Here is a 72,089-nt window from a genome sequence, read left to right as displayed (position 1 = left end):
GACAAACTAAGATATAGAAAGGTTAAGTATTTACCCAAAGTTATTCAATTAGTAGATGCCCAAGTTGGAATTCAAATTCAGGCAGTCAGCTTCTAAAGTCTATGTGCCTTGAAGGAAAGGGATAGACTTGAGAGTTGGTATAAAGGAAATATTAGAACATGTTTAGCAATTCAATCATGGTGAGGGGGTTGTGAAAGAGAAGCAGGCAAAATGATTGTGAGGTTTCAAGCTTGGATTTCTCAAGAGGTAATTTGAGACAACTTCCAGATCAGTATTCAAAAACACACATCAGTATTGTACGTCCTCCCATTCAAATATGAAATCAAGTGTTATTAGTGATGATTTAAATTTAAAGTTATAAAATATAATTATCACTCTAAATAATATCATTTTATTTTCCCTGTATCATTCTACTACTCATACAAATATACTAGGATTTTGACATCAATAATAATGTAGATAACTAGGATATTCCTGGCTAAATTTCACCTTCTTAGCAGACTCACGTGAAGCAGATTAATAAAGGATGATTTCTGTGCTCAATGGTTAAAATCTTGCAAGCTCACATAATCATGGCAGGATCAAGTGTCTACCAATCAAGTATTCTTTCCTGTAGATTCTAGGCATTCAATTCCACATTAACAGCTAGAGTAGATAAAAACAGCAGAAAACCTCAACAGGAATATGGAGAACAATTTTCTTGTACCAATATACCTTCTGGATCAGAGTAGGTGCTATTTCCTCCTAATATTTCGGGAGCCTTTATATCTTATTAAACATTATCCAGTGGCTCTTGAAAAAATTGCATATGCAGATCCAAGGGTCAACAAGATTGAAAGAAATGTTACAACAGAGAAATTATAAGATATTGTGACTTCCAGAGACACTAACAAATATGGAACACCATGCCAGAGTGCCTGTATATGTTCTCATAAATGTACTTGGTGGTCTCTGCCATGTGAAAGAAGTGAGAACTCACTCAACTGGATAATAATTACTGCCTGGAAAACCCTTTCCCTCCACACTAGGTATCTTCATGAATGTTCCTCTCTAAATATCAAACTTTTCTCTGTACAAAAAGCTTATCACTTGCAGAGAGCTGGTTAAAGAGGGAAAAAAAAAGGCAAATGATATTTGATGGGACTTGTTTTTCTGACATGCTTCTAATCGGGAAATCTTCAACTTGAACACAAATTTCCATGCAGATTTGTACTTCAGAGACTTTGAAAAAGATTCTAAGTTCCAGCTTCTAGGAAAAGATTCATTTCCTGCCAGTATATTCCATAAAATGGAATGCTTCTGTGAAATAGTCTCATCATGGAAGTATTAAAGGATTTAGAGAAGACATGTTGTTGTTAACATTATTAAGCTACATCTGCACAGTGACGCACACTGGATGGTAGGATAGGAATAATATATTCAGCCATCTTGATTTGCCATGGTCCAGCCCAAACCTGAGGATGGCAAGAATCCACAGATATAAACCACAGTGCCACCACCCTACCTGGTCATCTTAGTGAGTCACAGAAAATAAGACCTGCTGTCCACATTCTTTAGTCAGAGTTGAATGGTCGACAGTAGAAAATGTATTTTGACACAAAACATATCTCTCATGAAATATTCATGAAAATGTTTTGTTCAACAGGTATGTTACTTGCCTGGAGAAGATCTCCTATAACAACTTTTCTGTATTTTCATGTAGATGGCCAAAATCATGGTTTGGGGCTGTTGTGGGCAAACTGATTTTTTTTCAGATAACAAGTGGAAATACACCTGAACCCAAAAGTCTAGAAATATTTGAGCGACTAATTCCTAATGAATACTCTGGTCTTTTTGCTAATATGTAAATTCTCTGCCTTCTAACATGTGCCCCACAATAGTCTCAATTTAATGACCTAAATTGTTTCCCTCTATGTATACATGTACAATTTAACTGCAAAAGTGAATAAACAGTATAAAAATATGGACAGAGACATGATCCATAATTCTATATATCCCCTAGTTTTAAAAGTGATTCCCTTGCCCATTGTGATATAACTAATAACTGGAAAAGCAGTATACAATTGAATCCCAGGTCTGGGTCACTTTGGAGTGAAGAATATAAAGATGGTATGAACATTTTGCAAAGAATATACATCTGTGTATGCAGAGAAAAAAAATTAAAGCTTATCCATGCATGAATTTTGACTTCTGTAAAAATACAAGCAATGATCTACTTGAGCAACTGGAATGTAAATATCATTAATAAGTTTCTCTTTGCTTAGAAACTCCTCAAGGACAGGGGTCTGTTTATGACAGGTAATGATAAAGCTGTCTACTTTGGAAAAGTGCATTCACAATTTTCTCATTATTTGATCAGAATTTTCATGCAGAAAGTCTTTTATGCATGTACTTTGGAATAACCAATATCATTGCATCTTCTAACACCATAAATAATTCTTTTTTTTTAACCCAGATTCACCATAGGTTCTAAAAATTAACTTCATTTACTGAAAACCACCCCAAATCTTGCCAATCTGTGTGTGTATTCTCTGCAGAGGGAAACAAAATGAGCTAGATTTTCCAGAGAATCACTTCATATACGGGACTAAGAAAATACATCTTAGAGACTAGGCAGCAGCTGGAAAGAACAGGGATAGAATTTCATTGATCTCCTTATTCTACTGGATAATAATACTATTAGTACTAATTATAGTTACAATTATATTTACAATCCCCACACACATTGTCTCACGCATCTTGGCCTTGAATTTAAGTCTATTGAATTCCAAAACCAGTTTTCTCACATATATTGTAGCAGAGGCACTACCAGAGAAGAAAACATGGCAATGATGAAGCTTGTGGTTTATTTATCCTTTTTCAGCATTAAAAACTGCCAGCTAAATTAAAGTTGACTTTCAACTATGGTGCCAGGAGATACAAGAGGGGGCCAGATAGTGTTAAAGAAATTGGAATTGCCTGGAAAATACAAAATAAACAGTAAGTGGAGGGCTACACCCTATGTAGCAGTACAGAGACTGGAGCCTTAACATATATATATGTAACATATGTGTGTGTGTGTGTATGTGTGTGTGTGTGTGTGTGTGTGTGTACATATATAAAGCCTTCCTTAGAAGGGTGTGTAATGTGGGACCTCCAGGACTCACTGAGATTAGCCTCTATCAGAAGGGTGGTTAAAGGCTGCATAAGAGTTATGAGAAGGGGAAAAAAAAAAAGTCTCCCCAAGGTGGAGGTAAGGAGAGGAGTTACTGTGAAGAAAAGGATACTACTTATACTGATTAGGGTTCTCCAGAGAAACAAAACCAATAGGAAGTTGTGTGTATGTGTGTGTGTGTGTGTGTGTGTGTGTGTATACAGTTAACCCTTGAACAATTGGGGGTTCAGGGTGCCAACCCTCCATGCAGTTGAAAATCTAAATATAACTTGCAGTTGGCCCTCTGTATCTGCGGTTTCGCATCTGCAGATACAGCCAACTTCGGATCGTGTAGTACTATAGTATTTACTACTGAAAAAAATGCATACATAATTGGACCCATGCACAGTTCAAACCTGTACTGTTGAAGATCAACTATACACACACACACACACAAACATATATATATAGAGAGATTGATTATAAGAAATTGACTTAATTTAGAGGCTGACAAGTCTCAAAATCTGTAGTCAGCAAGCTAGACACCCAGAAAAACCAGTGGCATAGTTTCAGTCCAAGTCCAAAGGCCTGAAAACAAGGGGAGCTGATGGTGCATTTCCAGTCCAAAGGCTAGAGGGCTTGAGATCCAGGTAGTGCCAATGTTTTAGTTCTAGTTCAAAGGCAGGAAAAAACTGATGTCCCGGCTCTAAGGAAGTGAAGCAGGAGTTCCCTCTTACTCGCAGGATGGTCAGGCTTTTTGTTGTATTCAGACCTTCAACTGACTGGACGAGGCCACCCAACATTAGAGAGGATAGTCTGCTTTACTCAGTCTAACTATTCAAATATGAATCTCATCCCCAAACACCTTTACCGACACATCCAGAATAACATTTGACCAAATATCTGGACATTTCTTGACCCAGTCAAGTTGACATATAAAATTAACCATCCCACTGGTTATAAGTCATTAGAGTGGCAGTTGCTTAATCCTCCTAGCACAACACTCCTAGGACAGTCAGGAAATGGTTGTCTAGAAAAGTTAAGGAACTTCCCTGGCAGTCCAGTGGTTAAGACTCAGCGCTTCCACTGCAGGGAGGCATGGGTTCCATCCCTGGTCAGGGAGCTAAGATCTCACGTGCCACAGAGCATGGCCAAAAATTTTTTAAAAATTAAAAAAAAAAAATTTAAACAGCTGATTGATAGAACAGTAACATAATGGCTCAGGTCTGCCAGGACAGTAAGGCCCTGACATTAAATATTTCCTCACAAAGAATTGCTGCAACAGAACTCCTTATAATAGACACCTGAGCAGTAGACCCAGTAGCATCGCATGGGTAAATACTCCCTAAATATTGCTTCCAAGAATGAGTCTTCCCAATCTTACTCCTGGGCATATACCCAGAGAAAAACATGGTCCAAAAAGATACATGCATCCCAATGTTCACTGCAATGCTGTTTACAATAGCCAAGACATGGAAGCAACCTAAATGTCCAACAAAAGAAGAATGGATAAAGAAGATATGGTACATATATATATTGGAATACTACTCAGCCATTAAAAAAAATGAAATAATGCCATTTGCAGCAACACAGATGGACTTAGAGATTGTCACACTGAGTGAAGTAAGTCAGACAGAGAAATATTGTATGATATCACTTATATATGGAATCTTTTAAAAAAAAACGATACAAATAAACTTATTTACAAAACAGAAACAGACTCACAGACTTAGAAAACGAACTTATGGTTACCAGAGAGGAAGGCAGGGAGAGGGATACTTAGGAAGTTTGGGATTGACATGTACACACTGCTATATTTAAAACAGATAACCAACAAGGACCTACTGTATAGCACAGGTAACTCTGCTCAATATTCTGTAACAACCTAATTGGGAAAAGAATTTGAAAAAGAATAAATACATGTATATGTATAACTGAATCACCCTGTTGTACACCTGAAACTAACACAATATTGTTAATCAACTATACTCCAATATAAAATAAAAAGTATTAAAAAAAGAATGTCTTGCCCTCACACATTATATTGGAAAGATACCATCCAACAAAAAAGTGTATCTCCAACCTCTCCCTCCTTTAACCCAGAACTACATAAGCAACTGACGGGAAAAAAAATATCTTACAATATCACATAAGTCAGAAATTTCTGTGATAGATGCAAAGGGAAGGCCTATATGAAAATGGGAACTCTCATTGAAAGAATTACCAACTACAGTGCAAATGCTCAGCCCAATTTCCTCTCGACTTCTCTCCAAGAGAAAGTAAGCATGCAATTAATAACTTTTTAAGGGAGAAATACAGATCCTTACATAAGACTGATAAAATAAACTAAGCCTACAAAACACTAGAAGTTAGGTAGAGAAAAAAAAAGATAAAGTAGGGGACCTATACAAAAAGAGAAAAAAAATTTCAAGATAAATGAAAAGTGTAGATAATATGGTATTATATAATTGAAATTTGCTAATATGGTATTATATAATTGAAATTTGCTAAGAGAGTAGAACCTAAATGTTCTCACCAATCAATCAATCAATATGTGAGGTAATGAATGCGTTAATTAACTAGAAGGTGAGAATCCTTTCATAGTGTATACATATACCAAATCATCACAATGTACACTTTAAGTATTTTACAGTTTTGTTAATCATACTTCAATAAAGCTAAAAAAAATGAAAATAAGGGTAGAAAAGGAAGGCAGAAGAGTTTCTGTCTTTGAGACAGAGGAAAAAGTTCATGAACCAAAGCAGGTAAGTCACCTCTAGAAGCTGGGTACAGCCCTCAGCTGACAGCCAAAAAGGAAATGGAGACATAAGTCCCACAACCACAAGGAACTGAATTCTGCCAACAACCTAAATGAGCAAGGAAATGATTCTCCCCTAGAGCCTCCAGAAAGGAATCCAGCACTACTGACACCTTGACTTTAGCCTAATGAAACCCATATTGGACTTGTGACCTACAGAACTATAAGATAATAATTTTGTGTTATTTTAAGCTGCTAAATTTGTAGTAATTTGTCTGGCAGCAAGAAAAATCTAATGCACACGACTGGAGAGTAGAAAGTAGAGGAAGAAAGGAGGGACATGTCATTCAGCTCCCTTCTGTCTAAGGAAATTTCCTAGCAGTAGATCCTTCAACTTAAGGAAAAATGCAAATGGTTTTCAAGAAAAGAAAATGAATGTTATTTGATTTGTCCTAAGTGAAGACTCTCATTTATGCCCAACTTTTAATTAGCTATATAAATAATACTGAGGTGGGGTTTTTAAAAATGCAGTGCAGGATATATAACAAACCATCTATGTTTGGCTTTGGAACTGATGTTTATTATTATTAAAAAGAAACAGATCTTTTAGTCCTTCCCTTCTTCACTCTTAAAAGTCAATAATCAAGAACTATATGTCTTCTTTTAGATCTGGCTCAACATCAATAGTCATCAAGGATATTCAAACCAAAATCATATTAGAGTCACAAATGTAGAAAACACACTTATGGTTGCCAGGAGGGAAAAGGGAGGGGGATAAATTGTGAGACAGGGATTGACATATATACACTACTATATATAAAATAGATAACTAATAATGACCTACTGAATAGCACAGGGAACTCTACTCAATACTCTGTTATGGGCTGTATGGGAAAAGAACCTAAAAAAGAGTGGATATATGTGTATGTATAACTGATTTGCTTGGCCGCACACCTGAAACTAACACAGCATTGTATATCAACACTCTCAAGAATAGAGATAATAACAAGTGTTGGCAAAGATATAGAGAAATGGATCCCTCATGTATTGCTGGTAGGAATGTAAAATGATGTATCCACTTTTGAAAACATTCTGGCACCTCCTCAAAAGGTTAAACAGAGTTATCATATGACCTAGCAGTTCCACTTCTAGATGTATACCCCAAAACAATGAAAATATATGTTCACATAAATGTTCATAATAGCATTTTTAATAATAGCCAAAAGTGGAAACACCCAAATGTCATCACATTATACAACAAAATGTAATATATCCATACACTGGAATATTATTTGGCCATTAAAAGGAGTGAAGTATTGACACATGATACAATATGGATGAACCTTGAAAACATTATGGTAAGTGAAAGAAGCCAGTCATAAAAGGCCACATTTTATATGATTCCATTTATACTAAATTTCCAGAATAGGAAAATCTATAGAGACAGGTAGTAGATTACTGCTTGCCTAGGGCTGAAGGAAGGGAGAACTGAGGGAAATAAGAAGTGACCACTAATAAGTATAGGATTTCTTTACGTGGTGATGAAAATGTTGATTGTGGTGACAGTTGCGCCACTCTGTAAATATACCAAAAACCATTTAATTGTATATAGTGAAAGTAAATTGTAAGGTTTGTGAATTATCTCTCAATAAAGCTATTATTTTCAAAAGAATAGAAGAGCAGAATAATAACTTCTGAGGGTTAGAGGAGGGAAAGACATTCTTAATTTTTCCTCTGTGACCTTGTAGAGGGGAATAAGGGAGAGTAGAGAGGGAAAAAAGCTGGGTGCCTTTTACTTTAGTATTATTTAAAATAAAAGTCATAGACTTGTTTCACTTATTTAGAAACTATAGAAAACATACCTTATTAATTACTAATGAGAACCTGAAGTCTTAAAGAATGCAAAAGAAGGTATGAACTATGTTCAGCATCAAAACATACTCTACTTTGATTTCTGTACTGGGGATGTTCGAATTTTTTCAGGCATTGTCTGCCACTAACGGTTCTGCTATTAGCTTATTTTGTATCTTTATGAAAACAGTGATATCTGTTGGATAGTCACCTCCTCATCTGAGATTTTTAGAACCAGATTAATTCGTAAGTTTATCATATCTAATTTAGAAGTAAAAACAATCCCCCTGAGACTTCCAATTCATCTTTACAGATTATAGTATTCAACACATTAACTATCAAAAAATGGTATAGAAAAGGAGTAGCCAAGCCAAAATTGACTTAATCATCTGTCTAGGAAGCCAAAAGCAAGAGAACATGTGAAAAAAGAAGAGAAGGAGGAGTGAAGATTGACAAAGTTAAAGAGAAAGTAGAACACTAGGAAGAGAGAGACAAACTGAAATAAAGAAACAGAAGAAGAAGCAGTTGAAAAGATGGTTTAGGTCCTGTAATTAAAAATCCTTTGCTGGTTCACAGAAGGAAATTCACATATTCCACATATATATACAGAATCCAGAACCATAAATGTACTATTAAAATTATTCTTATCTGGAACACAGTGGCTAGACCAGTTATGGCAAGGATAGAATTTCTGCTGAAGGAAATGAGTTTTTCAACTTTCCCATTGGGAAAGCAATAGTCCTTTGACTAGGAGAGAGGAAGATACTCCTTTTTGCCCTGAATCTCCAAGAACAATGGGAACCCTAGTCACCTGTAAAGAAGGAGAGGTCAAGAGGCCCCAGTGTGGGAAAAAATGTTGGCGCTTGCAACATGGATGGCATCAGAGAAGACTGCAATTCAGGGACCCCTATACAAAGACAGACAATGGATCTCTGATGTCTGGTTTTAAAATTTCCTTTTACTGTCTGATAATTTTCTTCTGCTAGTCCCAAACCATCAATAAAGTTTTCAAAGCATAAGAGTCAGATATTAACTGTGTTTAAGGGATTTACTTTTTAGTGTGTTGTGTTCATTCTTAGTGTAATGTGGATTGGGGTAAGAGGCAGCAGCACAGAGAAGTGGTTGTAAGACAGCACAATATGACCAGTGGAAAAGTCTGAAGCACTTGCCTTAAGAAAGAACCGATAAGTGACCAGCAAACATACTTTTGCAACATACAACCAAGCATTCTCTTGCATTTCTTGGAAATACTTGGGAAAGGAAACTGGGCAGAGACTAGATTACTTCGTTAGGTTAGTTAGGTGACATGAGGGAAGGAAGGCTGAGGCTAGGTTATTTGGGTATTTAAAGGGAAAAACAGCCATTGAAGGTCAGAGAGGTTGGAAAAGCTTGGCTTTATAGTAATAGTTAATTATCCCAAAAATGGAAGGCGAAAGCATCATGGTTTTGTGAACCTCCCATTACCTAGCTGTTGTGCGACCTTAGATAGTACTTAGATGCAATGAGCCCAAGATTTCTCACCTATGAAATGAGGAAGAAGATCATTTTTAACATTCTGTTAGTGTCAGCATAGCTAGAAAAAGTGTTTGGTCTTAAGATGACCACTGTGAAGGAAACAACACTTGTGTATGTGCTTTTAATACATTATTTTAGAAGTTAGTTTCCAATATTGCATAGCAGAAATACATGCACCTTCACAATTCCTTATTTGTTTTCTGACTCTACAGCTCCACATAATTGTCTATAATTCTAAAATGTTCCTATTTCTCCTGCTCTATCTTTTCTGTTCACAACAGTAAGTTCTAATCATCATATAAAATTTAGGATACCAAAACTCATGAATATAAATTACCTAAAACTCCATTACATATAGATAACCAGTATCAATATTTGTATGTACTACATATAATTTACATATATATGCATATATTTCCATATTTTGAGACATTTTTCGTTAAACAACTTATCTTAGCTATCTTTCAATGTAGGATAGATCTACATTATTACTTAAATTATTCATTACCCATTATTCAGCTGTATGAATAAACAATAGCTTATAAACTGAATACCCTCTTTTTTGGACATTTAAATTTTTCCAGACATTTCAGTAGTATTGTAAGCAACACCAAAATGAACACTCTCATAACTGTTTTTGCTCACTATTATTTCCTTAAGGTAAATTCCTTGAAGACTTGCTAGGTCAATGAGTATGCACATTTTAAAGACTTTAAGTATTGCCAAATCATACTCCTGAAAATGTGTACCATTATACCTTTCCACTTGCAGCACAGAGTTGGGCATTTTCTTCACATTATGAGAACAATGATGGGAATTTAAAAATTTTACTTTTGCCAACAAAACAGGTAAATAGCAATATCTTGTTATTTTAATTTTCATCTTTTTTATTAGTAGCTTAAGCGAGCATTTTTCATATATATTAGCCAAAAGACTAATATACATATGAAAATACTTTTCTGAATTGCTTATTCATTTCCTTTACAAATAGTTTTCTCCTAAGTTTGTCCTTCCTCTTATACATTGTCTTATAAATGGTGTTAGTATGGTTCTAAATAGGAAATATTAAGACAAATCCTAAAATTGGATGAGAAATGTCACCTAGTATTCTCTCTGCTACCTTTCCTTAAGTACAAGGTACCCTTAGGAAAATGATCATAAATCAGGTTGCTGAATAGGGAAGAGAGGCCAAATAAAGGATCTTAAACATCAACAAATTATAGTATTTCTTTTAAATCATTTAATACATTTTTAGTGGATGAAAATTTGCTAATCTGCCCTGAGTAACAAAATCTTGACTCAACTGCACTTTACTATACACAAACACTTTGTTTACTAAAAAAGATAAGATTAGGACAATACAGAGTTTTTAACCATATTTAATATGAAATAAGTGTTTCTGCATGAAATAATATTCTTTTCACATATAAATATTATGGTAATTGAGGTATGCCAATACCATTTATGAGCTCTTGCTTCCTCATGAAATCACTAATAATTATACTAGTAGGAATATTTAATAACACGAGCTAAACAAACCTAAGCACAACATTTGAAAAGACCTAACTTATTTCCAAAACAGTTGATCAGAAAATTAACCAGGAATTTCCCTAAGCTAGAGAAATTTCCTGATACTTTCCCATGTGCTCCTTAGAGATTGTTCATTTAGTATAAATTCAATTGCAAAAAGTCAGGATTCATTTCCATAAAGCCTCATCATCTATACAGATTTTTTTAAATAGCTATGTTCTTTCTCTAGCCCTTCAGTGTAATTAAATCCAGCTGTAGTCTTCATGCAAAAGACTCTCCAACAATTAATTGGCAAACTGCTGACACAGTAAGTATGCTGTGAAAACTCAACTTTTCCAATATTTAAAAGTATATTACACTTGTTAAAATGCTTTCCTAGCACCCTGAACCTAGCTAAAAATAATGAAAATAATGAAAAAAAATTGTTATATATTTGTTCTGGTGCATTATTTTTTACCTGTCTTTCAATCCAGATTCTGATGAACAATGTTAAAACTTGAATTACACCTAAATAGTTATAAGTAATGCAACTTATTCCCATAATCCTTATTTTTATTGGATTTAAAGGGACATTTTCCCTTAAAGCAAGACAAGCTGGTGAGAGTTAATACCAATTTCAGCAAACCTAACACTGGGATATTTTACCTGAAGTCGTAAATACTGCTGACAGTTTAAGGAAAATATTACAAAAAAGATTTTTACTTTTCTAAAATTTCATATCTTATGAGGTACGGTGCAAATGTTTTAAGTAGATGCCATCTGCTATGCCATTCATTGCCTTTTACCTCTTATGTTCTCTTAAACTTCTGCAAGCAATTCTTATAAATGAATTTCTGACCAAAAGAACATTTTTAGAAACCATAGCCAAAAAAAAAAAAAAAAAAATCAATGACCTGACTTCTACGTCCCCGGTTAATACCCTGGCCAAAACTAGAGGAGGTTGTGAGGAAAGCATTCCACACTGGAAATCACTATCTTACATAAAAATGCACGTCTGGGGTCTGGAAATGGTCCAGTTGTATTCAACATTACTAAAGAAAAGAGTTTATGTCATAGACTTTTGGTCAGGCAACAAACTGATAGAGTACTGACTTCTTGGAGAAATGGATAAAAATTCAAATTGACCTTCAAAGACTGAAGATATAGGGAGGATGCAGGCAGGTAGGTGTTAACCAGGAATCAGTTCAGAACTATTGATTTAGGAAGGGAAAATCCAAGAAAGAACAGGAGCAGTTACATGAAATCCATGAAAGAAAGAGGATTTTCTTTCTTGAAGACAGACTAACCTGGATGAGTTAATACCAACTTTACATCTTTAGTATCATGATATTTCACCTGGAATTACCAAGTAAAACTCAGGTATCCTAATTATAGCAATAAATTATTATTTGAACAGTCATTGCGTGCCAAACACTCTGCTAAGTGCTTGATAAACAATACCTCATTTAAGCCTTACAATACTTCCATGAATTAGCCAGGTAACAGCCCCATTTTAGAGACAGGAAAAACTAGGATTAGAGGGGCTAAGCAGCTTGCATAAGGTCACAAAAGCCAGTGACAAAAGTGGGAGTCAATACCAAGACTATTACACTTCAAACCCATGCTTTCATCCTATATATTGCCTAATTCCCATAAATGTCCCTTTGGGTTCTGCTCAAGGATGCTTAGGAATAAACCACTTTTTCAGTTCCTTTCCCCTTCTTACACCTATTGATTTAAAGGCTCTTTATTGCTGCTAACTACAGGAAAACAGGGAATGATAAAGATATAAGAAATTGGAAAGATAAATCTTTAATAATAATGGATCACCCTATATTTAATTGAAATAGAAATTTATTAAGCCAGTTCTCATCAAACATCTGTGTATGATAGATATGACCTAGGGGCTCACCCTTACCCAGTGGTCTCACTAGGCTATGAACTTTGATAAGGTTTCTCAGACATGAGCTACAAAGTGAATTCAGGGGGCACCACTACTGGGGAAGTGGGAATTCTTAGTTTTTCTCTATAGACGGGCATCCCCTTTTCTTCCGGTTTGTACTTATTTCTTCTCTGCTGCTTTCCTTGGGCCCTATCTAGTCTTGAGTATGGACAAAGATGGTGCTTCTCTAGGTGATATAGCATGGTAGAGAACTGGAATAATAGAGCAGTTAAGAACATGGACTAGAGCCAGACTGCCAACTTTAAAGCCTGGCTTTGTCACTTACCGGTCGTGTGAGCTTGGACAAGTTACTTAACCTCTCTGTACCTCAGTCTCCCCATTTGTAAAATAGAGATAATAACTGTACCTAATTAATAATACTGTAATAAGGATTACATGAATAATAATCTGTATACTCATGGTGTATAGTAAGCATTGCATAAGCATTTTCTATTGATACTATTTAACTTTCAGATTTTAGCAAGAAGGACCTTGTAATTCCTACTTTTGTCCCTATTGGAGATTCTGGCCCCTGGCAGTTCTGTTTCCTTTCCACCTGTTTTTATTCTCCTATAGAAGAGTCATAGGTCAGTGATTAATACACTGGAATACTACTCGGCAATAAAAAGAACAACCTATTGATACAGGTACAGCTTGGATGGATTGTAAGGTTATTTTGCTGAGTGAAAACAGGTGATTCTCAAAAGGTTACATGCTATATAAGTCCATTTATATAACAATATGTATAATTTTTTTCATTTCAAGATTGAGAACAAATTAATAGCTGTCAGAATTTAGGGACAGGAGAAACAGTTTTGAATCTTGATTTTAGTGGTAGTTCCACGAATCTATGTATGTGATAAAATGACATAGAACTACACACACACACACACACACACACACACAGAGGAATGCATGTAAAATCTAGCAAAATCTCAATGAAGTCTGTAGACTATACCAACGTTAATTTCCTGGCTTGGGTATTGTACTATAGTCATGTAGGGTGTTCCCATTAGTGGCAGCTGGATGAAGGGTACACGAGACCCTTCTGTACTATTTTTGCAACTTTCTGTACTATTTTTGCAACTTTATTTTCTCAAAATAAATTTTTTTTAAATGTTGATTAAGGATGCTTTTACCAATAGATAAAGCCAGGCTAACTTCCCTATTTGGCCAAGGCCAAATTCACCAAACTGGTATTTCAGGAACACTGTAAGTTAGGAGAACTGTTAATAGCTGTGCTACAGAAAAAGTTTTCTGAGGTCAATACATTTAGAGAACACGACAAAACCCCTCCCCTCTTGGAGATCTCTGTCTATATTGCTCTGTAGTTTTCAATCCTGTCTATGTACCAGAATTATCAGAATAAAAATTAAAGGCAGAAATGATCTTCAAGTGAAAGAAATAGCCATAATCCCAAGTCACACACTGGAAAGAATATCTTCCACTTGTAATGAAATTTGAACAACAAAAAAAAATTCAGGACTCTGAGTTAATGCTTGCTTTTCCCTTAAGTGTTCAAGCTCTGAACATCTGATTTAGGCCTGTGGCAGACATGGAAAGCAGCAAGAAATGACCCCTTTGGGAAACAGCTCCATAACACAGAACAAAAGGGGAGCTGGAGTTAAGGAGAAATTATACCAGTACATCATTGTCATTTTCTGACAGCCTTTAGAGACTGCTTCAATATGCGGAGAGAGATAAGCAACCAGCAACTCTACAGATGCTGGCCAGTCCCTTGAGCAGAAATTAACTACAAGATTGCCACAGAACACCTCTAACTCAAGGCATGTCACGGAGTCATACTGACCTGCTCATTCCAAAACTGGTGCTGGTGAGGGCTGAGAAAGGAAAGAATAATATAAACTGAAGACAGAAATGGCCTCCAGCAGAAAATACAGCAACTCGGAAACAGAATGATATGAGACAAACCTGAACTGAAACTTCTGAGATGCTGAAGTTCATTTCCTCCTACCTCTTCACACATCACACTTCAGCAAACAGTTGCCCTCATTCAAAGCTGGAAAAAAGGGACAATGCCTAAACACAGATGATTGAAAAATAAGAAGCAAACAAAATAAGCAAAAGGTAGACAAAGGAAGAAGAAACTGAAGAATAGGTTCTGAATATTTTTAAAAAGCCTGTTTTAACTGGTAAACTTTACAATTCTACTGAAGGATATTAAAAATACTTGATTAAATGGAAAGACACAGTTTGTCCTTGGATAAGAAGACTGAATAATATAAAATATAAAAATAATATAAAATCAAACCATAATCAAAATATCCATAGGCTTTAGAGGGAGGGAGCCTGAGAAAAAGTAAAATTGCGGTTCATCTGGGAAAATGAATAGATGAAAATATCCCCCCAAAAAATCTCAAAAACAAGTTTTATAAGGAACTTTTCTTACCAGATAATAAAATGTATATGAGAAATTTCTGCTTTAGAAGACTTTTACTGGCACAAATATAACACTTCTGAACAGAACAGTCCAGAAACAGGCCCAAACCCATAAGGGAATTGATTATATAATAAAGGCAGCAATTAATTATATCGGCTATTCAATATTCAACAAATGGTGTCAAAACAACTGATTGATTAGTTGTGTTGAGAGAAAAAAAGTGGTATAGCTACCTCAATCCTTACATAAAACTTATTCCACAAAGATTAAAACTTTAAATGAAACTATGAGTACTCTAATATGAGCAATTAAAAAAAAAATCTTGGTGTGGAAAGGTCCTCCTAAGCTAAATACCCAAAATCTGTAAAGGGGGTAAAGAGATAAGTGTGACTTTATTAACATCAAAACACTTCTGCAGGAAAAAAGAAAAAAAAAACTGAACAAAATCCAAAGAGAAAATATTTCACTATACGCAACATTTTTCCCTAATTCAAAGACAGTGGTTACAATTAACAATCAATTAGAAAAAGATGCTCCTAATCTAAATGCCCAGAAGAAACTGATGAAATACATTATGGTATATTACATTAAACAGAATGAAGTTTTACATGCACTGATATAGAAAGGGTTCCAAAATATATTGAGTGAAAGGTGAAAGGGATAGAATAGTATTTATGTTAATAAAGATAGATACAGATATTTTCTTTTCATGTGAAATGTGGTTATCTGTGAAGGCAGAATTGTTTAAAATATTTTTTATACTTTTCAGTATATTTCCCAAATTTTCTATACTGAACATATTTTACAATCAAAAGATGTAATAAAATAATAAAGTGATAACTTTCAGTGAAGCATGCTGTAAAGAAAATATCCTTAATCCCCTTAGTTTACATAAATTATGAGTAAAAGATGAGAAAACCACTTGCAAACACTAATTTTTATTAGCAACACAAGGAAATAACAGCTCCATTATGTTTATTTTTTCTTTATAAATCCGTCATGCAAAATTCAAAAACATAAGTAATCTAGGAGACTTGATATTAATGTTATTAAAAATTCTTAACTCTATGCTACTTTATCCAAGTGATAAAAATTTTGTAATGTATTAGAGCATAATAAATAATTCGTAATTTATAGTACAACAATAAGGTACACCTGGTCCAAGTTGATTTGAACCCTTCCTACCTCTGAGATGGAGGCAAAACACACACGTGAATTGGCTCTTCAAAGTACTTCCCAAGTAAATATTAGCTTCAGTGAAGAGCTCCGATAATTTTCCCAGCTGCTCTCTAAAAGCTATACGATAAAAGGACATCATAAGGACTAAACTACATAGAGGCTTCAGAGAATTTGTTCTGTTCTAGATCTCCTGAAAAGAAGTATATTCTAAATGCTATGTGTTTTAATACTTAAATATTTTATTTTTAAATTTAAAAGATATTCTCCACAAAAAACATAAAACATAAAATTTGAAGTAATGCATAAGTGTGTTGAAGTTATTATACTGCAGGTTGTCCTAATCCTTACGCTGGTGGGCACGAACACCTAATCAAGTGAGGATTTATGATTTTTTCAAGAGCGTGCAATTCCTTATCAAAGTCAGCTTCTATCTTATCGCTTGACCCCTGAAGCTTTTTGAGGGCAAGGACACCTGAATCGTTAGACGCCGTCAGAATGGGGGCATTTGCATCATTTGACTATCGGTGTAGTCCCTTTCTTCACTTAGCTAAACTTTCTTACTTGTCCCTGCTGCTGCTTAGGAAAACCCCTTCTTATCTGAGTTTGCCACATTACAAGAAAAGAACAAACTTATAGAGTGACGACCCTGGACGCTCAGTGCCCAATTTAGGACGGGAAAAACTCACAAAGGAGAAGGCGGGGACGACTGCATTGGCGGAGAAGGTGACAACCTCTTCGGTCGGGCTGCGGGCAGAGAAGGGAACAGCTGGCCTTAGCCTTGGATCACAACCAAAGGAAAAGCGCACACAGATAAGAAGACACGGAGGAAGACCCCATAAAACTCCTCTCACGCCCCCGCCCCCAGCCCGAGAGCTTCTTTCCCAGCCAGCTCTTCTTTCTGGCATCATTCATTGGCTGAGCGAGTGTGATGAACAAACCTGCAGCCCAACGAACGTGCAAGCCCATCGGGTTTCCAGGCTCTTTTCACCTTTGACTTAGCCTAGGTGGTTGAAGCACTCACCACCCACCTTTTGCATTTCCGGAATCCTAGCTTTACTGATTCAAAAATCCGTCACGCCATCCCACTACCCCCACCCCCAGACTTAACCTGAAAAGGCAAAAATACCAATAAGCTGTCTTTCGAATTAGCTTCTTACACCCACCCAACTTGATTTGAGAGGAGAACTTATGATAAAACCTAATCAGAGAATGGACTGGAGAACTCGAGGTATGGGAGGGGGCGGGGGGTGAAGGGGAAACTGAGAAGAAGCGAGAGAGTAGCACAGACATATATATACTACCAACTGTAAAATAGTCAGTGGGAAGTTGTTGTATAACAAAGGGAGTGCAACTCGAGGATGGAAGATGCCTTAGAGGACTGGGGCAGGGAGGGTGGGGGGGACTCGAGGGGGGGGCGTCAAGGAAGGGAGGGAATACAGGGATATGTGTATAAAAACAGTTGATTGAACCTGGTGTACCCCAAAAAAAAATAAAAAATAAAAAAAAATAAAAAACCTAATCAAAGAGACGGACTGGGAGAAAATACACCAATCTGTTATTCATACAGGGCATATCTTCCTGAAGTGTACTTCCGAATGACTGTTATTATCTGCATTTCTCCTTCTATTCTGCAAATATTCTATAATGAATATGCGTTCCTTTAATATTGGAAAATACAGAGCGGGAAGGGGCTCAAGCACAGTATATATCCCATTTGAGAACCTCTGCAGCGGTGAGCCAGGTACACGTTATTTATTATAGTCTTCGATTTAGCACTGGCTTATAAATAAATCTGCTGCCACACCCCTTCTTGATGAATGCAAAAATCTCAAAATTAAGACAAATGCACTCTCAAAATAGCACTGCTATTGCTGAAAGCAATAATTTACTTCCTGATTTTGTATAAATCATAACCTAAATATCCAAACATGCACGATTGGTTAAATATATATTTCATGGTTTGGAATATTTTTACATTTATAGACACGGGGGACTATTGTTAAGCAAGGATAAATGCAAGATACTAAACTATGTATATATGGTGAGATCTAGGAAGACTATTATGCCTAGAGGCCCAGAAATTCCCAAATCCTGTCTTCCTCTTGCCACAGCTCTTTCCCGTAAGGTCTTGAAGGAAAATATATGCAGTGGAGAAATGGCAGATGTGAAATAAGATATTATTTGTTGTGCTTCTGACTTTGTGCCCAGTACAAAGCTCTTTGGTAAACTGAGTTTAAGGGGGCCCCTCCTCACAATAAATTCAAACCAAAATATCAGGATCAAATTACTCTATGACCAATTGCATGGTGCAGAATTGGTGAAAGCATAATGTCACCTATAAGGAAAAATAAAACCACACATGGGAGTGTGACCTCCTCCTAAGTCACAGTGGAAGGTGGGCCTGGGTCATTTACCCATCCTCCTCCTGGAAGTGAAAACAATTTACATGGATGTCCTTTCTGGGTGAGGCACTCCTGCCTATCTCCCCCCTTCCCCATCCCCACTTCCTCCCATCCTTTCCTCTCCCTACCCTCCTCCCTTTCCTCCTCCCCTCTCCTTTCCCACCTCCCCTTCCTTTCCCTTTTCCTCCCTCCCATCCTCTTCTCCTTCCACCCACCTCCTCACCCTGGTACCCTCCCTTTCCCTTCTCCCTCCCCACTTTCTCTACTTCAAGCCTCCCTCCCCATTCCTTCCTCCCCTTCTCTTCCTCTCTCCCGTCTTAGTCCTCTTCCCAGTCCCACTTCTCTCCAATTACCTGAATGTGTATCCTCCAAAAAAGAGCTAAGATCTGGGAAATGCATCAGAATGTTAATTATATTGATAATTATATATTTTAAATGTCCCTTTTCCTAAGGATTCTCTACTTTTTCCATAATAAGCACCACATTTTTATAATGAGGCAAAATGGTAGGTTTTTACAGCATGATACACTTTATTTGACATTTATTTATTTTAGGTTGCAATAGAAGAACATGAAAAAAATACCAAATGGTGTAAAGTGATCATTTCCAGTGAAAGGCAAAGTAGAACATATTACAAAGAAAATGTGGTTAGTCCCTTTAGTTTACAGTTACACAGGATAAGATGAGCAAACTTTTTTTAAATATTATATTATATTAAACACCTCAGTGGTAAATAATTTCATTATGCTTACATTTATAAACCACTATGTCACATTAACAAGCTCACAGTCATATCACATATGGTCTTGATGGACATTATTAAATGTATGCTGATCTTTTTTCAAGCAAATTTCACAGTGCACTGTTCTAGTAAGTATAATACTGTATTTCTATAGCAAAGTAATGAAGGCACAACTAGTACAAGCAGATTTAAACCCTTAGACTTCTGGGCTGCAAAAAGAAAACATTTGCATTGATACTTCAGGAACTTTTTTTTTTCAAGCAAATATTTGTCTCAGTTAACAATTCTGACAGTTTTCACAGCTACATTCTAATAGGAACAGGGCAAAGGGACTTCACTTTAACCAAAACTTTGTAGCACCAAACTTACATGCTTTATATAATTGACAGCAGTATACATATTTTTGAGGAATATTACACTGCAACAGGCTAGATAAACTGATACTCAGACACTTTAAGACAATGTTTTAGGCTACCAAGAAAGTACGAAAACAAGACGGTGAGGAATACTAGTGTTGAGGTTATCAGGCAGGTTTTTTTTTTTTCAAGGCTATATAAACCTGTTTCACTTCTGCTTGAAATCTGAGATTCTTGAAAATTCTTTCATGCAGCCTCTTTTTTATTTTTGATATTTCCTGTTTCCATAATCTTTACCAACATCATAGATACCATTGACTTCTCCTGTATAGTAATAGATTGATTTCAGGATGACATTATCATGTAAAATTTGACCAATTTCAAAGTCTTCATCAAGGATAGCATCTTCTCGTGGTTCAAGCTTTCCAATCGCAGGAATCTCAGGAGGGCTAAAGAAATTGAAGAATGATGCATTAGTAACCACTCTTGACTGGGTTTCAACTTCTTCAGTAGCAGTTGTGCGACTCCGGGTGGTTGTCACTGTAACATCCTTTCCTCTTCTCCAATCTATCTTACAGCCTTTGCAATCTTGGATTTCCCAGCCCCAAGAGAAGAAGGGATCTTTGTGATCTGGCTTTGACTTTATTACGTATGTCTTGGTCAGCACCTCGTTTTTGAAGAATGGATTGGGTAGAAAGCAAAATTCAAATGTATAACTTATAGGCCAGCCAGGTTCTGAGAACTTCAGGCTAACATCGGACAAGAACTTCAGAATGGGCTCATCATACTTCTGAATCATGGGCCCCAGCCTGTCAACATTCTTTAAGACAGTCAGCCAGTAGTCGGGAATGCCTTTAGGATCTTCTCTTTTAGGCTTTCCCCTGCGAGCTCTTTTAAGAGCTCTTTCTTTAGGCCTGACCTCAGGAACTCTTTTAGGAGCCTCTTTTCCTGGAGCCCTTGCCTTAGCCTCTGTTGCTTTAGGCTGCTCTTTATCTTCTGCCTTTGCCTGGGGGGCTTCTTTTGGATCTTCTTTTACTTCAGGCTTGGCCTCCAGAGCATCTTTAGACTCTGCTTTTTCTTCAGCCTTTGCCTCAGGATTTTCTTTCCGAGCTGCATTTTCTTCAGCCTTGACCTCAGGATTTGCTTTCGGGTCATCGTCTTCTTCCTCACCCTCTAAGGCAGGCATCTCACTAGGGCCTTCTTCCTGCACCTCCTCATCACTGCTGAACACCTCATCCTCTGAATTCCATTCACATTCTTCTTCCGTAGGCTCATATTCTGCATTGATGATTTGGAATCGCCGATCGTACAGAGGCCTATTGAGTTCGGCATATTTTCGTTCGAGATCGTGAATTGCCTTTAAGAACAGGGCGTCTACCTTGTCACATTCATCTTGAATATTTCTGAGCGCCTGCACACGATTCCTAACTGCCCGAGGCAGCTGATCCACGAAACTTCTAGGGGAAGGAGCCCGCCGCGCACTTCTAAAAGGCCCAGGTACCCTCTTCCTTCTATAGAAGCCGATGCGGCGGCTGCTGCTGCTACTGCTGCTGCTGCTGCTGCTGCTGCTGCCGCTGCCGCTGCCGCTGCCGCTGCTACTGCTGCTGCAACTAGTGGTGCTGCGAGAGCTGCTTCTGTCAGATTCTCCCCCAGAATCGCTAGACGAGCTAGCCATCATTTCTTCATCCACCCCCTGGGCGACAGGTTCCGACAGCCTGTTAGGATGCGCTTCTGCCATTTTGCAAGCCTGCAAACCTCTTAAGGTGGTGACTACCGCGCGCCCAGAGATGGGCAGAAAATGACTCACGGATGCTTGGGTGGCGGCAGCGGAGGCTGGGGCTTAGAGGTGGCAGCGGTGAAGGCAGCAAGAGCGCGGGGCGGGGCGCGGCTGGGCCAAGACGATCGCAGCGGAGGCGACAGCGGCAGCGGCAGCGGCAGCGGCAGCGGCAGCAGCAGCGGCAGCGGAGGCCTGGGCGAGAGCGGCGGAGGCAAAACCTCTCCCGGCTGCAGCTGCGCCTAACTGAGGCTTGCAGCAGCCGAATGGCGCAATGCAAGACCCCGAGATCTCTTCACTGCTTACATCTCAAGCCCCCTCCCCTCGCAGCCAGACCTCCCTTTCATTTAGTTCCCAGTGTGCCTTTAGCCCGCACCTCATTTGCTGGGCAAGCTTGATTGACAATCCCTCAGCCCAATGAGTGACCAAACGCACCGCCCTCTCCAGGCTCCGCCCTCCTTCCCAGACGCTCCTTGGTTGCTGAGGAACACACCCCTGGAAGACGTTCTTTTCCCCCCTCAAAATTCTATCTTTATAGTTTTATAATTCAAAAAAAAAAAGCTTAGATATGAGGTAAAAATACTAGTCATGGTTCCTAACAAGGGAAGAGGAGTATCCTTCTCCCATCCGCTCATCTTTAATTTCCGTTTGGTTTGTCAGGGGCCTCGTAACAAAAATCTGTTTTTAAAAAACTGGATGAAAATACTCCAAATGTCATCATTGGGTAGTATGATTATGGATGATTTTTTAAATTCTCTTTCTTTTATCTAATTGTTCTATGAGCATGTATTTTTACAGTGGGGGAAAAAGGGGGAGTCGTTTATTGGCGAAGGGGGGAGGGGCTAGAAAGCAGGCATATTGCATTCCACGTAGCAGTTTTAATAAGTGCTGTCTGTGATGTTTGGCAAGCCTGGTTTATATCCATCTACAAGGTTTGCGAACCCATGTTGCCGTGAGTCAGTTACACCATTTTTACTATATTTCTCTTTTTAAGCTGGCATATAATAGACCCCATCCTTGCTGCTGGTTTGCCACGTAGTCCTTCTCAAGGCTTGTAACAACCTTATAGATAAAATAAAAGGGCATTCAAATGTTAGGTAGTATTATTTAAAAGCAGGCGGTTTGTTCTATACTTTCGTGCAGCAGTTTTCAGTTCCACGAATAGCAGGTTGGGAGGGGGAATCTGTGTTGATGAAACTGCATCCTCTGTCAGGGTGTACTTTACAATGTCATCTGCCACCAGTTTCCTTCTAACATAAAATTCTAGCCATACTAAAGTATGCTTTACAGGTCCAGTAATATATGAATAAACTTTTGTTTGCAAAATGAAGTTTAAAAATGGGTATCTGTTATTTTTATTTACAGGATTCTTTTCTTCAACAGAACAACTCCCTTGGTACAACCAAAAAGACCAGTGTTTACTTTTCATTAAAAGGTAAGGAACATATTTAGCCCATTTTTATGAATGACAAGAATTACCTATCTGTATTTGAATAAAAATTCACAAGATATAGTCTTTTAAAGACTTAACTGGAAAATATCTTGGTAGTTCTATGGAAACAGAAAAATCCACAGAGATGATTTGGAATACTAATATAGAAAATAACCTAATTAATCACATTCACTTTCTAAACCTGTTCATTGAACACAAGTATCCAATTAAAATATAAAATATGATGAATTATTTATTTCAAATGAGGAAAAATATTAAAGTTAGATTAACCCTTATGTTACCTGTTTATTATAGGATTTGTGCTTAGTCATTTAGTCATATTTTTAAAAGGTAGGAAACACTTTTATTTTCTGTTTTGTAAATGAATTTACTTTTATTGTTTATTCCTGGTTGTCAAAGTATGTAAGCATTGTAAAGAAAAATACAATATAGAAAATTTCAATGATAATAAAAACACAATCCTAATCAAATGATAACCATTGTTAGCATTTTGATGCATTTCCTTCCAGAATTTTCTTTGCACATATACACACCTGCCTATTTATATATACTGTTTTATCTATGTAACATCATATTATGTCTTATAATCTGCTCATTTATCAATTAACTGTGGCTATACTTTCATAGTAAATGATCAACATCTTAATTTAGAATAGATGCATATTCCATGGAAATATTTGCCTTAATTTATTTAACCAGATTCCTATGGTATGGCAGCTACTTCCCAAACCATCTCTCCACTAAGATTCATATATTTTCCTGTTATAAAAAAATTACCCATGGTTACCTCTATATGTACTTGTAAAAATTAGTCATATGATGAATTCCTAGAAATGGGAGTGCTGGAATAAACTGCATATTTTACTCTTTGATACATGTTGCCAGACTTCTTTCCAGAAAAATTATCACAATTTACAGTCCCACCAACAATGCATAAGAGTTCGCTTATTTAGTCATTCAACTAATATATTTTTGTGCCTGCTATGTGCCAGGCACAGGTGGTAGAGGATGATAATATAGTGCTGAATAAAACTTACTGAGTGCATATCCTTTCAATTTATAATTTTAATTAAAAATATACTGTGGAAGCAATCATTTAAATCAGTGAAGTTATGCTGTAAATATTGTTCTACAAATTATTATTTTCCTTTAAAATGGTGGACATATTTTGATAATGAATACACTTCTATTTTATAGTACTTTAATGGTTTCATATATATGTTAAATTTTGTACCAACAAGATTTAGTATTTTGGAGTAAGCAACGAGTTAGGGATTCAGACTTTTTTAATGTATTTTTATTAGCTAGTTAACTTTCTTCGTACCACTTATTTGATAATCTTTCTGTCTCACACTTATATGAAATACCACCTTTACTGTATTAACTAAATTGTTTGGTTCTGTTTCTGAACTCTGTTTTCTGATCCTTTATCCATAATTTATCTGCAAATAACTGAGGCAGTTTTTTAATAACTTTATATTTTCTGAAATAATATAGATTGAAAAAAGTCAGTAGATTGAAATCCAAATAAGAAATTTAAAATAACTCAAAATACGTCGCGATAATCAACTAGTCACATTTTAATAAACATCTCCAAATTAATTTCTTATTATTACATGCTTGTATTTCTTAGATTAGTGGTAAGATTGAATGTCTTTTCATATGTTTATTGTCCACTTGGGAATTACTTATTCATATCCTTTGCTTGTTTTCCTACTGAATTGAGAAAGAAACTAATCAGTGGTGAAATCCTAAGGGTAAAATAATTTTGACCTTGATTTAAGACAACTGCAACTCCTTTAGAAAATACCTCTATTCTGATTTATGATATTGGACAAATGTGAGTCAACTACAGCTTTCATTCTAAAATTATCTACCTAGACGGTTGTTTAGATGCTTTTCAAAGATTAGTACTTAATCATTTACACTGATACAGAGAAGTTTGGAATGGAAGGGAGAATAAAAAGAGAAGAAAAGCTTGTAAAAGTACCTCATACAAACATAATACATTAATAAGCTCTTCTGATTTTTGATTGGAAGTCTTTTTTTTCGAAGCTGTAGATTTTAGGTGCCTTTTTCTAACAACTGTCTCCTTTTGATGTATATGCAATACATTAGGTATCTCATAACACACTTTTATTTTTGTAGCTTTTTTTGTCTATTAGTTAATTTTGTAATGGCAGGTTCCTAAAAGAAAATAAATATTTTATTCATATAATGAATTTAGTTTTTGTATAGTACCATATTTTTCTGTGTTTATAAGTATTAGTGCTAGCATATAATATGCTATTTTTTTTCATAAGACTATAAGTTACTTACATGGTAATATCTCTGTTCCATTATTTTATGATATTCTTTTGAGGGGGGGTTAAATGTTCATAGTTCTACATGAGATGATGCTTGACACAGAATCTATTGGTATATTTCAAGCTGAACATAGCTCTTGGACATCTATTTACACCTTCCCTGTTATGAATATTATACACAATCCCACCCACACCCCTGCCACACATACACACATACATGATACACAATGGGAACTGCTATAGCATTATTTTTTGTTGTAGATGTTTAAGAAGCCAAGCATTGCAAATTCATTTATTTTTGGACTTACTATTTGTTGTTCCTTTTTTTTTTTTGGTCCATCGAGACAGATTTTATCTGAATAAACAAGTTAATTCTTCTTTAAAATAATTTTATTGAAGTACAGTTGACCCTTGAACAACACAGGTTTGAACTGCGTGGACCCACTTAGACACGAATTTTTTTCAATAAATACTACAGTACTACACAAGCTGCAGTTAGCTGAATCCCTGAATGGAAAACCCTGGATGCTGTGGCCAGCTATAAAGTTATACATAAAATTTTCGACTGTGCTGAGGATGGGCACCCCAACCCCCTAGTTATTCAAGGGTCAACTGTATAATAGATATAAATGTACATAAAGTATACAATTTGCTAAGTTTTGATAAATCTATATATCTATGAAGTCATCATCACAGTCAAGGTAATGAACATTTTCATCACCCCCAAAAGTTTCATCATGCCCCACCCTGTCCTTAGGCAAACACTGATCAGCTCTCTGTTTCTATAGATTAGCTTGTATTTTCTAGAATGTTATATAAATGGAATCATGCAAAATATCCCTCTTTTTGCTTATCTTCTTTCACTTAGCATACTTATTTTTAGATTTTTCCATATTGCTATGTGCATAAGGAGTCATTTTCCTGTTTCGTTACTGAGTAGTTACCCATTGCTTGGATATATCACAATTTGTTGTTGGGCATTTGTGTGTTGAATTTTGGGCTATTATGAATAAAGCTGCCGTGTTCATTTGTGTATAAGTCTTTGTACAGACATGTAGTTTCATTTCCTTTAGAAATACCTGGATGTGGAATGACTGGATCACACGGTGTGTGTCTGTTTAACTTTTAAGAAATTAGTTATTTTCCAGAGTGGCTGTACAATTTTGTATTCCCACAAGGAATGCCAACATTTGGTATGGTCAGTCTTTTTAAATTTAACCATTCTAATAGGTATATAAGAGTATCTCATTGTGGTTTTACTTTGCATTTCCCTAATGGCTAATGATGTGGAACATCTTTTTGTGTACTGATTTACCATCTACTTATCTTCTTTGTTGAAGTATCTATTCATATGTTTCCCATTTTTCTATTAGGTTGTTGTCTGACTATTGAGTTTTGAGAATTCTTTTTCTACTCTGGATATAAGTCCTATATCAGGTATTAGCTCTGCAAATATTTTCTCCCAATCCACGATTTTTTTTTATCCTCTTAACAGTGCCTTTCACAGTTTTTCAAAGAGCAAAAGTTTGTAATTTTGAAAAAGTCCAATATATCATCTTTTTTTTTTCCTTTTATGAGCCATGCTTTTGGTATCACCTTTGCCTAGCAAGGATATTCTTAACAAGTATATTCTTCTATCTTTTTTTAAAGTTTTATACTTTTAGGTTTTATATTTCAATCCGATCTATTTTTGTATGTGGTACAAGATGTGGATTGAAATTCTTTTTCTTTTTTTTTTTCCAAATGAATAACTAATTGTTCCAGCATCATTTGTTGCAAAAGCTCTCCTTTCTCTGCTGAACTACTTTTGCATCTTAATCAAAAATTTGTTGTCCGTATATCTGTGGGTGTATTTTGGACTCTATTCTATTCCCTTGTATACTATTTTAATCACCTAGTTGGTAAATATTTGTTAGGTATATTTGAGAGGAAAATAGAACCAAATTGTAGAATAACAGAATTTCATTGCAGTGGAGACAATTACAGAAGCTGGATCTTCATCCTTGGCCTTTCATTTCTGCTCTCAAATATCTGAGAGACAAATAACAGCAGTAATAACCTAGAAAATCAATCAACACCAGAAGCATCAAATGCTCTTCTGTTTTCTGGAGTTAACAGTGTGTAGCTATCTACAGTCCAGCCACAGGAATGGTAGCTAGCATTATTCAGGAGCACAAATAATGCCTCTTTTCTCACCTTTGTTAAGTGAGACCTGTTTGGTAAAATTAAACAGATGGTGTTTTCAAGCTGTTAATAAATTGTGGTTTAAAAAGAATAGTAATAAAAATTGGTTATTATTTCACACTGTTTTTCAAATCAAAATTATATCATTCCATACTCATTCCTAAAATAAGGATACACAGAAATGAATAAAATATGGTATGTAGCTATAACATCTTATTTTTTTTATTTTTAAGAAACTTGATTTAATAAACATGTCAAACTTTGTGCCAGTGAACATGCATGATCTTTTCTGACACAAATGGAATATTCCCCCATAACATTTGATTTTTAAAAGGAAATATTTGTGAATTACATTTCTGACATTATAGCCTTAACTGCTTGGAATTTAAAAGAACAGTTACAATTAATGCAATGGCAGTGAAGGAAAATTAGTTACTAATTTGGATATTTATTCTAATGCTAGTTTTCAACTTAAAAATAGCACACATTGTTCAAACATGTAAATCCACATTACAGAGGAACACTTTTACAGGGACACTCAAGAATCTTTTGCCCACATTACTCATTTTAAGAATTCTCACACAAAAACTCAAATAAAGCAAACCTTTTTAATTGCAAGTTTGGAAACATTTTGTTTCATTCTACTAAAAAGGGAGGAAAAATTCAAAGGATTTAAATGGTGAGCAACGTCCATGCATGTGTATATGGCTAAAATAACTGTTTCTAAATTTTGCATTATATTTGGACAATGTAGAACAAGCCCAAATGATATTTTCTGCCATTTTTCATCCAGAATACCCAAATGTATTTAATTAATTTGATTAAGTGCGTCCTCTGAGAAAAAATAAGTCTTATGGAATTGCAGATATTCCTGCTGGTGGAAACAATATCTATTCCACAACTCTTCAGAGGTGATGGCCATTTTTGTGTAAAACAACATACACACAATTTTAAAAACCCTTTCTTAGAGTTTAAAAGAGTAGAATCTCAATAATAATCAAGTTTCAGCATTTGATTTCCTTAGTGAGACTTTATGACCTAAATGATTTTAGTACAGCTTCTGGAATCAGAATTGCTGGGCTTGAATCCTGGTTTTTCCTCTTACTAGTTGTATTAAGATATTGGGCAGGCTACCTCACTTTTATTACCTCTATTTTCCTTCTCTAAAATGGGGCTAATAATGGTACATAGACCTCAAATTCAACATTGTTTGCTATTTTTCATAATATTATTGATCAAGATTGTGTGTAAAGAAACCTTTCTTATTGTATAGTCTCAAGCCACTCAGCATTTCTTTCTGACTATGCTGTGACTTCTATTTTGAAAGCAGCATAGAACTCTACAAATAGAGATTTTCCGACTAAAATATGCATGAGGCTGGAAATTTCATGGATGCTGGCAACTTGTTGATATTAATAATAATATTAGGTCCTGATAGTTCTAAAGTCAAATAGCCACTCATCCTGCTTAGCATTGTCTGCCTACAGAATATCTCCTGTTATTTCAAAGGAAAAAAATCAACACAATTTTAAATAAAATTCAAGCCAAATATTGTTTTAGTATTTTACAGCACACACAGCCCCCTTTCTTTCTTGAGAGCTTTCAAACTTCCTGATAGTCTTAAATTGTAAATCTTCGTTATCTAAACCTCAAACTCATATCTCATGTTTATTTTTGATACCTTTTGTTTTTTATTCTGTTATGAAGGTTGAGTATAAAATTTGCAAACAATTAATTACATATATCTTAAAATATAATCCAATAACTCCCAATGTGTTAAATTATGACTTCTGTTCTTGATATTAATAACATATTTTTTAACATTTTACGTGTTGATTAATTGTAGAGTACTAAGCATTGTGACTTAATTTTAAATACCCACCTAATACCTTAGATTTTCCTGTCTCATTTCTGTTGCTTAGAGTACTGGTGTCAAGCCTAACTAACAACTGGGCGAAAATGTTGTCCTTGTTGGAGGTGGAAGGAATTTTAGAGATCATCTAGTCCTATGTCCTTATCCAGACTGGAGAAACTGAGACCTTCCTTATTGGATGGACATTCTAGGGCTTTCCATCACTACAAACAATTCTGCAGTTAACACATTTTTATGTATATTATTTTGTATGCAGAAAGTCATTTTCACAAATATTAATGATTTTGGTTTAGGGGCAAATTAAGGAATAAATACAGATTGTTCAGGTCCTCTAATAATGGATAATTACCCTAAGCATAAGCATTGTAAGTAAGTATACATAGTTGTCACTAACTAATAATAACTAACTTTATCACTTTCATGTATCAGACACTGGACTAAGTGCTTTACTTTTACTATTTAATTTTAATAAACCCATTGAGGGGTTTATTATCATCCTCACACTATCCCTACATGATATCTTCATCTCATCCTTAGTACTATATCCTCAATGAGGATACTGAGACTAAGTGAATAACTTGTCCAAGGTCACATAGTTTATAATCAAAAAAGCCCAGATGTGAAACCAGATGGTTTGATTCCAGAAGTTGAGTTCTTAACCACTCTACTATACCATCTTTAATGAACAAAAGTGAATGAACTCCTGGACAGAGGTATTAGAATTGGACTTAAGTGACAGCCCTGGCCACTCTTCCATTCCTCTGGTAATAGTTATGTCTTCGTGGTATTAGCACTTTCAGGGGCATCAGTACTCAAGTTCCTCTGACTCACAAGAGACTTAGCTTGAACTAACAAGGTATACTAGAACAAGCTAGTTTAATGAAAAAGATGGTTTTCATTAAACTTAACATGCCTAATGACTTTATTTGGTTAACAGCCAAACACTGGGAGGTCAGAGCTTAAAGTAAATGCCAATGTATTCAATCCACAATTAAATGAAAAATATCCTAGGAATTTTTCCATTTAGTATCCCCAGCAGCAGAGGAACCTATACATCGAGGAGCCTGAAGATACGACCTGAAGTTACCCATTGAAAGCAGGAAACTCCTTTGAAATCTATACATTTCATCTATACATTTCTTTTCAATATTTGACTTGTGTTCCATAATTTATTGACATAGTTTTTATATAAGATTCCCAGTCCTGAGTAAAATTGACACCCAGGATGATACAGTATGATGATCCAATCCATTTTCCTGTGAGTTTCAGGCAACATCACAGGCTCTGGGGTCAGACTGCCTGGATTTAAATCCTTTCCCTTACTGTCTGTATAACCCTGGACAAGTCACACATCTCCAACTCTCAGTTTTCTTTTAAGAAGCAGATGATGATAGGAATAGCTCTGTTGGGTTGTTACATAAGCATAAAGGGGCTAACCTGTGTAAATTATTTATTCATATGCATAAAGGCTCGGTAAGTGCTGTCTATTATTATACCATTCACAGAGCCACATAGGGATTCCTGTCCCAGTTAAATAAGTATGATCCAGGGCCAAGGCTAATGAATGTAATCAGCTTGAGTTGCTGTGTTTTATATGTGCACCATACCTTTCAACTTAGAAAATAAGTTGAATTTGCCTTGTGACCCAAAGTCACATTTTGTTGTTGAGAACTAATATCCTTGGTTTAGTTTTTCTCCACTGTGGCAGGCTTTTCAGTTAAATTACATGCTTAGCTTGTATTAAAGACTAATGCTTCAGCAAATCTAGTCAGTATTAATACTTTCAAGGTGAAGATAGCTAACTCTTCACTCTTCTCTAACTCATCAATGAAAGAGAAGCTAGGAAACTACATCATGACTGATTACAAGTGAGTAAATGAACAGGATGGCTAATGAACTCATTGTTTTAGTTATCAAAAAATCTATTTAATACAGATAAAGAAATGAGAAATGCAACCATAAACTCTCCAGATTCATAACTTTGTTTTAGTGACTCTTTTTAAAAACAGTTATAACCAAAATTTCAAAATTGTGATGTTGAGCAGTTTTGTCTGTCTTGTTTTATAACCTACATTTGTCTATCCGAAAGACTACTAAGTATTGTTTGTTTAGAGATAACCATATGCTCTAATTAACACAATTCCATTATCTGGCATCATGAGAATGTCTAGCCTTCTCCGGAAGAAAGGTTAAAAATGACATAAAGACAGAATTACATGAATTATTAGACTAACTGACCATTCTGCTTGCAGTGCTCTCCTTGCTGTTCTCTAGCTTCTAATATATGCTATACATAGTTTTTTTTTGGAAAATCTTCCTAAAATACTAATCCTATCCCTGTTTGAATCCCAAAGTTTTGGTGATACTTCACTGTCTGGAATTAGATCTGTGCATATAAGCATAAACTGTGTCTTTTACCCTCTGGTGACCTTGAGCAAAAATTTTAACTCCCTTTGCCCCAGTTTCCTCGTTTGTAAAATGAGAATGCTAATAATACTTTCCTCATAGAACCATGGTGTGCTTTAAATAGCATAATACATGTAAAATGCTTTGAAGGTGGTGAGTGCTCTCTCAGTGAATTCTAACTTCCTTACTAAACTTATCTTTTCCAGGAATGCTTACCCAGTGAAATGTAGTTCTTTAACTCTTCATTTATTTGGGAGCTTATTTACTGAAGCTCCATTAAAGTTTGGTATACTTTTTGATAAACGTTATAACAGAACCACATAGCCACATTTCTTTTACAAACACACTTTTTTTCCCAAGTGTATTTTAAATTTATCTAGGACAGGGACTGAGATATTTTCTTGTATGTAACTCTCCATCCTCACACAGAGTATTGCTCTGCACAAGAACACACTTAGTACTAATAAACCAACTTCTTAAACTAATGAACTGGCTTCCTGAGAGCAGGAGTGTTTTTACTTGCTGCTGAAGTAAAAAACATTTTTAGCCTTTAATCACATTCCACTTTTATTTAACAATTGTCCCATACCCTAAATGTGCCAAATTTACTGGTGCACACCTGCCATGCAGCAAATCACAGTAGTTTAGTACATTTTCAGTATTTAAAGAATCAGTGTTTTAGTAACCAGCTTCTAAACAGGAGCACTTCACACAATTTATTAAGAGCTAGGAGACTATGCAGAGTCTTTTTTTTTTTTCCAGATCTTTATTGGAGTATAATTGCTTTACACTCTTCTGCCAGTTTCCACTGTGTAACAAAGTGAATCAGCTGTATTTATGCATATATCCCCATATCCCCTCCCTCTTGAGCCTCCCTCCCACCCTCCCTACCCCACCCCTCTAGGTCATCACCCATCATCCAGTTGATGTCCTTGTGTTATGCAGCAGCTTCCCACCAGCCATCTGTTTTACATTTGGTAGTATACATATGTTAATGCTATTCTCTCACTTTGTCCCACCTTCCTCTTCACCCCTACTCCATGTCCTCAAGTCTGTTCTCTACATCTGTGTCTTTATTCTTTCCTTGCCACTGGGTTCATCAGTACCATTTTTTTAGATTCCATATATATAAGTTAGCATACGGTATTTGTTTTTCTCTTTCTGACTTACTTCACTCCATATGACAGACTCTAGGTCCATCTACCTCACCGCAAATAACTCAATTTCATTCCTTTTTATGGCTGAGTAATATTCCATTGTATATATGTGCCACATCTTCTTTATCCATCCATCTGTGGATGGACATTTAGGTTGCTTCCATGTCTTGGCTATTGTATATAATGCTGCAATGAACATTGTGGTACATGTATCTTTTTGAATTATGGTTTTCTCTGGGTATATGCCCAGGAGTGGGATTACTGGGTCATATGGTAGTTCTATTTTTTAGTTATTTAAGGAAACTCCATACTGTTTTCCATAGTGGCTGTATCAAGTTATATTCCCACCAATAGTGCAGAAGGGTCCCCTTTTCTCCACAGCCTCTCCAGCACTTATTGTTTGTAGATTTTTTGATGATAGCCATTCTGACTGGTGTGAGGTGATACCTCATTGTGGTTTTGATTTGCATTTCTCTAATGATTAGTGATGTTGAGTATCTTTTCATGTGTTTGTTGGTCATCTGTATATCTTCTTTGGAGAAATGTCTGTTTAGGTCTTCTGCCCATTTTTGGATGGGGTTGTTTGTTTTTTTGATATTGAGTTGCATGAGCTGCTTATATATTTTGGAGATTAATCCTTTGTCAATTGCTTCATTTGCAAGTATTTTCTGCCATTCTGAGGGTTGTCTTTTCATCTTATTTATGGTTTCCTTTGCTGTGCAAAAACTTTTGAGTTTCATTAAGTCCCATTTGTTAATTTTTGTTTTTATTTCCATTACTCTAGGAGGTGGGTCAAAAAGGATCTTGCTGTCACTTATGTCAATGCAGAGTCTTTAGAAGAAAAATTCTGGAATTTAATGAGGATCTATAATATTAAATTAAAGTGTCTGTTTACTTAATCTTCTGTTTCATTAGTATTTTCTTTCATTAGGCAAGATTTCTAGAAAATAATTATCTGAAAATTTCTTTATAAATAATAGGCATTTAAAGGAAAATATATATTGAAATATCAGGGCATTCCTTTTAATAAATTGTACTCTGGATATCATAAAAATAACTACAAATTAAGTTTCAGTTAAAGAACATGAATTAGCTCTAGAGATCTGTTGTATAATATTAAACATATAGTCAACAGTAATGAATTGTACACTTAAAATTTTAGAGGATAGATCTCATGCTAAGGGTTCTTACCATAATAAGATAATTTTTAAAAAATGCTACTTTGAGAACCAGATTTTGTTTGTTATCAGAGCCTTGCTGTTTGAATTAAGCATCTACATGTCACATTGAATTTTCCTTTCTTTAGAATATTAAGAAGCAAATTCCCCAATTTCTTTATTATTTAAAAGATATTTTGCTTTGGGAAGTCAAGTCTTTTTTGAACACAAGAAACAGTTATTGAAGCATTTAAATGATTGGGAAAATGCCAGAAACTGGGGCTTGAGAACACATCTGTCATGGTAACAGAACAAAAGAGCTGGTTCTCAGTATGTGCAAAAGATGCCCACAGTAGAGTGTCAAATGAAAAAGGCAAGTTGCAAAACAATATCTGCAGTATGATCTCATCTACATACAAACTACATTTAAAAAGATGTATATATGGAGTGTGCATGTGTGTGTGTTTTCATGCTCACAGAAAAATGTCTGACACTATACACACCAAACTGGTGTAATTAGATAGAAGGAAAAGCTTTAACTTTTTATTTTCTATTCTGGAGTGTTTTTTTTGAATTTTAAAATAATGAGCATATATTACTTTTGTAACTAAAAAGGAAAAAATTAAGGCAACGGTGAATAACATTGTTTGAATAAAGTTTGAGTTGTTATATAGAGCAAAGGTTACATAGAGAGCTTGAGTACTGTCCTAACTATTGTTTTTGCAAAATAGGGAGTATCTTTTGCTTGAACAGCACTCATATAGCCTGATCTGTGTTACATTTGTTTCATTTACATTGTTTCCTTTCCTCTTATTTCAAAACTCATATCATTTTTCCTATTGACTTGTACAGCTATTTTTTAACGGAGAAAATGACTCTTGCTTCTAGAGATTCAGGTTGCCTGGAAAAATGAAGATCGTGAGTAGATTAACCATTCTTCTGAAAAGTTTATTTTTAGCTTTGTGGGGAAAACTTAGGCCAATTCTTACAAATAACTATTTGGATTTTGTGATATCCTTTCTTTCCTGTGGTTTTGTGATGTTTTGAAGAAATTTGAAGCCATAAAGTACTGCTTGATCATAAAATCACTAGGCAAATTGCATTTTTCTGCAAATAATGTACATATAATTTAGCTGCAAATGATGTACATTTGCTTATAAGTTTATAATATGCTTACTAAGAGATTCTGTTATTCAGTAAAAGACATATGTTTCCTGGACTGAAGTTTGAAATCACTGAACCGAAGTTATTATAAAATAGTGAAAATTAATGGGATGTACATTTCAGAGAGATAGCTATGACGACTGATAAAGTATTCTAGTTATGTTCCCTTCTATACTCTCTTGCATTCTATCATTTCACTATTGCAGACCACTGTCATTTTGCATCTGGATTATTTACCTCGTCCTTGTCATCTATCTCCCTACCTCAAGCTCTCTTGCTTCCCTTCTAGCCTATATTCTGTTGTGAAATTAACCTTTCTAAAATGCCATTTTCATTATATCATACCCTTCTTGAAATTCTGCAGTGAATCCTCATTGAAAGGCACAGTGGTGTAGGAAAAAAAACACCAGTTTTGAAGTCAGACAAATTGGAGTTTGAGTCTTGGTCATGCCATGCAGTCTCTGGTAAGTAATTTTATAGAAATTAGATTCCAGAGTCAAATATACCTACATTTGCCACTTGCCAGCTGTTTGGCCTTGGGAAGTTACTTAATCTCACTAATCCACAGTCTCTTTATCAGTGAAATGTGGAAAATAGTATATAACTATATCAGTTAGGACTTTTCAGTTGCAAGCATCATAAGTCAACTCTGGCTATTTTACTCAAAATTTAATCCATTGGAAAATAACAAGGTCTCACAGAATCTGTGGAAGGGTGGTGAGTCAGGTCTGGAAAAAGGCAGGAAGTGAAGTAGCCTGGATACCTAGGAAGCAGAAAACACCAGGGCCTTATAACCAGAATAGTCTCTTCATGATGTTGAGGATGAAATAAACTGAAACCAGTCACTTTCAATTTAATTGCATGCCCCTTCACTACAATAGGGTAAGGCCTCTAGTTATAGTCCCACTGGACTCTTCTGAAAAGAAAACCAGAGTGCTATGAGACTGAGGAAATAGATGTCCAATATCCAACGTACAACAAGTGCCCACTATGCATATAAACCACTAGTCACATAGTAGGTGCTCAGTAAGTGGCTATTTTAACAGAATAAAGTCTGGACAACTTAATCAGGCCTTCATGGTCATTCAATTTCTGACCTCAATCCACTTTTCTAACTTGATTTTCTCCCAAATCCTCTGCATAAACCCCTAATTCTCATCTCCGCCCTTCTCATTCCATCCATTTTCCATGCCTGAAATCTTCTCAACCTCTCTCACTTTTTAATATCCAACTTATCTCCTCTAAGGCTCAGTTTAGCTCTTTTTCTGATCCTAGAATCACTGGTTTTGTTTCCTCGTTTTCTCTTAATCATGGATTGCTTCTTGACATCCTTTTTGAATGGTTGTCTTGTATTTGCTAACTCCTCATGTGCCCAGCTTGATTATAAACTCCTTCAGAAGAGAGATCATGTATCATATATTTCTTTGCTTCCTTGATGGCACTGAATCCAGTGTTTTAAACACACAGTAGATGCTTATAAACTTATGATAAATGAATGCAAGAATGTGAATTATTAATTTAAATCAGCATTCATTTAATGATCATCTTCTGTATACTCAGCACTGTGGTGATGGTTTTGAAGGTACAGAAAAAACATTTGAAAGTTGCCTTTGATTAGCTCACAGTCTAATTTAGGAGAGAAAAAATAAAAGCATGAAGTATCCCAGGAGTAGTTATACTAATAAGCAAAACATATCATGTGAAAATGTTATATACTGGTACTAAGGGTATAAGAAGATGTAAAAAGCAGGAATAACTAATAGTTATGGGAAAATTGAGAAGGAAAGTTTACTGAGGTGGAGAAGAGGAGTTAGTTAGCAGGGAGCAGTCTGAAACGTAACTGGATACATGAGATTAGAACTGGGAAAAGGCTTAGCAGTCAGGGCTGGAGATATAGGCTTGTGATTCATTGTTATGTAAGAAATATTAGTGTAAATGGAGAAATTATGAAAATTAGTACATACGGTAAGCCTAAGGAAAGCCATGTAGATGCCATAAAAGAAGTCCACCAAATTCTTCTATTTAAAATATCCCTGTGTTTTTTAAAACGGATTTATTGAAATGTAGTATACATACTATAAAATTCACTCTTATTAGTGTATAATTCAATGATTTTAGTAAATTAATAGAATTGTGCAACAATCGCCACAACTTAATTTAAAAATTTTTCCATCATCCAAAAATTCGGTGTTACCCATTAGCAGTTAATCTCTTCTCTCATGCCTGGATTTAAGCAAATACTCCTGTTTTCTTTCTGTAAATTTGCCTTTTCTATACATTTCATGTAAATGGAATCATATAATATGTGGTCCATTGTGTCTAGCTTCTTTCACTGAGAATGTTTTTAAGGTGTATTCATGTTGTAGCATGTATCAGTAGCTTGCTACTTTTAATTGATTAATAGTATTTTATTGTGTAAATATATCTCATTTTGTTCATCCATTTACGAGTTGATGGACATTTGGATTTTTTCCACTTTTTTCTTATTATGGGTAATGCTACTATGAATAGTTACAACATGCCTCTGTGTGGACATATATTTTCAATCTCTTATGGTTGGATTCCTAAAATAAAATGGCTATTATATGGTAAATTTATGTTTAACTTGTTAAGAAACTGCCAAAATATTTTCCAAAGTGTCTGTACCATGTTATATTCCCACCAACAATGCACAGGTGGTGTGCTTTCTCTGCATCCTCAACACTTAGTATCATTTTTTATTATAGCCATTCTAGTGGATATGTAGTAGTTCTATTGGGATTTTGATTTACATTTCCCAAATGACTAATGATGTTGCATATCTCGTCACATCATTTTCAGCCATTCATATCTTGTTTCATGAAATGTCTAATCAAATCATTTGCCTATTTTTAATTAGGTTTTTGTCATCCTAATAATCACTGAGTCATAAGAGTTATTCAAATATTCTGTATACAAGCTTCTTATTTTGTTATAATTTTTATTTTTTAATTTGCCTTTCTCTTTTAATCCCCTCCCTGTTCCAATTCTAAAAAAAGTACCCAGAAATTAAACACGAGGAAGCTCAGAAAGCCAAGGTAAACCAGCCCAAGAGTAGCAGTCTCCTTCCCACAGCGGCCAAAGTTGAGGCGCTAGGATCTCAACTCAGAGCCTACTAGTTAAAGCTGGTGTAGAATAAGGTAGTTTCAGAAGCTAGCAGTTACCCTTGCCCAGAGGGGCTTTCTGCACAGGAATGGAGGCTGTGTAAAAGGTGGCGTTTTTTGGTCTTGTTAAAGAGCTCCTTCTTGTAGGTATCTGGAAACTGGTCTCCCAGTGCCCCATAGAATTGTGCAACAAGCCTAAAGCCCGCCTACTCCGGACAAGGCACCCAGGCAACAGAAAGCAGCCCCTAGATCGGCCATAGCTGTGGATCTACAAGCTTTTTATTATATCTGTGATTTCCAATGCTTTTTTTCTAGTCTGTGGCTTGTACTTTTATTTTCTTATTGATGACTTCTGAGGAGCAAAAGTTGATAAATTCAAATTGATCAATTTTTTCTTCTATGGACCATGCTTTTCAATAATTGTATCTGAGAACTCTCTGCCCTACCCAAGGTCATGAAAGTTTTCTCCTATATTTCCTTCTAGAAGTTATATATTTCAGCTCTTAAATTTGGGTCTGTGATCCCTTTTGAGTTAATTTTTTGTATATGGTATGAACTAAGGGTTGAAATTCTTTCTCTGTTTGTTTGTTTTTGTTTTTGATTTTTGGCCACACCATGCAGCTTTCAGGATCTTAGTTCCCCATCCAGGGATTGAACCCATGCTGTCGGCAATAAAAGTGCTGAGTCCTAACCAGTGGACCACCAGAGAATTTCCTCTCTATTTTTTTTTTTTTAATGTGGATATCCAGTTGTCCTAGCTCCTTTGTTGAAAAGTCTATCCTTTCCCCCGTTGAATTGTCTTGGTATCTTTGTGGGAAATCAACTGACCATAAATGTTAGAATTTATTTCTGAACTTTGAATTTTGTTCCACTTATTTATATGCCTATCTTTGGGCCAATACCACACTGTCTGATTAACTGTGGCTTTATCTTAAGTTTTGAAATTGGGAAGTGTAAGTCCTCCAATTTTGTTCCACATTTTCAAGTTTGTTTTGGCTATTCTGGTCCCTTGTATTTCCATGTGAAATTTAAGATAGCTTGTCAGTGTCAATTTCTGCAAAGAAGCCAGTTGGGACTTTTATAGGGGTTGCATTTAGTCTAAACATCAATTTAGGATGAATTACTATCTTAACAATATTGAGTCTTCCTATCTAAGAGCATGAAATATCTCTATTTAGATATTCTTTAATTTCCCTCAACAATGTTTTGTGGTTTCTAGTCTATAAATCCTGGCATAACCTCTGTGCTGAATGAACTGGAGGGTGGAGAAGCTCCAGGTCCTAATGCCACAGATTCCCACTATTTGTACCCCAAGGTCAGTGATTTTTCAGGAATAAATACTTCTCAGATGGATATGTTGTTTTTGTCAACTTCCAGAGTGCTGAAATGATTGCTTTTGTTAATTTTGTCCAGGTTTATAATGCTTTGCAGAAAGATTTCCTGACCTCCTCACCTAGCTATAGCCAGAAGTTCTAACGTGTGTATTTTTATTAGAAGTTGTGTTTCAAGCACTTCTAACTTCAAAAGCCCACTGATAGAATATCTATTGAGCTATGCCAATTCATTCAAAAAACATGTTAAACCACCACTTGTCTTGTAAAGACAAAACGTATGGGTTACTGAATAATTGTTTTTGTATAGCATTGATTGTGTGTTTAGAGTTGTGATGAAACAGTGAATGAAATTGACTACATAATTTAATTAAACAGATAAATTGAGCAATTCTTATATGTTTGATACCACAGGAAATAATAGATGAATAAATCATTATTGCTACCCTAAAGAAATTCTCCATGTAGTGTCAGAGTCTACAGTATGCTTCAAGTCTGCAAGTCTTCAGAGTCTGAAATATCAATATAAGGTAGACAGCCAAGTGGAGCCCCAGACTTATATAATTAACTGCCTATTCAAAATCTCTAATTGGATGTCTAATAGGCATCTCAAAATTAACATGTACAAAAAATGAATTTGTTCACCCACATTTTACTACTAATCTTCTTTAGTGACCCGATCTCAATAAATGGCACCACTGTCTGCCCAATTCTAGACACCTGGTAATTATCCTTGATTTCTTTTTCTCCCTTACTCCATATCCAGTCAGTCACCAACTCCTGTTGCTTCTACCTCCAAAATAGTATCTTATATCTATTCATTTGTCTCCTACTCTAGTGCCAACATCCTAGTTCAGACCATCTTCATCCACTGCCACCACCCCATCCAAATTATCATACCTGGACTACTATTCTGCATTCCTTCTTAGACAACTAGTATCATTTCTTCATACATGGGGCAAAGTGATCTTTTAAAAATGAATATATGATCACATCACTTCCCTGATTAAAATTTTCAGTGGTTCCACACTTCATGTACAGTAGGTTGCCCAGTTAAGTATGTTATTCAAGAGCCATGACATTCTAACCCCAACCTAATCCAACTAACCATCATCTCTCACCTAGATTAACATATTCTTTCTGCATCCAATCTTATCTCCTATCTCTTTTCCACATAGTAGAGAGAATGATTTTTCTAAAAAATACAAATATGAGCATATCTCTATTTCTCCTCTATTCAAAACTCTTCCCATGAGTTTTTGGACAAAGTTCAAAATCTTTAATATTGTCGATAAGGTCCTTCATGATCATGCTCCTGCCCATTTCGTCAGTATTATCCCATGCCACCATCACCATTAATCATTACCCTCCAGTCATATTAGCCTATTGTTTCTTGAAGGAGCTAAGCTCATTCCTGTCTCAGTACCTTCACATATGTTTTTCTTTCTGCTTTGAATTGGCCTTCATCCTCTTTACCTGGCTAATGACTATTGATCTTTCAAGTCTTATGCTAAATCACACTTTTAAAGAGAGGTCTTCCCTGATCCTATTGACTAAGTACTAGGTATGTGCTGTTATCAAGCCCTATGCATTTTCTTTATAGTACTATCACAGTTTTAATTATATAGTTATTTGTAGGTTATTTATTTAATATGAGCAGTCCTAAAATCTATGAGTTTAGGGACTGTGATTGTATTGTAATGTCACCAGCATTTTCTAGCATGGTCCTGGGCACATAGTAAGCACTCAGTAAATATTGGCTGAATGAATTAGTGAACATGCCACGGCAACATAAGGGAGAAATAAATATTTTCCTGCCAGGAAGATCTGGAAATTTGGGGGTTAAAGGGAAGGTATGCTAGGCAAAGGAAACAACATGTTTGTACAAAGTCAAAGAGTTAGGAAAGATACTGCCATATTTGAGAATAGTGAAGTATTTTCTGTGGCTGAAGCATAGGGATTTCAGTGATGCACAGAGGAAGAAGAGAGAATAAGAGGAAGAAAGTTAGGGAGAGGGGCTTCCCTGGTGGTGCAGAGGTTAAGAATCCACCTGCCAACACAGGGGACACGGCTTTGAGCCCTGGTCCAGGAAGATCCCGCATGCCGTGGAGCAACTAAGCCCGTGTGCCACAACTACCAAGCCTGTGCTCTAGAGCCCATGAGCCACAACTACTGAGCCCACGTGCCACAACTACTGAAGCCCACGTGCCTAGAGCCCATGCTCTGCAACAAGAGAAGCCACAGCAATGAGACGCCCGCGCACCGCAACGAAGAGTAGCCCCCACTTGACGCAACTAGAGAAAGCCCGCACATAGCAATGAAGACCCAATACAGCCATAAATAAATAAAAGGAAAAAAGAAAGTTAAGGAGAGATGAGTTTGGAGAAGCAAGTCAAGATCAGGTCATGCTGCCAAACTAAGAAATTCAAATTTAATTAAATAAACATTAGAGAGTGACCAAGTTAGATTTTCTTTAAAGAAAGGTGACTAGAGTTAGCAGTGTGGAAGATGGACTGGACAGAAAAAAGAGTAAAGAATATGTGTGCAAGTGAAGTATACATGATGCACAACATTTGCATAGCAATCTATATTTTTTATAGCACCCTCCTAAAACCTTACCATTGTGTGTGTGTGTGTGTGTGTGTGTGTGTAATGTCACTCATATACTTTAATTTCAAAATTTGTCATAGATCCTCCCTTTATGCCCTCATGATATCATAATTCTTTTTTTTCCCTCAGATCTTTATTGGAGTATAATTGTTTTATAATGTGCAGTTTCTGCTGTACAACATGATAATTCTTAATACTAACAATTATAAAAATATGAAATTACATCAGCCTGTAATGTTTACCCTTTTGAAGTATGTTCACATATAGTACCTTATTTGATTTTCACTCAAACACATAAAACAGACAGAGACAACTTTTCTTATTTTATCAATGTGAAGACTGGACTCACAGAGGCTAAAAGACTAGGCTAAGGTTCTATAACTAGAATAGCTAAGATGTAGCATTAGTACCCTTTTCTAAGTCCAAGGTCTTTCTCAATTTAGTACACATCCATGCATTTTAGTGCTAATTTTACTGTTTTTGTTTTTTATAACTAATGCTTCTGAATGAAAGTTTCATAATGAGCTTTCATAACTTTGAAGTAACAACAAGGTTAGCTTCCCTCAAGTTCCTCTTTTAAAATATTTCCGCAATTTATTAGGCCTAAACAAAGACTGAACAAAGAATTTCCTAGATAAATGGATTATAAATACAAGCTTCATTAAAAAATAAATGTTGATTATTAGCTAGTAAAAAACATATTTTAGACCTTTTAAAAAATCTTCAGGTAAGAATGCATACCCACATAACCACATAGAAGAATTGCACTGGGTTGGCAGAAAAGGAATCATTTCATTTCTTTAGAAGGTGAAGATAAGATCAAAAAAGAAAAAAAAAACTAAAGTAGAGATGTAAAAAGATGGAAATGCCAATATGGTTGAACATCTTTTGGGGAAGATGGTATGACATGCTTATCATTTATAGTAATTTCATTTGGAATGTCTTTTTTTTAAGATTTTATTTTTTTAGAGCAGTTTTAGGTTTACAGCAAAATTGAGAGAAAGGTACAGAGATTTCCCATATACTCTCTGCCCTCCACACATGCATAGCCTCCCCCATTATCAACATCACTCACCACAATGGCATTTTTTTTTAACCAGAGATGAACCTACACTGACACATAATCACCCAAAGTCTACCTTAAGGTTCACACTTGATGTTGTACAGTCTATGAGTTTGGACAAATGTATGATGACATGTATACACCAGTATAGTATCACACAGAGTATTTTCACTGCCCTAGAAATCCTCTGTGCTCTGCCTATTCATCTCCCTCCCCAACAGCCCCATCCCTGGCAACCAATGATTTTTTTGTTGTTGTCTTCATAGTTTTGCCCTTTTCAGTGCAATGGGGTCAAAAATTCAAGGTGAAGTTGAGAAAAATTAAAAGCCACAGTAAGATAAGCCTCCTGCAAAATTAACCCAAGGGACTGCTTGTGATTAGATAATTCAATTTGGAAACACTCAGAGTTTTGGTTGAGTTTCAGGGAGCCATGAATAGAATCTGATCAAAAATTGAAAAGGTAAAAACTAATCAGTTAGTTGAAGACTGAATTATCAGAAAAAAAATTACTGCATGAGGGAAAATCAGAGAACTAGCTGTGAGTTTCCAGCAATTGCTAGGAAAGAGAGTGCCCTGATTATCAGATTGGAATACTGTAGTCCCCAACCCAATGGTGGAGACTGGTAGGTGGATCAAATTAAATCTTGAGGCAGTAATCATTAAGAATACCTACCGACTCCTTGTTTTAATGATTCCAGGCTCACCATGATAATTTATGATTATAATTTTGTTTTGTACGTGTATTATCTAATAGATTCAGGATATGCTGGTTATCAAACTGAACATGCCTGTGTTTACAATATTTCCAATTATAAACTAATGGATGGGCATCTGATTTATACATTCGTATGGTGTGACCTTAATGTGAATTAACCTCCCTCATCCTGGTACTACTGGCACACTGATAGGATAGTATAAAATTTTACATAGATTGAAGCAGATATTATGTCTGTATGGAAAAGCACGTGGGTGACATCATTTATCCATTTTCAATCAATGAAAGAACTAGGTGGTGATACAGAATATGCTTATATTTCGCCTTATTTTTGTTTCTTGTTGAAATTTCCTCATGGCAATGGTTTTTGGACTTTTTACCATAATAACCTGAGGAAGTTATTAAAATTATAAATTTGGGGGCCTTACTCCCAGAGATTGTGATAATACTTGGTGTGGGATGAAGCATAGGACTCTGCATTTAAAAAAGAACAACCTATATGACTCTGAGCTTGAGCGTTAGTTAGCTATACCTTTAACAGCACTGTTCTATAGAAAATTTTGCTGTATTTAAATAGGCCTGTGGTTCTTAAAGCGATTGTTCAGTGCTGGGCAAAATTTCACAGATTTCCGTTAGGTTTCTGTTAACTGGAAAAATCAGTGACGGCGTAACCAGTTTCAGACCTCTCATTGGTCAGAACTGTGTATGCAAATCACAGTGAGCATTGCGGAAGTGGACGGCAGCTTTGTAAGGATACCGGACTTCTAGTGGGGCTAAGGGAAGACAAAATGGCTGCCATCTTCACTGGGCTATGTGCTCCAAGGTGAAGAAAATAAAATCCTCTGAGGTCTTCCCTGTTCAGGAGCAGAAGCAAATAGGTAAGTGGTGATGCCAAGGTGTAGCCTAGGCGATATTACCCTCTCCAGAATCTTATCATCTCCACATAGCTGCCCCAAATGAAACAATCTAAGTAAAAGCAATGTATGCCTATGGAAGTGCAACGTTTAAGTCCCTAACTTTCTCTAAGAGCCAGATTGCTGCCCCTAAACACCTCTTACATAGAAATTTTCCAGCTTATTCTGGAAATAACGAACTATTTAATTGAGGATGTGCAGTTGGAAAAGGATTCAAGAGATGAGGGGAGAGGAAAGTAAGAGCAGGAAATCAGTTGGTAGAGAGTGGTACAGGCTAGAGTAACAAACAGGAAGTGGCAGAACGAGAGTTTGAATCCATCAGACTCCAAAGTCTATATAATTCTTTATTAAATTTTTCTAACATTAGTGTGCAAAAGAATCATCTGAGGGCAGTGTTAAAAATGTAAACTAGTGACCCCAAAAGTTATGGATTATTAGGTCTTATATGGACTCCAGAAATCTGTATTTTTATCAAGTATCCCAGATAGCTCTGATGCAAATGCTCAGTGGACATACTTCAGGAAATATCTTCTTGGAGGAATAGTTCTCAAACCATTTGGTTTAAGGATTCCTTTACACCATTAGAAATTACTGAAGATCCCAAGGAGCGTCTGTTTATGTGGTAAAGAAAATCTGATAAATAATAGCCATTTATATTTATGGTATTAAAAACTAAAACTGAGAATTTAAAAAAAATATTTATTCATCCATTTGAAAATACCAATAATAAGACTATTAAATTTTAGATTACATTTTGTGAAAAGTAATTATATTTTCAAGATTAAAAATATTTAATGAACAGAGATGTATTAGTTTACATTTTTAAATCTCTTTATTGCTGACTTAATAATTCTCCTATCTGTTTCTACATTCAAATTGTTGTGATATGATGCTTTGGTTGAAGTATATGAAAAAAAATTAGGCCTCACACAAATAACATAGTTGTAAAAAAGAGAACTCTGCAGACAACCAGAAAGGATCTTGGAGACTCCCATGGGTCCTGGGACCACACTTTGAGTTAGTATCTTAGAGTAATATCTATTATTGCTATCAGAAAGGGTTATGTTGGTCAGTCTGTACTGGTCATCAAAGTTTAGGGACACCAAAGAAGGTTTAAAATTAATTTATTCCTTAGAATGTTTTGGGTTGTTAAATTTTTTCATAAAATTTACCCCAGTATTACTCTTTTATTAGTTTATTTTGTAAATTTGAAAGTACTATAGAAATATAAAATAGGAGTCCAGGTGTTGGGGCAGAATTTTGTTTAAAGAAATTGGGTTTTAGAACAAAGATTCCTTTGAGGGTAGAGGAGTGTCAATAGGCAAGGAGGAAGGAATATATTAGGTGACCAATTATAGGCAGGAAAAGTATAAAAGCAGGGAATAATCTGTAGTTACTTATAGTAGATATTTACAATTGAATAAATAACTATAATGATGAGAAAGTGCTAATCATTACCTTTTAAGGAGGGTTATTACTTTGCCTGAATAAAAGGACCTTTTCTTCTGGTCAACATACCTCTTCAAATTTGGTTATATTTTTTTGTTTGTACTCTAAGTTTTAGTTCTATAAAGTAAAACTTACTGCCAACTTATGCAAGGACTTTAACAAATATTATCTCATTTCTTATCTTTGGTCCAAGTGGAAGAACCTGGAGAGGATATTGGAAATAAGCAGCTGGGAAAGTGAGAGGAAAACCTGATGTTTGTAATCTTGGAGGCTATTTAAGTTAAGTGTTTCAAGGAGGAGGGAGTGAGTGATCCAGTCTGTCAATTGATGCTGATTGATGAAATTAAGATAAAAATGAGAATTGATCATTAGATTTAGTGGCATGGAGGTGATTAATGACCTGGACAACAATAGTTCCAATGGAGAGGTTGAGGTGAAAGCCCCATAGGTGTGATTCAAGAGAGAATGGGAAGAGAAGAGTTGAAAACTGTACACAGTAAGTTCCCTACATACGAACCTTCAAGTTGTTAACTTTCAAAAGTGCGAACCTTCATTCATATGTCCAGTCATGTAAGTTGGTTCACGTGTCTGGCATACATTGTCACATGCGTGCATCCTCTACAAGTGGTTGTGCTTTTGTCTACTTTACTGTACAGCACTGTATAGAGAACAGTAGTACAGTATCTTTATTTCAAGCCCAGGGTGTCCAGAACCAAGTGTAAAAGCAGTAGTGATGTAGCTGGTACTACTGTACTTTTCAAGGTACTGTACTATAAGATTAAAAATGTTTTCTTTATTTTTTGTGTTTGTTTTATTGTGTATTATTTGTGTGAAAAACATTGTAAACCTATTACAGTACAATACTATATAGCTGATTGTGTTAGTTGGGTACCTAGGCTAACTTTGTTGGACATACAAACAAATTGGACTTATGAACGTGCTCTCAGAACAGAACTCATTCGTATGTAGGGGACTTACTCTAAACAGCTCTTTCCAGGAGTTTTACTAAAAGGGAACAACAGAGAAATGGAGCAGTAGATAACAGGGAAAATAGGGTTAAGACAGATGGTTTTTATTGGTTTAAATGAAACAATAGCATGTTTCTCTGCTAATTTTTTTGAGAGCTTCAGTAGTGAACACAATACACATAGATCTTTTCCTTATAGAACCCATAATCTAATGAGCAGAAATGGTATTAAGCAAATGATTACACGAATAATTAGATAATATTCATTGCAATGAATATTAAAAGATAAAGCACAAAGTTCTATAACAGCATAATTGTCAGACTGAACATTTTCAAGGACATCAGAAAAGACTTCTCTAAATAAATAATGTTCAAGTTGCACTTAGGGAGGGAGAATGGTACATGCAAAGGCCCTGGGTAGAGTGAATATGGCATATCAGAGTTACTGAAAGAAGGCCATTGAGTTTGAAGTGCAGAGAGGGAGGAGGATGAGTGGGGCAGAAGATAAAGTTGAAGAAATAGCAGGGACTAGGATTATTTATGTTGGAGCCCATAGACTCAGTTAAGATCTCTGGTTTTTATGCCAAGAGTATAGGGATCTTTGACTTTGTGTTGGCCACAACAAAAGTAAACAAGCCAAAATTGAAATGTAAAAGGTGGAACAGATAGAAAGTAGAATGGAAAGGAGAGCTGCATGACCGCTGTTTATACTGCTGCAGACAGGACATTAGGTCGTCTATTTGTCATTTCATAATCAGTTATTTTCCAATGCACTCAGTTTATTCAGTCTTCAGCAGTTGAGAGATTTCTGTCTAATTGATCAAATCATACAGTAAGCAGGTCCAATTTGTTTGTTAAGATGGCCCCAAAGAACAGACATTATCATTACTTACTTCATATCTTCCAAAGGCTCTCTCTTTACCTCTCTTAAAAATTAATATATTTTCCAACTTTTTATTATGAAATTCTTAAGCACATAGAAAACTTGAAAGACTTGTCATCACCTATATACTCATCACCTAGAGACAAGAACTTTTATCATTTTGCTGTATTTGCTTTCTTTGTTTTGCTGTACAATTTGAAAGTAAGTTACAGACCTCATGATGCTTCATGTGCAGTTTCTTCAGCTTGCATCTAAAAAGAGAATTCTCTTCCATACTCTCAATGCTATAATATTTAAGATAATTAAAAATAATTCCCTGTTATCATCTAATACCTATCAATATTAGATATCTCTAGGTGTCCCCTCTAAATCATTTTTAACAGCTTTATTGGGGTATAGTTTTCACACTATGAAAATTATTCACTTTAAGTGTAATATTCAATGATTTACTGCAAGTTTACATCACTCCAAAAAGAAACCTCATATACCTGTTTTTTTACTGAACTGGGATAAAATCAAGGTTCATGCATGGCATTTAACTATGTCTCTTTAAATCTTTTTTTTCTAGAGCAATCTTCATTTTTCTCTCATGTAATTTTTAGAAAAGACCAGAGGATTGTTTTGTAGAATGTCCCTCATTCTGGATTTATCTGTGTTTGCTTGTTACAACATTTAACTTGTTCCTCTGTTTCTCTTATCCCCCAGCCACCACCCAGTATTTTCTGTTAAAGTCTTGATTAGATGCATTCTGACATATTTTGGAATAAAGCCCAAATTTGTTAATAATCTCTCTCCTCTAACATGTAAACCCCATGAAGTCATGGACTTTATCTGTCTTGTTTAACACTAGTGGCTGGTTCGTAGTTAGTTCTCAATAAACATATTTTGCATGAATAAGTGACACACCTGCATTCAGGTTATATGTTTTTGCCATACAGATTCAGCCTTATTTTAAGATATTTTTCCATTTTAAATTGTATTATGGTCAAAATAAAGTTATGATTTATTTTCTAAGTCAGTAATTCAGGCTGATGAAAAGCAAGTTTTCTTCCATTTCAGCATGCCATAAACATTTTAGGTGTTTCTCTAATTTTTAGGATATCAAATTTATTTTCAAGTTGTGGAATTTCATGCTAAAACATTTTGGAATAGATAAGCCAAATAGATTACAAAGTTTTGATAGGGCTGCTTATCAGAAGATTTAAGGGATTGCATAAGTCATCTGTATGCTCACATTCAGGGCTGTTGAGGCATTTGGGGTTAGAACTGACTTCTTCCATAGAGAAAAAGAGTTATCTAGAGTTACTGAGTTTGGAGTAAATCAAGAAAATGTCCTGGGATCTTGTGGTTCCTTATTCAAGCAATAATATAGGTAGATTATTTCAGTGTCAGTCAAAGGGTGAAAAAGATTCAGGGGAGTCTAGGTAAAAACAGCTGACTTCCTAGTGTGGAACTTTCCTATATTCCTGACTACTGCATGACAACTGCTACCAGCAATGATATAACAAATAGGTAAAAATAACTGATGTGACATTAATGTTAAGTGTCAGGTTAGCAAATTCTGTGACTCCGAATATCTGCCAAAGCAGTGGATAGAGAGCAGGGTAGTCTGGTCAATGCTATAGTCTTTACTCTTTAGGGATTTGCAATCCAGTGAGGGAAAAGAAAATTATAAGTGACATCCTACATATATAAATGGCAGGAACATATACAGACATGTGAAGGAACAAGGATAGGTAGTAAGTAATGTGGAATAAAGGGAAGAAACTCTTTGTAGTTTATAGATTATCCAGGCTGATTTGAATAGTTTCCAGTTGCTTTTTGCTGATTATAGTTAATGCTGTTAACACTGTTCCTTAAGCATCCCTATACTTGCAGATGTGATGAGAGAAAGGAAAACTTGAATCAGTCCATTTTAACAGCTCTGGTAATCAAGTTGAGTAAGGAAAGAAATTTAAAATAGTAAGTTAAATGGGGTTTCTGAGTTTTCTATAGATTTCCGTTTTCCCAAGTTATCTTCATTATCATAAAAGTTAGTTGCATCCAGCCACATGGTTATGCAGAAAAATACATTGACTAGTGTAAGCTAGACTCCCATCTCCACTCCCACACCAAAGAGAGATTCATGCTTCATGTATCTGAAAATTCTAGATTGATGTGATAAATTAGTAGAACACCTGCTTCAGGTTGTCCCAATTTGTAGAAACTGATATTATCAACCAATTTAAATTTTGTTAACATTGGACACTTTTCTGCCCTTTCAGGGGAGCATTTGTCCTGTGAACTTAAGGGATAGATGTACAGCTACAAATAACCATCATATTTTCATTAGAGTCCTCAGCTTGAATTTACAGCAACTTTTCATGCTATAACATTCTTAAATAATGCAGGCTTTAAATCAGGCTGCTAGGGGTCCAATCTTGGCTCTACTACTATGAGACCTTGGAAAAATTACTGAACCGTCTTGAGACTGAGTTTGCTCATCTGCCAAGTGGGGAAAATAATAATACCTACTTCATAAAGTAGTGAGAATTAAATAACATAATCCGTGTAAACCACTTGGAACAGTATCTATTCATGGTGAATACTGAATAATTGTAATCATGATTACATGATTGATGAAAATAATCATAGGAATATCAAGTTTTACATTTATATAGACTTGAACAGTTTCCAAACTATAGCCAAAGGATATTTCATTTGAACATGGGGGCAGGGGATAGGATTGAAAACTGAGATACAGAGAGGTTATATGATTTGTCTGAGAGCACTCAGCAAGTAAATAGGGGAGCTGGTCCTTCATGTCTATAATGATAATGAATTCTAATGATGATTGCTATATTGGTGAAGTTAAACAGTCTGCCTGGTGAATTTTCCTAAGATATTTTACCTGCCTTCATCAAGCCAACTTTTCCTCAGTGCCTTCCTGGAATTGAAAACTAATTTTTCTCCTGATGATGAATACTGAGTTATCTCTTCTACGTGGCTTTTCAAAACAGGCAAGCCATGGAAATGTAATCCCTTTTGATTCCAGCATAGTAAAATATTATTAATCCAAATTTTCACACTTCCTGATGCTTCTCAGTGTATCTTACTATTGTTTTCAATAAGCAACTATACGTTAGTTATTATAACAAATAAGTCTATGTGATCTGGCCTTTGAATTTTTAGGAAATTTGCATATGTAGTCGTTTGTGAGAAGAGAGGTGACTCATGTAAGTGCACCTAGCTTCAATAAATAGCTGTGATGCTTTTTGTTATTTCATGGCCAGTATATTCATATATACACATTACATCAAATTCTCTGTTCTGTTTTTAGAAATATACTTTAAAAAATTCATGTCAGGGTGGCAGGGTACAGAAAGTAGTGATTGAAGCACTGATACATGAAAAACCAAGTAAGGCTTTTTAAAGCCATGCATAAATAGATGTGTTTTGAACTGTGTTCCCTGGCAAAAGAATAGAGTTCCCCTGGTATGCTTCCTATGCTTAGGGCCTTATCTTTTATAAGCTGTTGGAAGAAGTGACAAGTGTATCCTGGCACAACTAGATCCAGGGATAAGTTGACAGATTTTTTAAGACTACAAATCAGTTTGGATTCACAGTGCATTGCCTCAAGAAGCATCTCGTGATTCTCTTATATGAAATATATCACTTTTGAACATAAAATGTAGAAAAAAGTATAAAGAATAAATGGAAGGTAAAGTTCTATCTCACTTTGAAAGTCTAACATATGACTGATATTCCATTTGCACTCTGGTCAAATGTGAACAAAATTGATTTTAGATGTTCAGTGCTAAAACATACAGACAAGCTTTGTGACTTGAGGGATCTTGTCAGGGGTTTTTATAAAATTCATTTGTTAAATAGAAACTGGGACAATGGGGAGAAGAGATGTGGCAAACCGTCTTTGGGGGGTGTATTTTCATAGAAGTGATGTCACACAGATGGAAAGAAACTAGTATTCAGTAGCATTGGTTCATGTAAGGTGACCCCTTGAATAGAGGAACTGGAATTTTCAGTGCTCCTAGGACATTTTGATTATATCGTGTATAGCCGTGACTTGCCGCATCTCGACACACATAGTAGGGCAAAATCTGTTCTGAAGGAAGACTCAAGAAAGTCGCTAGTGAGTATCCAAAACTTATCAAATGCACTGACAAAGTAAGTACCTTCTTGGCAACAGCTTTGTTGAATTCAGTACTCGTATATAATGGTTTTTTACAATGAGTTTCTTAAAACATTGACACTGACACTATAAACAATACTGTTATTTTGCTCATGGCTTCTTGACTAGGGCAAAGTGCTAAAAGGGCAAAGCTAGTTCTCAGGGCCTTTCCTCTTTTCTTTAGACTATACTCTTAGACTTTTCAAATAGTTTCAGAAATGCATGCAGGAGAGGTCTTTTCCTACTAATTCAGAAATAACCATAACATGGGCTCTATTTATGATGTCAGTCATGTCACCTAGATGCCACATTATAGTCAATATAGTGTTCTGCATTCCATCTCTAAATAATTTATATTTGTCTTCTAAGTTCCAGGTGCTTAGTTCAAACTTAATATGCAATTGAAATGGATTAATCATTTCATATACAGTAAATCCCCTACATACAACACAAGTTCCATTCTGAAAGCGTATTTGTAACTCCAACAAGGTTAGCCTAGGTACCCAACTAACACAATCGGCTATATAGTACCATAGTGTGATAGGTTTATAATACTTTTCACACAAATAATACATAAAAAACAAACACAAAAAATAAACATCTTTAAACTTACAGTACAATACCTTGAAAAGTATAGTAATACCAGCTACATCACTGCTGTTTTTCTTTTCACTTTTAACAACAGATTTATTAAGGTGTAATTGACACATGATAAGCTACACATATTTTTTCATGTGCTTAATAAGAAGCAGTTTATTATTTTTTTTCTTTTAAGATCTTTATTGGAATATAATTGCTTTGCACTCTTGTGCCAGTTTTCACTGTATAACAGTGAATCAGCTGTATTTATACATATATCCCCATATCCTCTCCCTCCCACTACTCCCTCCAACCCTACCTATCCCAGTCCTCTAACTCATCACCCATCATCGAGTTGCTCTCCCTGTGTTATGTAGCAGCTTCCACTAGCTACCTATTTTACATTTGGTAGTGTATATACGTCAATGCTACTGTCTCACTTTGTCCCAGTTTCCCCTTTGCCCCGCTGCCCTCCCGTGTCATCCAGTCCGACCGCTACATCTGCATCTTTATTCTTGCCCTGTCACTGGGTTCATCGGTACCATTTTTTTAGATTCCATGTATATGAGTTAGCATACAGTATTCGTTTTTCTCTTTCTGGCTTACTTCGCTCTGTATGACAGACTCGACGTCCATCCACCTCACTACAAATAACTCAATTTCATTCCTTTTTATGGCTAACATTCCATTGTATATATGTGCCACATCTTCTTTATCCATTCATTTGTTGATGGGCATTTACGTTGCTTCCATGTCCTGGCTATTGTAAATAGTGCTGCAATGAACATTATGGTACATGTTTCTTTTTGGGTTATGGTTTTCTCAGGGTATATGCCCAGGAGTGGGATTACTGGATCATATGGGAGTTCCATTTTTAGTCTTTTAAGGAACCTCCAAACTGTTTTCCATGGTGGCTGTACCAACTTACATTCCCACCAACAGTTCAGGAGGGTTCCCTTTTCTCCACACCCTCTCCAGCATTTATTGTTTCTAGATGTTTTGATGATGGCCATTCTGACTGGTGTGAGGTGATACCTCATTGTGGCTTTGACTTGCCTTTCTCTAATGATTAGAGATGTTGAGCATCTTTTCATGTGTTTGTAAGCCACCTGCTTGTCTTCTTTGGAGAAATGTCTATTTAGATCTTCTGTCCATTTTTGGATTGGGTTCTTTGCTATTTTGGTATTATGCTGCATGAGCTGTTTATATATTTTGGAGATTAATCTTTTGTCAGTTGCTTCATTGGCAAATAATTTCTCCCATTCTGAGGGTTGTCTTCTTGTCTTGTTTATGGTTTCTTTTGCTGGGCAAAAGATTTTAAGTTTTATTAGCTCCCATTTGTTTATTTTTTATTTTATTTCCACTATTCTAGGAGATGTGTCACAAAGGATCTTGCTTTGATGTGTGTCATAGAGTGTTCTGCCTGTGGTTTCCTCTAAGAGCTTTATAGTGTCTGGCCTTACATTTAGCTCTTGAATCCATTTTGAATTTCTGTTTGTGTATGGTGTTAGTAAGTGTTCTAATTTCATTCTTTTGCATGTAGCGGTCCAATTTTCCCAGCACCACTTATTGAAGAGGCTGTCTTATTTTCCATTGTATATTTTTGCCTCCTTTGTGAAAGATAAGGTGCCCAAATATTTGCGTGGGTTTACCTCTGCACTCTCTATTCTGTTTCATTGATATATATTTCTGTTTTTGTGCCAGTACCATACTGTCTTGATCACTGTAGCCTTGTAGAATAGTCTGAAGTCAAGGAGCCTGATTCCATCAGCCCCTTCTTTCTTTCTCCGGATTGCTTTGGCTATTCAGAGTCTTTTGTGTTGCCATACAGATCGTAAAATTTCTTGTTCTACTTTGTAAAACATTCCATTGGTAATTTGATAGGCATTGCGTTGAATCTGTAAATTGCATTGGGTAGTATAGTCATTTTCACAGTGTTGATTCTTCCAATCCAAGAACATGGTATGTCCCTCCATCTGTTTGTATCATCTTTGATTTCTTTCATCAGTGTCTTATAGTTTTCTGCATATAGGTATTTTGCCTCCTTAGGCAGCTTTATTCCTAGGTATTTTGTTCTTTTTGTTGCAATGGTAAATGGGAATGTTTCCTTAATTTTTCTTTCTGGTCTTTCATTGTTAGTGTATAGCAATGCAAGACATTTCTCTGCATTAATTTTGTATACTGCTACTTTACTAAATTCATCAATTTAGTAAAGTAGTTTTCTGCTAGCACCTTTAGGGTTTTCTATGTATAATATCATGTCATCTGCAAAGAGTAACAATTTTATTTCTTTTCCAATTTGGATTCCTTTTACTTTATTTTCTTCTTTGATTGCTGAGGCAAAAGCTTTCAAAACTATGTTGAATAATTGTGGTGAGAGTGGGCACCCTTGTCTTGTTCCTGTTCTCCGAGGGAGTTCTTTCAGTTTTTCACCATTTAGAATGATGTTGGCTGTGGGTTTGTCACATATGGCTTTATTATGTTGAGGTAATTTCCTTCTATGCCCATTTTCTGGAGAGTTTTTATCATGTATGGATGTTGAATTTTGTCAAAAGCTTTGTCTGCATCTATTGAGATGATCATATGGATTTTATCCTTCAGTTTGTTAATATGATGTATCACATTGATTGATTTGTGTATATTGAAGAGTCCTTGCATTCCAGGGATAAACCCCACTTGATCATGGTGTATGATCTTTTTAATGTGCTGTTAGATTCTTTTTGCTCGTATTTTGTTGAGGATTTTTGAATCTATATTCATTAGTGATATTGGCCTATAATTTTCTTTTTTTGTGACATCTTTGCCTGGTTTTGGTATCAGGGTGATGGTGCCACATACAATGAGTTTGGGAGTGTTCCTTCTTCTGCTATATTTTGGAAGAGTTTGAGAAGGATAGGTGTTAGATTTTCTCTAAATGTTTGATAGAGTTCGTCTGTGAAGCCATCTGGCCCTGGGCTTTTTTTTGTTGGGAGTTTTTTTAATTACAGTCTCAATTTCAGTGCTTGTGATTTGTCTGTTCATATTTTCTATTTCTTCCTGGTTCAGTCTTGGAAGATTGTACTTTTCTAAGAATTGACCCATTTCTTCTAGGTTATCCAATTTATTGGCATGTAGTTGCTTGTAGTAGTCTCTCATGATCCTTTGTATTTCTGGACTGTCGATTGTTACTTCTTTTTCATTTCTAACTCTGTTGATTTGCATCTTCTCCTTTTTTTCCCTGATGAGTCTGGCTAATGGTTTATCAATTATGTTTTTCTTCTCAAAGAACAAAGCTTTTAGTTTTATTGATCTTTGCTATTGTTTCCTTCATTTCTTTTTCATTTATTTCTGATCTGATCTTTATGATTTCTTTATTTTGGCTCATTCTGGGGTTTTTTTTTTTTTGTTGTTGTTCTTTCTCTAATCGTTTTAGGTGTAAGTTTAGGTTGTTTATTCGAGATTTTTCTTGTTTCTTGAGGTAGTAGTGTATTGCTGTAAACTTCCCTCTTAGAACTGCTGTTGCTGCATCCCATAGGTTTTGGGTCATTGTGTTTTCTTTGTCATTTTTTCTTGGTATTTTTTGATTTCCTCTTTCATTTCTTCAATGATTTCTTGGTTATTTAATAACATATTATTTAGCCTCCATGTGTTTGTGTTTTTTACAGTTTTTTTTTTCCCTGTAATTGAAATCTAGTCTCATGGCGTTGTGGTTGGAGAAGATGCTTGAAACGTTTTCAATTTTCCTGAATTTACCGAGGCTTGATTTGTAACCAAATATGTGATCTATCCTGGAGAATGTTCCATGTGCACCTGAGAAGAAAATATATTCTGTAGCTTTTGCATGGAATGTCCTATAAATATCAATTAAGTTGAGATGGTCTAGTGTGTTATTTAAAGCTTGTGTTTCCTTATTTATTTTCTGTTTGGATGATCTGCCCATTGGTGAAAGTGAGGTGTTAAAGTCTCCTACTATTATTATGTTACTGTTGAGTTCCCCTTTTATGGCTGTTAGCATTTGCCTTATGTATTGAGGTGCCGGTATTTTGGGTGCATAGATATTTACAATTGTTATATCTTCTTCTTGGATTGATCCCTTGATCATTATGTAGTGTCCTTCCTTGTCTCTTGTAATAGTCTTTACTTTAAAATGTAATTTATCTGATATGAGTATTGCTGCTCTGGGTTTCTTTTGACTTCCATTTGCATGCAATATCTTTTTCCATCCCCTTCCTTTCAATCTGTATGTGTCCCTAGGTCTGAAATGGTTTCCTGTAGACAGCATGTATAAGGGTCTTGTTTCTGTATCCATTCAGCCAGTCTGTGTCTTTTGGTTGGAGCATTTAATCCTTTTACATTTAAGATAATTGTTGACATGTATGTTCCTGTTACTATTTTCTTAATTGTTTTGGGTTTGTTTTTGTAGGTGTTTTCCTTCTCTTGTGTTTCCTACCTAGAAAAGTTCCTTTAGCAATTGTTGTAAGGCTGGTTTGGTGGTGCTGAATTCTCTTAACTTTTGCTTGTCTGGAAAGCTTTTGATTTCTCTGTCAAATCTGAATGAGGTTATTTCTGGGTAGAGTATTCTTGGCTGTAGGTTTTTCTTTTTCAAGACTTTCAGTATATCCTGCCACTCCCTTCTGGGTGGCAGAGTTTCTTCAGAAAGATCAGCTGTTATCCTTATGGGTTTTCTCTTATATGTTATTTGTCGCTTTTCTCTTGCTGCTTTTAACATTTTTCTTTGTGTTTAATTTTTGTTAGCTTGATTAATATGTGCCTCAATGTGTTTCTCCTTGGGTTTATTCTGTAAGGGACTCTCTGTGCTTCTTGGACTTGGACTTGATTAACTTTTTCCTTTCCCATATTGGGGAATTTTTCAACTATAACCTCTTGAAATATTTTCTCAGACCCTTTCTTTTTTTCTTCTTCTTCTGGGATGCCTATGATTTGAATGTTGGTGTGCTTATGTTGTCCCCAAGGTCTTTGAGACTGTCTTCCATTCTTTTTATTCTTTTTCCTTTTTCCTGCTCTGTGGCAGTTATTTCCAACATTCTGTCTTCCAGCTCAGTTACTCGTTCTTCTGCCTCAGTTATTCAGCTGGTTATACCATCTGGAGTATTTTGAATTTCAGTTATTGTGTTGTTTATTACTGTTTGTTTTATCTTTAGTTCTTCTAGGTCCTTATTAACTGTTTCTTGTATTTTCTGTATTTTGTTTTTGAGATTTTAGGTCATTTTTACTACCATTACTCTGAATTCTTTTTCAGGTAATTTCCCTATTTCCTCTTCATTTATTTGGTCTTGTTGGTTTTTTTCTTGTTCCTTTGCCTGCAGGGTGTTTCTTTGTTTTCTCATTTTGTCTAATTTATCGTATTTACTGTCTCCTTTCCCTTTGCTGCCTAGTAGTAATTCCTCTTTTTCCTGTTCTCTGCCCCCTGAGGTGAGGTTGGTCCAGCATCTTCAGTAGGCTTCCAGATTGGGAGGTCTGGTGCCTGCTTTCTGGTGTGTGGATCTGAGTCTTTTCCCTCTGATGAGCAGGGCTGTGTGAGGTGGTGTGTTTTAGAGTATCTGTGAGCTTAATATGACTTTAGGTAGTCTGTGTGCTGATGGGTGGGTTTGTGTTCCTGTCTTATTTGTAGTTTGGTGTGAGTTACCCAGCACCACCAGTTGCAGGCAGTTGGGCGAATCCAGTTCTTAGACTGATAGAGCCTCCGTGAGAATTCTCTGTGGTTTATCTTCCCTGTAGCTGAGGACCCTCTAGTGTTCTAGTGTCCTGGACTTGGTGCTCCCTCTTCAGAGCCCCTGCCTTGACTTCTGGCTGGGGAATCCAGACTGCAGAGGTCACTCATCCCAGAAATAAAGGGGATTTAAAAAGACTGTCATAGCCCCATACTAATGGTTAAAGGTTAAGTCAAACAAACAAATACTGAATCAAGGAAACACATACACATATAAAAACAGAACCCAGTAGAACATAAAGCACTAGAAGAGCCTGACAGAAGAACCCCAGAATGCAGTCAGACAATTAAAGAGAAAGCCAAAAAAATGCAAAACCAAACAAACAAAAAAAACAACAACAAAAAGTACAGAAAAAAAAAAAACAGAAATTGTGAATATGAGGACCAAATAAAACAGGGACCAAATAGAAACAGGGAGCAAATATAATAAAGAGCAAGAGAACAACCAGATAGACTGAAGATCCCCAAAGCAAAATCAAACAGTTATAATTAGACCTAAGATAAAGACAAAATCTAATAACAAAAACCAAAGCAGTGTGTCTTCTGAAGAATAAAGCAAGAAAACAGAGCAGACCTATAGTATTGAGTAAAAGTATAATAAGATAAAATAAAATAAAAAGGGATAGAACACAGAGCAACAGAAGAGCGTAGTATGACTGGAAATATAAAAATAAAAATAAAATAAAATAAAATAAATTAGAAATGTATTAACGATAAAGAAGAAAAGAAGATGGGGAGATAAACTGAGTAATACAAAAAAGCTAGCTAGAAATAGAAGTATATGAAAAGGCTAAAAATAAAAATTAAATTAAAAAATACAATAAAAAATATGTTATAAAACGTAAAGATCCCTTAGGTCTATGATCGTAATTTAAAAAAAAAAGCTAGAACTAACCACAGAATGGATCAGATCAATAGAATTAGTAATAATATTTCTGTTTCCTTGGGGTCTCAATTGTAAGTGTCCTTGTACACACCTTGATCCTCAGGCCACCTTCACCTCCCCAAGAGGCCTCTTCTGCTTCTGGGTTGGACTCTGGACGTGCTGTGGGTCCCATGGGGTCCACTTAGGCTCTGATCTGGCCCAATTCCTGTATCTGCTTGCTCCCGCAGTCCATAGCTGTCAGAGCTAGACCTTTTTCATTTGTGGGAACGTTCATTGTCTACTCAGATATTCCAAAGACATAGGGTCTACCTAGCTGATCATGGGGATTTAGTCTGCAGCATGTATATCTGATGGAAAGATTTTAGAACCTCTTCCTTAGACCCCCTGTCCCTGGTGTTCGGCTTTGGTTTTGTCCCTGCTTCTGTGTTTGGTGTAACCATCAGAGTCTGGTCCTGAGGCTGCCTTGGAGCTCTTCAGGTTTGCCTCAGTGAGGGTTTTCTTTATTGTTCATCTGCAGATGCAGGTGTGTGGGGAGAGAGAGGCATTGATAGTGGCTCTTCTCTGTGCAAGTGACTCAACAGTAGCACCCTGCTTGGATCGCAGGAGCCTTGGGGGTGATGCTGAATGCACAGGCATGCCAGTGGCCATGGGTATAGGAAATCTGGCCTTAGTGTGGTTCTTTACTTGCGCCCGGCTCAAGGTGCCTGATGGGCAGCCCTCGGATGCTTTTTATATTACTCTGCGAGCAGCAGAGTTTCCTTTATTGTTCGTCTGTAGGTGCTGGTGTATGGGGAGAGAGAGGGCACAATAGTGGCTCCTTCCCCTGCATGTGAGTCAGCAGTAGTGCCCTGCCTCGTTCGCAGGAGCCCCAGCGGCAGTGGTGCTGCCTATTGCACAGGGAAGCCAGTGGGCTTGGGTATAAGTGGAGTGTCTGCAGAGCTATTCCACTCTACAGACTTCTGGTTCTTAGCAGCAAGCACTCCAGGCCAGCTCCCTGCCCCCCCCCTCCACCAGGGGGGGCTTTTTCTGTCCCTTGTAGACTATGACAGCCAGGCCCAGAGGGAGCCTCTCTTTGTTTGTCGCAGGCACTGAAAGAGAGGCTACAACAGTGGCTCCTCCCCTCTGCTTGTGATTCAGCAGTAGCACCCTGCTTGGCTCCTGAGAGCCCTGGCAGTGGTGGCGCCAATTACAGAGGGAAGCTGGTGGGCTCGGGTATAAGCAGAATGTCTTCAGAGATGTCCCTCTCTGTGGAATTCTTCTGGCTCTTGGGAGCAGGCACAGCAGGCCAGCCCCCTCCCCCCAGGGGGCTTTTTCTATCCCTTGTAGACTGCTACAACCAGGCCCAGCAGGGGCGTCCCTTTGTTCCTCACAGGCGCCAAAAGAGATGCTACAACAGTGGCTCCTCCCATCTGCTTGTGAGTCAGCAGTAGCACGCCACCACCGTGGCTGCCCAGCTTTCTGTGGTAGGCATTCTCCACTGCAGATTTCTTCCCTCCCGTCCCCTCCGTCCATCTCCCCACAGCCAACAATGTTTCTCACCCTGAACCAGTCCGTCAGTTCTCATGTCCTAGCTCCCAGACCCCCTGTACAGCTGTGGACCCACATCACATTCCGGGACACGCAGAGCCGTGGTATGTGGACCTCTGTGTGTTTCTCACTCTTTCCCATCTGCCACAGATCAGCCGCTTCACCCTCTTTGGACAGCCTCAAATGCCTCCCTTCTGACCCAATCAAATTCCTCATTGGAGTGGGGTTTTCCCCATCAGATAAGAGGAGTTTTCCCTAATTCAGTAATCTCTCCCCTGTTTCAGCTCCCCCCACCCCAGGGTGTAGGACCCGTCCCTTTCCTTTCTTCTCCTCTTTCTTCTTTTTTGTTTTTCCCTCTGTCCTACCCAGTTATGTCAGGATCTTTGCAGTCCTTTCTGGTGTCCAAGGACTTCTGCTAGTGTTCAGCCAGTTTTCTGTGGGAATTATTGCATCTTTTGATGTATTACTGATGCATCTGTGGAGAGAGATGCACTCCATGTCCTTCTACTTGACTGCTATCTTCCCACCCTCCCCCCATCACTGCTGCTTTTACACTTGCTTCTGGACATCTTGAGCTTCAAATTAAGATATTGTACTACTGTACTCTATACAGTTCTGTACAGTAAAGTTGACAAAAGCACCAACCACTTATAGAGGATGCACACGTGACAATGTACGCCAGACATGTGAGCTATTTTACATGATTGGACATGCAAACACACGGTCACATCTTTTAAAGTTCACAACTTGAAGGTTCATATGTAGGGTACTTACTATATTTCCTATCTCTGTATGCTGAGAGGATCTATAAGTAACAATATCCCAGTATGATTCTAGGGCTAATACAAGATGATCCTAGAGTGTCTTGTAGAACCAGAAAGTAAGGAAGTAATTAAGAAACAAAATGATAAAGGTATGTCAAGAGGATACAGGAGCCAACTAAAAGAGTTCCTGAAGGCCAACTCTGAAACAATTTCAACAAAAATATAAGTAAAGTAGTATTAAAATATTGTCCAAAGTATAAAATTAATACTCATGATCCATAATGATGGAATGGACAAATCTCCCATACACAGGAATTTCAAGTATTTTATGTAGACATTCCACCATCAAGGAGATAGACCATAAATCTCTAAGTGTGGATTGCACATAGTGACATCCTTCCAAAGAATACAGTATGGAAACGGAGGGTAATCGTGCCGTGGATAAAGCTGGCAAACACTAACTACCTCAGTCATGTGATCAAGGTAAACATCAATGATAATTCACCTTAGTATGTACAGTGAATGTAATGTAATGAAAATGGTACTTGTGTTCTTCCATGAATTTACAGTCTAACTCTAACCATGAGGAAAACATCAGACAAACCCAAATTGAAGAGCATTCTAAGAAATCAGTATCTCATCAGTACTACTCAAAACCAAGGAAATTCTGAGAAACTGCCAGTCTAGAGGAGCCTGGGAGACATGGTGACTAAATGTAATGTGGTATCCTGGATGCATTCCTGGAACAGAAAAAGGACATTAGGTCAAAAAAATTTGAATAAAGAATGGACTTTAGTTAATATGAAGGTGTCAGTATTGGCTCATTAGTTGTGGCAAATGTACATATTAATGTAAGACATTATCAATAAGAAAACTGGATGCAGAAGATGCTCTATTATACTTGCAACTTCTCTGTAAATCTAAAGATATCCTAAAATAGAACGTTTGTTTAAAAAAAAAATCACTTCATCATCATAAAAGCTAAACAATAACAATGATTTGTTTTTCTGAATATAAAATCTAAAATGTATTACTATATTAAGAGAAATAAGAGGGTGAAGTACTCATTTCTTTAAAATAAACATAGCTAAAATTTGTACTTAGAGCTTCTACCCTCTCTCTTATAACCATCCTTATCTATTTTATCTCTTGCATCTGCAGTATTTTGTTGCTGCTATAAACTTTCTGGTTTCATCCTTAAGATATTAAGGACTGATCCCTTGTCATTTGACAATTCTGTAGATGGAAAAAGAGGCAGTATTTCAAATTCTACACCTTTTCCCTAGAATGACAAATGCTCCATGACACAACGATGCCAGAGGGAATTCACCTGAGGTGAATGCTTTTAACACGGCACAGCTTTCTATCATGTTGATCCAGTCAAAATAAGAGGGATAATTTCTCCCTCAAAAGTCATGTTAACAACTGGAATAGAATGTGTTGTTGCTTGAGTTTTATTTAGAATAAAGGATATCATTTTATATATACTTGCTAGAGCTAGATATTTTCAGGTAATTGTCAAGTATCATTAAATGTCTCCATAAACCCTCTTTATCTCTTATTCGGCCTGTGAATTAGATGATGCTGTGGCTCTCCTCTATATTATCAATCAGTGTGAAATGGCAGAACATAGTGTGATAATTAAAGGTATTGGTAGTATATATGTGCAGGTTATTATTATTATTTTATAATATAGTAGACTCATTACTATTTTAAAGCCTTTAAGTAGCTTTATAAGAGGCATTTCAGTAGCATGGTATTTAAACTTACATTAGCTAGTGGAAACAAAGAACATTCAGCTTTTTTTTTAATAGGGGCCTCATCCAAATGTCCAGACCTTTGCAGAAGAGTTGGGTATTTCAGGTTAAGTCCCAGAGCTATTGCCAATTATTTGGAAAGAATTTTCAGCTGAAGTGCATATGTGTATGAGACAGTATGATGCCTACAGTTAGACATATCACTAAAAATTGAATGCAATGATTTGTAAAAGAAAGTAGGTCTTTAAAATAACTAACCTCGGTGATAGTTACAATTGAAATTAGACTGTGAAACATTGAAATATGCTTTTAATTAGTTTAAATTCATACTGACTTTTACCTGAGCATGTTCAATGAAAAATGGTATAGATACAATCACTTTTAAGAATGAGTTGATATGATGACTGATTTACAGCGGTGTAATAATATGAATATTTGCATTGTATTTGGCTTTTCCTTTTCACCTCAGGGCCTTAGCATGTGGTATTCCTTGTGCTTGGAACATGCAGTCAACTTTGGCTCTTTTATTACTCCTTTCCTGTTTAATCACTTCATCTGGATAGCTCTGATTTATCCATCAGTTCTCAGATTACATGTTAATTATATATTAGTATCTCGGATTTGACCTTCCATTCTAAATTAGGTTACTCATACTTTTCATAGCATCCTGTGCTTTTCCTTCATCATTCTAATCACAATCATAATTATATACTCATTTGTTTGATATTTGTGTAATGACTTTTACCTTTACTAGACCATAAATCTGCATGGCATATAACATAGTGTCTGATGCATAATAGATGATCAAAAGGGAGTTGTTGTAAGAATGAATGAGCAAATAACTGTTATAACACTCAGGTTACCAGCAAGGCTGTTACAATTTGTATCTAATCTTTGTACGAAATTAGCATACTTCATACAAATAAATAGAGATAAAGAGAATAAAGTTTCTCTTCTAAAATAGAAACAGAAGGTAAGCCACAGTAATTTTTAAACAGAGTATTTGAGCAAGAGACTTTGTTGGTGTTACTTTTTCTTTTTTCTCAGTGTGCTTTATCTTCTGAGAAAGCACAGATTCTGCAGTTCTGAAGGCCTCCCACAACACTTGTCTGGTGTCAGCATTCTCTCCCATTCCCCTCTGCAGTTATTCCAAATTTTAATTATTGGTCTCAAAACTCCTATGCTACCTCAACCTGCCTTAATCTTAGCAGATGACCTTGGCACCTACCACTGAGTGAAGATGAAGGCTATTATGTGAGAAATACTTCAACTTTCTCCCTTTCATCTCCCCCTCCCCCGGACCAAAAACAAAACAAAACAAAACAACAACAACAAAAACCCTACACCCATACCCTTTATTCTTTGCCTCTGCTCTTTCAAGAAGAGAGATCTTCTAACTATGACTTTGATCCTCTCTGTTTCTTCTATTTCTTCTATGGTTTTGCCACAAAGAATTATTCCCTCTCTTTCCTATCTTCTTAAAAGTCTTTCTGATTAAACCTTGTCACCCTTTGAACATGTTCAAGTTTTTTCTGTGATAAAAACAAACAGTAAAAAAATCATTTTCTTTAATTCTCCATCCCACATTATAGTTACCCTCTTATCTCTTTACTTTCCTTTTCAAATGAATCTGTGTACCCTATGTCTCTACTTTCTCACCTCCCATTTAGTCTTTAACCGACTGTCATCTGGCTTCTGCCCTAATTAATTGAAATTGCATTAGCAAAGGTTACTAATGATTTCTTCATAGCCAAATATAATGACATTTTCAGATTTTATCTTACCTGACCTATGTGCTGCATTTAACATTGTCCATAACACCTTTTTTTCTGGGTTTTTTAAAGTTAAAGATAATACCTGCTCATTGTAAAAAATATAAATAGTATAGGAAAACTTACAAAAGGATATAATGTCTCCCCATATGCAGAGATAACCAGTGTTTACATTTGGTGGACTTTTCATTCAACAATATATTGTAGATGTAGCATTCCATTGTATACATATACTATAATTCATATAACCTGTTTGTTATTGAAGGACATTTAGTTTTTTCCCTCAAATTTTAATGTTTAAAAATTGCTCAAATGAAATTCATGAACATAGACCTTTGAAGATTATTGTTCTCACCTTGAAACTTTGTTCTCCCCGCTGTGTTTCTGTGACTCTTTATTTTCTGATACTGGTCTAGCTCTTACCACTCTGGCTAATTTTCTGAAGTGTTCTTTGTAAGCTTTACTTTCTCTGCCAACCCCTTATGTGTTGTTAAATTAGATCCAGTGCTCAAACCTTTTTTCATTTGAAACCTTCCCCAAGGTAATTTAATTTTCTCTCATGACTTTGGCCATCACTCAGTGACTGCCAGTCCTATACCTCTACCTCAGGTCACATTCCAGAGTGCTAACACCCATACATCCAATTTCGTACAGGTAGATTCATTCACATGTTTCAAACTTTATGAATCCAATACTGAACCCAGACCTTTTCTCAAAGTCTATCCATTTCCTATATTACCCAGTCATTGGCATTGTCTTTTGTCTAGTCTCACAAGCCAGAACCTTGCCCTAGATTCCTTTCTCTTCCTCACCCTTTGTATCTAATTGATTATTAATTTCAGTAGCATCTCCTTAACATGTCTCATATATTTCCCCCTTTTCATTCATAATATCACTATTTTTAGTTCAGACTCATTTCTTATCCGTATGAATACTTGAATGAATCTCATTGTCTTCGGTTTTACCTACCTCTAACTCATCTTTCACGCTGTAAGAAATTGTCTCTGGGACTTCCCTGCTGGCACAGTGGTTAAGAATCCACCTGCCAGTGCAGGGGACACTGGGTTCTATCCCTGGTCTGGGAAAATCCCACATGCTGTGGAGCATCTAAGCCCGGGAGCCACAACTACTGAAGCCCGCACATCTAGAGCCTGTGCTCCACAGCAAGAGAAGCCACCACAATGAGAAGCCTACATACTGCAACGAAGAGTAGCCCCCGCTCGTCGCAACTAGAGAAAGCCCGTGTGCAGCAACAAAGACCCAACGCAGCCAAAAAAAAAAGAGAGAAAGAAATTTTCTCTTAAACACTCAAATGTGACTATATCACTCTCCTGCTTAAAATAGTCAATACCTCCCTCCCCATTAGCTTCACTGTAAGTCCCATAGAATAAATTCCAACCTCAGCATCACATCCAAATCCTTTGTGAACTGTTCTTTGCCTGTCTTTCTAGATGATGTCAAGACCAGGTCTCAAGGAACTATAATTAGAATGGATTATGCTATTCTAAGTGTGCTGTAGCAGAAACAACCAGCAAGTTGAATATGAACTAAAGTCCTTAAGGGCTTTTGATGATTAAGTCTGGGAAACTGATATTTGACAGACCTTTAGGGTAGCAGTAAGAATGAAAATGACAAAAATACCTAAGAGAAACTGGGCAGAACTGAAGAGGAAGGAGAATAAGATACAACAAATCAAACCCAGGAAACTGTTACCAAGAGTCACTGTAAGCTCTATGGCATTGAGCTTATGATGGATAGGTATGTTAGGTTGACTTAAAGGGTCAAAGTCAAGATGAAGACTGACGGAAAAATCTGTGATATGTCTGATCATCTTTCTCTTCAGGGTTTGTTAGCTTCCTAACAACTATAGGACAAAATCCAAGATGTTAAAATGACCTAAGAAGGCCTCTATGATCAAGCTATTTATTTCCTCTTCAGCCTCACTTCCTGCCACTGCCCTCTTGCACTTTAGGCTCCATCAACAGTAAATACATGATGCTCTTTCAGATCTCTCTGTTTTTTCACATATTGTTTCTTCTGCCTGGAATGTCCTTCATTTCCTCATTTCCTGGGTGAACTCCTGTTTATCCTTCAGAATCCTGTCCTGACATCACCAACTCCCAGAGGCTTCTCTGAATGCCCCTCTCTCACAGAGTTACCCATCCATCAATCCATTCATTTGTTTATTATTGAGCAAATATTTATTGAGTCCTTAGTATGGGTCAAATGCCATGTTAGGTACTGTGAGCACTATGGTGATAAGACAGATCAAACATGACCTTTACCCTTCTTAGCCTTATATTTAGCAATGAATACACATATGTATATACACACATATGCACATGCGCACACACAAACACACACATCCAAATAGTCAAATAAAATAATCATCAATTTTCTAAGTGCTGCAAATAAAAGAAACAAGGAACTGTGATACAGAATAATGACTATAAGGGATAGATACAGAGGCAACATAATTTAATATAAGGTTGAACCATGTGAAAATGCTGGTATTTGACTGTTTTTGTTCTATATAATTGGTGACTTTATATAGTTCCACCTAATAGTTGTCTTTCTGTGGAATTGACCTTTAAACTGAGACCTGAAGATGAGGTAGAACTGGCCATGGTGGCTAAGCTTGGAGCTTAGCATGTTCTAGAAACCAAGAGAAGACTGGAAAAGATAGAATTGAAAAAAGGAGTGAATAACTTTCCATGAAATGTAGGAGCGATAAGCAGGACAGATCATATAGGATCTTTATAGGAGTTTGGATTTGATTCTCATTAAAATGTAAAACCATTGGAGTATTTTAAGATCCTTCTTATTTCAGTGTGGGACTGGAATGGAAGAGTGTAAGGGTAAATATAGGGCTGTCAATGAAGAGGTTGATATAAGAAGGCAATATAATGTTGTGTTAGGTGTGCAGGGTTTGGTATCAGGCTGCCTTGATTTAAATTCTGATTTTGCCATTTGCCATTTATTATGTTACTTTATACAAGTACTCATTACTCAAATTCTCTAAGCCTCAGTTTCTTCATCTGTGTAAGAGGTATAATAATAGTATCAACTTCATAGGATTAGTCTAGGGACTGAATGCGATAATCCACTGCACAGTACTGAGCAGTCCCTGGAAGATAATAAACAATAGATACTAGAGATTAATAGTTCAAATGAGAGATGACAGTACCTGGACTATGCTGATGATAATATATTTGGAGAGAAGTGAATGGATATGAGACCTATTGTTGTGGGGGTTTAAACAGCAGGATTTAATATAAATTGGATGTGAGAATTGAGGGAGAAGGATTTTTCAGGTATGACTCCTAGGTTTCTGTCAAAGAGTGGAGTGGATTGTGCTGCACTCTACTGAAAAGGAGAAGGTCTGCCTGGTACAGAATTTACCTATAGAAATCTCTCTATACCATAAAAGAAAGAAAGAAAGGAAGAAAAGTATCATACAACATAAAAGGAAATAGTTATTAAAAAATTTAGGTAACAGTCAAAACCTTACATGAGATATAAAAAATACTTTGTTATATTCATACCACAATGTCTAAAACATGCAAAAATCTTGTGTGTATATTTTTTTCTCAAGGTCTAAGATTTTAGAAATCTTTCTCCTGTACTATGTGGTAGACAGTGGCCAGTTAAACTTATGTGCTTACTTTGTCTTATATTAAAGGTGTTTTGTAATCATTCTGTCTGCTTCTCTCCCAGGTTGGAGCCCACTTTGCATACCAGCAGATGAAGAATTTAAGGAGGATGTCTATCTTTATTCTCTTTAGCAGCTGAGCGTCTGCTCTGGGAACCATCAGGCACCATGGGAAAGCGGGACAATAGGGTGGCCTATATGAATCCTATAGCAATGGCCAGATGGAGGGGTCAATCACAATCTGCAGGCCCAACAATACAAGATTATCTGAATCGACCAAGGCCCACCTGGGAAGAAGTGAAGAAACAATTAGAAAATAAAAAGAAAGGCTCCAAGGCATTAGCTGAATTTGAAGAAAAAATGAATGAGAATTGGAAGAAGGAACTAGAAAAAAGCAGAGAGAAATTATTAAGTGGAAATGAGAGCTCATCCAAAAAAAGAGAAAGAAAGAAAAAGAAAAAGAAGAAATCTTGTCGGTCTTCATCTTCTTCTACATCAAGCTCTGATTCTTCAAGCAGTTCTTCAGATTCTGAGGATGAGGAAAAGAAACAAGGAAAAAGGAGAAAGAAAAAGAAGAACCGTTCATACAAATCATCAGAAAGCTCTACATGTGAATCTGAATCAGAGAGCAAGGAATCTGTAAAAAAGAGAAAGAAGTCAAAGGATGAAACAGAGAAAGAAAAGTGTGTCAGAAGTCTCAGCAAAAAAAGAAAGAAGACTTGTCCTGAGGATAAACCTTTATCATCGGAGTCCTCATCAGAATCAGATTATGAAGAGGAGGTGCAAGCAAAAAAGAAGAGAAGACGTGAAGAGAGAGAAAAAGCAACGGAAAAAGCAAAGAAGAAGAAGAAGAAACAGCACAAGAAACATAGTAAGAAGAAGAAAAAGAAGTCAGGTTCAAGTCACAAGTCCGGATAAAATCAAGAAAAAAAGCAAGATTCCGCTAACGAAAAAAGCAAGGTCTAAAGGAAACCTCAACTGTGAATGTTAGGGCATATTTACCAAAATGCATGAGTTTCCCTGTTAGTAGAATTATTGCTGTACTTTGAGTTGCCAGTCAAATGCTACTGTGCCAGAAAGGGCCATAATTGTTGCCTGCAGCTTAAATGTAGGATTTTATTTTGTTTGTATGTTTTTCCTTCTGCTGGCTAATTCCTCTGAGAGCTAAAACTGTGTTGTCATACTAGTGGTTAAAATGTTTGGAATTAAAGTAAAATGTTTTATATGATGAATAATTTTGACCAAACAATGTATCCAGTGTTAAAAGCATCTAATTTGGATACATCTTTAAAATATAATCAGAAATATCCAGGTGACAGTAGTTGACATTTTTGAAGCATGGACTTAACATTAATGTCTCAAAATACTTACTTTTGAAGATTAAAAATTTAGTTCATTTTCCTTTTCTCCTTAATAAACTTTTGTTTACATGGGGAAAGGGCTTGTGGGGGGGAAAAGTTTGCTATCACTTTGACGAGCTGAATAGTGTGCCTTTGATCCTTACACATCCTATTTTTGCCAGTGCAGCTGACATTCTTTTCTTACTTAGTAATGTATGCTGCTTCACATGAACAAGAAAAACAGCAATTTACAATATATGTAAGCCACCAATTTTATGAAATGTACCTCCACTTCGACAGTACTAAATAATATTTAGTGTTAGAGCGTTACATGATTTGAATTAACTTTGATACCCTTTGGAGGGGAATCATTTTAAATAGACCCTGGTATTTTTTGATTAATAAAGATTCTGAAATATTTTGCATGTTTTATACTGTTAAGTTTTGATTATCCAGGGATATTCTATATAACCTGTAATCCTTTTTTATGTGATTTATGCTTAGGATACAAGTTTCAAGTTTGTAATTTCTTAATATTACTATATTAATTTCTTTACTGTGTTTAATTGCACACTTGCCAAAATATTTAGCATGTAAAAAAGAAGGTTTTTAAAAAATATTTAATGCCTTCATATTGAAGCTGGTTTACTGTAAGCAAGTTGAGTGCCAGACCTCTAGTACGCTGTATGTGTTGTTACATAAAACTACTGCCAAAATCTTAGTAAGTATGCTGTTGAAAAATTTGTTGTCATGAGCATTAATATTGAATTAAAATAGGATTTAAATTTAGAAGATTACAATCTTTCTGTTTCATATTTTACTAACATTTGGAGTTTGTTGCCTCGTGTTTGTTGCTGATTCACTGTGCTGAAATAAGTTGAAATTTATTTTTATTTTACATTTTTTATATCAGAGTAATATGAATTATAAATTGATGTCTAAAAAAACACCTGTTACAGAGGATGTGCTAATTGTAATGTCATATGTACAAAGTATTTTGGCATGAGGAGAGAATAAATAGCTATTTTTTTAAATAGCTGATTTCATGTCAGCTCCCTTGAATCACAAGTAAAATTATTATAAAGATAGAAAACATCTGGTAGATAAATAACATATTGGGTCATCAAATTTTTGCAGTGCATACACCAGAATCTCTCAGTAACATTCTTGGAACATTATAAATGTAATGCCTTGTGGTCACATTGAAGCTTCATAACTAGCTATTTCCTAAAATATATCTATATCTATATGCCGATAAAAAGTATTATATTTAAGGGATATTTTCTGTCCGTATAGAATTTTTCAAAAAATTGTTTTTCATTAAAATATGAAAGAAGCTTATATTATTTGTAGAATGTGGCAAAGACATTAACAGCTATCAAATATTTGTGTGCTCCCATTCACTTCCCAGCCCCTTGTAGTTAGGCAGTGCCATTTATTACTTCTAGCAGAGGGATTACAGAGAGATTGTAAACAGAAGTGATGTGTCATTTCAATACTGGAGCAGTAAAAAGTCCTGCGTGTCCCTCCAGCACTCTTCCCTGCCATGAGGACCTGAAAGCAGTGTGCTCCAAATAGTGTGCCTACAACATGGATGCAACCTGTATCTCTAAGTCGC

At 36.1% G+C, this 72,089-nt stretch overlaps 2 protein-coding genes across 3 annotated transcripts; one reads left to right on the top strand and one right to left on the bottom strand.

The window, feature by feature from the left end:
* Window positions 1-19,326: 19,326 nt before the first annotated feature.
* NAP1L3 (nucleosome assembly protein 1 like 3) lies at window positions 19,327-21,679 on the bottom strand. Its single transcript, XM_057718601.1, has one exon. The coding sequence runs from the start codon at window positions 21,524-21,526 to the stop codon at window positions 20,051-20,053; it is 1,476 nt and encodes a 491-aa protein (XP_057574584.1). The 5' UTR covers window positions 21,527-21,679; the 3' UTR covers window positions 19,327-20,050.
* A 365-nt stretch (window positions 21,680-22,044) lies between these two features.
* On the top strand, window positions 22,045-70,889 carry FAM133A (family with sequence similarity 133 member A). 2 transcript variants are annotated; one of them, XM_057718490.1, is made up of 3 exons: window positions 22,045-22,135; window positions 22,928-22,997; window positions 69,197-70,889. In XM_057718490.1, the coding sequence occupies exon 3, from the start codon at window positions 69,300-69,302 to the stop codon at window positions 70,047-70,049; it is 750 nt and encodes a 249-aa protein (XP_057574473.1). In that variant the 5' UTR covers window positions 22,045-22,135; window positions 22,928-22,997; window positions 69,197-69,299; the 3' UTR covers window positions 70,050-70,889. The 2 variants fall into 2 exon arrangements, with proteins under 2 accessions (XP_057574473.1, XP_057574475.1); XM_057718492.1 differs by lacking the exons at window positions 22,045-22,135; window positions 22,928-22,997 and adding an exon at window positions 35,649-35,726.
* The last annotated feature ends 1,200 nt before the right edge of the window (window positions 70,890-72,089 follow it).

This window comes from Hippopotamus amphibius, chromosome X (assembly GCF_030028045.1).
Source record: "Hippopotamus amphibius kiboko isolate mHipAmp2 chromosome X, mHipAmp2.hap2, whole genome shotgun sequence".
NCBI classification, from domain to species: Eukaryota; Metazoa; Chordata; class Mammalia; order Artiodactyla; family Hippopotamidae; genus Hippopotamus; species Hippopotamus amphibius.
The sequence above is the reverse complement of the archived record's forward strand: the minus strand, read 5'-3'. Positions and strand labels throughout refer to the sequence as shown.

Excerpts from the sequence above, each read along its gene's own strand:
- NAP1L3 (XM_057718601.1), bottom strand. The coding sequence starts at position 21,526 with ATGGCAGAAGCGCATCCTAACAGGCTGTCGGAACCTGTCGCCCAGGGG.
- FAM133A (XM_057718490.1), top strand. The coding sequence starts at position 69,300 with ATGGGAAAGCGGGACAATAGGGTGGCCTATATGAATCCTATAGCAATG.